The sequence below is a fragment of the Hylobates moloch genome, unplaced genomic scaffold, assembly GCF_009828535.3.
Source record: "Hylobates moloch isolate HMO894 unplaced genomic scaffold, HMol_V3 SCAFFOLD_10, whole genome shotgun sequence".
NCBI classification, from domain to species: Eukaryota; Metazoa; Chordata; class Mammalia; order Primates; family Hylobatidae; genus Hylobates; species Hylobates moloch.
Genome location: NW_026652285.1, coordinates 4,583,700 through 4,648,159, shown reverse-complemented (window position 1 = coordinate 4,648,159; position 64,460 = coordinate 4,583,700). Strand labels below are relative to the sequence as shown.

The following is a 64,460-nucleotide window of genomic DNA, read 5'->3' as shown; positions in this document are numbered from 1 at the left end:
ATTACTTTTTAGGTCTATGATTCATTTTGCTTCAGTTCATTAAATTGTGTAGGGTAAGGAGTTGAATTTTGTTCATCTTTGTATTTGTTTCGCTTATGGATTTATTATTCCAGCATTATTTGTTGAAAATGCTGTCCTTTCTCCATTGAATTACCTTGGGACCTTTGTCAAAAATTGACAGGCCATCTATGTACAGATCTATTTTGGACTCTTTTTTTTGTTTTTTTCTTTGAGACAGAGTCTTGCTGTGTCGCCAGGCTGGTGTACAGTGGTGTGATCTCGGCTCACTGCAACCTCCGCCTCCCGGGTTCAAGCGAGTCTCCTGCCTCAGCCTCTGGAGTAGCTGGGACTACAGGTGCATGCCACCAGGCCCAGTTAATTTTTGTATTTTTAGTAGAGACAGGGTTTCACCATGTTGGCAAGGATGGTCTCGATCTCCTAATCTCTTGATCTGCCCACCTCAGCCTCCCAAAGTGCTGGGATTACAGGCGTGATCTTTTTCAAAATTATTTTAACCATGTAACTCCTTTGCATTTCCACATAGATGTTAAGAGTCAGCTTGTCAATTCTACAAAGAAACCTGGTGGGATTTTTACTGAGATTTAGATAATCTTGAGGATAATTTCCTTAATGATAATAGACTCTTCCAATCCATGGACATGTTATAGTACTCTACTTGATCCAGGTCTTCATCTTACCAATGTTTTGACATTTTAAGTGTACAAGGCTTGCACATATTTTGATAATTTTATATTTTGTGCTTTTTGATGTTATTTTAGATGGCTGTGATTTTTAAAATTCAAGTTCAAATGGTTTGTTCCTAGTATATAGAAATACCATTGATTTTTGTATATTGACCTTGCATTCTATAACCCTATTAGTTCTGCTGGCATTTTTGTAGATTCTTTAGGATTGTTTAGGTTCATATTGTATGTAGATAAACACAATTTTCCTCCTTCCTTTTAAATTATGTTCACTGCTGCCTCGACCTCCTGGGCCCACGTGATCCTCCCACCTCAGCCTCCCAAGTAGCTGAGACCACAGGCATGCACCACCAAACCTGGCTAATTTTTTTATTTTTTATTTTTAGAGACAGGGTCTCCCTATGTTGCCCTAGTGGGTCTAAACTCCTGGGTCTAAACTCCACTGTGTCTGGCCCAAGCCATTCTTGATATCAGGGTACAAACTCCTTTGAGAATCTCATAAAAGCTATGAACTCTTTCTAGAAAAATCCCCCATTCAGAATTCTAGGGAAAGGATTCATAGACTTCTTGAATCCCACCCATGGATCTCAGGTTTAAGAATCCTGGTTCATGCAAATCAAGACCACAATGCGGTACCATCTCACACCAGTCAGAATGGCAATTACTAAAACGTCAGGAACAATAGATGCTGGCGAGGCTGTGGAGAAATAGGAACACTTTTACACTGTTGGTGGGAATATAAAGTAGTTCAACCATTGTGGAAGACAGTGTGGGGGTTCCTCAAGGATCTAGAACCAGAAATACCATTTGACCCAGCAATCTCATTACTGGGTATATACCCAAAGAAATATAAGCCATTCTGCTATAAAGACACATGCACACGTATGTTTATTGGAGCACTAATTACAATGTCAAAGACATGGAACCAACCCAAATGCCCATCAATGATAGACTGGATAAAGAAAATGTGGTACATATACACCATGTAATACTATGCAGCCACAAAAAGGAATGAGATCATGTCCTTTGGAGGGACATGGATGAAGCTGGAAGCCATCATCTTCAGCAAACTAACACAGGAACAGAAAACCAAACACTGCATGTTGTCATTCATAAGTGGGAGTTGAACAATGAGAACACATGGACGCAGGGAGGGGAACACCACACACTGGGGCCTGTTGCAGAGTCTGGGGCAAGGGGAGGGAGAGCATTAGGACAAATAACTAACGCATTCAGGGCTTAAAATCTAGGTGATGGGTTGATAGGTGCAGCAAACCACCATGGCACATGTATACCTATGTAACAAACCTGCATGTTCTGTACATGTATTCCAGAACTTAGAGTAAAAAAAAATATATATATATATATATATATATATTCTGACACACGCTACAATATGGATTAGGTATCTAAAATAGTCAAATTTCATAGAGAGAAAATGTAGAATGGTAGTTGCCAGGGGCTGGAAGAGGGTAATGAGGAGTTGCTATTTAATTGGAACAGAGTTTCAATTTTCAAAAATAAGAAAGTAGTGGCGATGGATGGTGATGATGGTTGCAAAACAACGTAAATGTACTTAAGACCAGTAAGCTGAATATTTAAACATAAAAGGATCCTGATTCACAGAAATCAGTAAACAAAACATGAAAACTTAGTTTACCTATACAAAAATTATACTAATTATGGTTGCTTACACAAATAGCTTATATTTCCATAACATGTGGTATAGAAACTATTTTGCATGTAATTATGTCAGATTAACTTTGTTATAAGTTGGATTTGGTTATAAAATTAAACTAGAATCAGGCTCCACTTTATCAGCTGTTGTGCATGTGGCACAGATTGCCTACTCACAATTTTAAAAGGAAACATTAGACCATTTCTTAGGAGCTGGAAAGGTGCCTTTTGTTTTATCTGTTAAAATTATTATTTCCCAGGTTGGAAATGTGTGCGTTTATGGAATAAATTGGTAGGTGAGAGGCTGTGAGGCAAAGCGGAAAGTGGTTAGGCTTCAAAAGACAGAACTTGGGCTGGAATCCCAGTACTTTTACCACTTGCAAGCTTAGCAAGTCCTTTAAACCCTGGCCTTCACGAACTTCACTCTTAAAGTGAATAAAAATACCTTTTTGAGAGGCTTCTACAAGGATTTGGGACAATGCAAACAAAGTGCTCAAGCTGCACTAGATCCTAAATAAATGGTGCTATTTATGGTGAGTCGGTGTTACACAACTACTGGCTATGGCACCCAGAGCTTCCAATGCCAAATCATCAAACTGGCACGAGATTCTCGAGTTCAGGGGACAATTGCTTACTTTGTTGGAGGAGGACCAGATGTGAACAAGGCTGATAAATGTTGACATTCCCAAAGCGCTGGGACGCCAGACACGAGGTTACAGCATGTCCTTCCTTTGCTAGTCCAACGAAGCATGACTTGTGAATGTCACTTTTTTGGCTTTTCAGGGAGCCAGTGCAGTAACAAAGTGGCTTAATGATCCAAAACTAACACACACAAGGTAAGAACCAGTTCGATAATAACATCGTTTCCTTCCTTACTGTTGACTTCCTTGTTTTTTCTTTCTTTGCTCAGTGAATATCAACACAAAGACTAATAAATCTTCTGACACTTTTTTTGTCTTCCAAGAATATATTTTCCTGTCTGGCTAAGGGCCATCACCTTCCCTGACTCCTTTGGGAATAATGGGTGCATTTCTTACAGTCACATCCACCGATTTTCAGGCCAAAGTTTTCACGCGTTCAGTGGAAGGCAGTGTGGCATGGTGGAAAAGGTAGAGGGCGAAGACTCAGGTCACCTGGTCCCCATCATCATTTCTGCATCTGTCTGTCTATATGAGGTGGGCTGATGGCTGTGCCAGTTTCCTCATTTGCACAGCGCACGAGGTCCCGCTTTGGGTGAGCTTTATTCGCATACATGGTAAGCGGTGATCGGCAGGACCCTGGAGCCCTCTTGGGCGTTCGGCTTGGGTTGCACTTGCACTGGTTGACCGACTGCGACTGTGGCACCGTGACGAGAACGGCGGATTGCGCGCGCAGCACCTCCGTCGCCTCCCGATCCAGCGTCTCCGTTGCCAGGAAAACGGAGCGGCGCGCTTTCCGGCGCAGTCGCGGCGCGTCGCAGCTGTCATGGCGGAGACCGTCTGGAGCACTGACACCGGGGAGGCAGTGTATCGCTCCCGGGACCCCGTGCGCAACTTGCGCCTCCGGTAGTCGCACCGCCCCAGCCCCGAGGCCCCATGCTTTTATATCCTTAGATCATTCCAACCTGAACTCGGTGTTCTGAAGTCCCCACTTCTGCTTACTATCCCGACCGCTTCTTCTCCGGGCTCCCCACTTCTTTCACTATCCGTACCCCCATCCACTCACAGCCTCCAAGAACCCCTTACAGGCCCACCCAAGTCCATTCATGTCCTTGTTGCTCCCAGTTTCTCAGAGCCCTGTGTCCCCAGTACACCCTCTCACCCTCACTCTTCCCCACAGGACCGCGCACCCACCCACCCCCTCTCCGTTGTCTGCACCCAGCACACCTTGGCAACCCTACCTCCTCTGTTTTGTTTCCCCCATCCTTGCTTTGTGTTCATCTCCCGGTTGCATGTCTGGTAACGAATATTTTGGGCTTTTCTTGACAGAGTCCACCTGCAAAGAATCACATCAAGCAACTTTCTTCATTATCAGCCTGCTGCCGAGCTCGGGAAGGACCTCATAGACTTGGCCACTTTTAGGCCTCAGCCAACTGCCAGTGGGTGTTATGGTGGTGATGTGCCATCTAATACTAATTCTGATACTAATCAGAATTGTGGCCAAATGTAGTGAGATAACAAATACTGTACTTCTGATGTGTTATAGATTTGCCCGGAAACCTACATTCTATTTGTGGCATTTTTAAAAGAGAAAACATGCCCCAAACTCTAAACACACATATAAACACTTTTAAAAACAACTTTTAAACTGGGGACTGCTTGAAAAATATGCATATGATGTGCATATGAAGATCAACTGTGTTCTTGTGGTTTTCCTTATCTGGGAAACCAAAAGAATGAGGAGGAGAGGACAGAGTGGTTATTGTCAGCAGTCTGTCTGCTTTTATTGTTTCTCTTTCTGTTCAGAGCTGTTCCTAGGCAAGAGTGTGGGCTTGCAGGTTGTGAAACATGTCTCTGAAAAAGGCATACTCAGCCAGCCAAGAGTGTATTAGATTAGATTTGTTTTCTTTGTTTTTGTTTTTGTTTTGTTTTGAGACAGAATCTCATTCTGTTGCTCAGGCTGGAGTGCAGTGGTATGATCATAGCTCACTGTAAACTGTGGTTTCCCAGGCTCAAGCCATCCTCCTGCCTCAGCCTCCCAACTAGCTGGGACTACAGCCTACACCATCACACTCGGTTGATCTTTTTAAAGTTTTAGTAGAGAAAAGGTCTTGCTATGTTGTCCAGGCTGGTCTGAAATTCCTGGGCCCAGGTGATCCTCCCACCTTAGCCTCCCAAAATTTTGGGATTACAGGTGTGAGTCACTGCATTCAGCCAGATTTGGTTCTGTTAAAAAATCATTTATTTGCCTTCACCGTCCTCTCCTGACACTTGGTCTCCTAAATTTCAGTGTTTGTGATTCTACATATATGGCTTCAGAAATAGTAAAGATAAAAATGCCAGGGTTATTTTCTAGCAAACGCAGACACTTGGGACTGAGGAAGGGCTGGCTATTCAGCTTATATCTAAATTTCAGTTTCTTTTATCCAGTTAGATTAGATATTTCCTGGAGCAGGCTGAGCGCCATGGCCCACGCCTGTAATCCCAGCACTTTGGGAGGCCAAGGCAGGTGGATCACCTGAGGTCAGGAGTTCAAGATCAGCCTGGCTAACATGGCAAAACCCCATCTCTACTGAAAATACAAAAACTAGCTGGGTTGGTGGTGTGTGCCTGTAATCCCAGCTACTTGGGAGGCTGAGGCAGGAGAATCGCTTGAACCCAGGAAAAGGAGGTTGCAGTGAGCTGAAACAGTGCCACTGCACTCCAGCCTGGGTGACAGAGTGAGACTCCATCCCCCACCCCCAAAAAAATTACTGGGGGGTATTTTCTTTTATTCAAATTAGAGTCATGATTAAGACTTCTTGGGTTCTAATCTTGGCTTCTACTCATACTAACTCTCATATACAGCCTCTCTAGCATTTCTCTAGGTTGAGTGCTTACTAAATTGCTGAATTCCAGCTGGTTTTTGTGGCAAATTTAAGAATAGGGACTTTGGTTGTAATCAACCACAGAGCAAGAAGTGGTGCTGGTTTGGCTCAAGCATTTGATTCACTCTGTTGTCTTTGGAGGTGGACACCGCCCAGAGGAAGACGAAGAGGAGGAGATTGTGATTGGGTGGCAAGAGAAGCTCTTTAGCCAGGTGAGCCAGTGTCTCTTGTCTTCTCTGTCTATTCCATCTGGTCTACCTCCACATGGCTGGTGATACCTATTGCCAAAGTGATTTCCAGACAGGTTGTAACAGTTTATACTTTCCCCTGTTGTGTTTAAAGGGCAGTGTAACATAGGGGTTGCCACTACTCAGTTTTATGATTCTGGGTGAGGCACTTTTCATCTCTGGGCTATATGCCATCTGTAAAATAGCAGACTTGGATTAGACTATCAGTCTGGTTCCTTTTAGCTCTAATGTTCTTGGTTCCCCTACCATTCATTAGTTTAGTATTGGTTATGAAAACGTGTCAGATAGCATCAGCTCTGTAGAACTGATTTGATTAAACAGTTACAGAAGCAAAAGTTTGATGTATTATAATGATGTACACATCTCTGTTTCCTTATGGTAACCTCAGTTTGAAGTAGATCTGTACCAAAATGAAGCAGCCTGTCAGAGTCCTTTGGATTATCAGTACCGTCAGGAGATCCTGAAGCTGGAGAATTCGGGTGGCAAGAAGAACCGACGAATCTTTACCTACACTGACTCTGATAGATACACCAATTTGGAGGAGGTATTGTTCTTTCCATCTTTGGTAGCTTCCATCTTTGCTTCCTCTAGCTTTTTTGCCTCACTGAGTTCTGTGTGTTATGTCAGGAGCCTAGTAAGGGGAGACAAGTAGCCTGTCTAGGAACCGCTGTGAGCTGCTGCTGCTGGCAGCCATCCTGGAATAGAATGGGCATAGTCTGCAGGTGGTAAGGCTGTTGATCCCTTCTCTGCCTGCTTGAGGGCCTGGGGGAGCTGCCAGTATCTCTTATTATATGCTTGCAGAGTGCATACTTGGAGAAGTAACCACTGGGCTTGACTTCCTCCATGCATCATGAAAGAAGACAGGTGGTGGAGTCTGGAACAATCTAGATAAAATTCATCAGGGGATTCAGCCCAAACTCTGAGTATATGGGTTTGAAGAGGAATTCAGTAGAGCTATGGAAAATGGCTTATGTCCTCAATTTGCCTATGACAAAAATACTCTTGTAACCTTGTTTTACATTTTCTTTAGTCACTGCATTTCAGTTGCTTCTGTCTTCTTGGTAAGATTTTAAGCTCCTCGAGGGTGGAGCCTATATTTTTTTATTTTTGTCTATGACTCTGTAGGTCTCTGCAAGGAACAGGTATTAATAAATGTTTTTGAAAGATTGACGTGCTTTCATTATTAGAGCTGTGGATTGATAGCATTAGCTGGGGATGGTGGCATGTACCTGTAGTCCTGGCTACTTGGGAAGCTGAGGCGGGAGGATTACTTGAGCCAAGGAGTTCAAGGTTGCAGTGAACTATGATAGCACCACTGCACCGCAGCCTGGGTGAGACCCTGTCTCTTAAAAAAATAATATAAATGAAATAAAATTTGGGTTGTCTGTTTTGGAAAAGCAAATGAAAATGCACTTAGTGCTCAGTTACCATGTGAGGATTTCCCACAAAATACTTATATCCCATTTGGCATTTTTCTAACCACCTTGTTAACTTCAACATCTACCAAGCAAACTAACCCAACTTTTTGTTGGTTTGTGCTCAGAGAATGCAGGCTGATTTTAATATTAACATAAATAACTCCTTTTTAAAATCCGAAGGCAAACCACGATGTGGTAGAAATCTTCTTTGGGTTGTTTGGCCACTGCTCCCTCTGTTAGCATGTATCATTGTGAGGTGGCGGAACCTGCGGGGTTCAGGTCCCGGATGAGGTTTCAGGAGGAATACTTCCCTTCAGGTACTTGGCCCATGTGGCCCTGACCAGATGGCTTACACAGGGCTGCTTGCTTTTCCCAGCACTGTCAGAGAATGACCACTGCAGCCAGCGAGGTGCCTTCATTCTTGGTCGAGCGAATGGCAAATGTTAGGCGGCGCCGGCAGGACAGGCGAGGGATGTGAGTGCGGGCATGGGATGGGGGGCAAGCTTTTACTTTTTATTTCCTAAAGTTGGGTAGTTTTGCATTTTTATCAGTGGTTATATATAGTATTCAAGTATTACTTTGTAATTAATTTAAAAAATAAATATAAAAATATAAAATATCTTCCTCACTCTTCACGTGGACACATTTTTCCAAAGTGCCTCAGAGAGAGGGAAGGGATGTCATTTCTGTTTGTCAAATATTTTGGCTCTTAAAAAACAAAACAAAACAGTGTGTCCACCAGCTCTAACTTCCCATTCTGAAGTGGCTCTCCACTGGGGTGCTCCATTGGGGTGTGCCAGGGAAGTGACCTTTCTGTGGTGTCTCCCAGGGAGGGCGGCATCCTCAAGTCACGCGTCGTCACCTGGGAACCCTCAGAAGAGTTCGTCAGGAACAACCATGTCATTAACACCCCTCTTCAGACAATGCACATCATGGCGGACCTGGGGCCCTGTAAAACGTGAGTGGCGCTTCTCACCGCCAGCTCAGAGCCTCATCCTTTTGTCCTCTCGCCAGCTCTCCCCTTCCTGTTATTACCATCCTGGGTTATAGCGGAAGGAGGGACGGACCTTTTCTTCCTTTTTTTCTTAGTTATGAGTGAAGCTTCTCACTGCCAGCTCAGATCCTCATCCTCTTCTCCTCTCACCAGCTATCCCCTTTCTGTTATCATCCTGGGTTATAGGAGAGGGAGGGACTTTTTCTTCCTTTTTTTCTTAGTTGTACTTGGAAGAAAGTTTTACCTTGACAGCTCTCCCTGTAGCCTCTGGTCTCTGCCCTGAAGTGGGCTCAGTATCTCTTCCTGTTTCCCTGGAGGACCACTGACCTCAACCTTGGTGTTTTCCTGATTTCTAGGCTTGGCTATAAGAAGTATGAACATGTCCTGTGTACTCTGAAGGTGGATAGCAATGGTGTGATCACAGTAAAGCCTGACTTCACAGGCCTCAAAGGACCCTACCGGTGAGGAGAGGAAGGAAGGGGTAGTGGAGACTGGCATTCCTTCCCTTGGTTGCACTTTTTGTCCCTAGTCAACTAGACTGTCAGAAAGTCCTTCATCTGTTCTAACTTTTACATTCCCAGGCAATGGTTCGCATTCTGTTCCAGGTCATAGGGCCTTAGAAAACCGGGGACTCCTTTCTCAGAAAATGTGCAACTGCACCAATTTGAAAGGGATCACTTCAGTGGTACAGTTAAATGACAGTGATTCTCTGTGCTGCTGAATGTAGGACCTGACCAGAACAGAGTGGGGTGAACTCAGCTAGGCTTTTCCTGTGGGCTGACTGTTCCTCATCTCTGTATCTTGGAAATGACAGAAATGTAAATTAGAAATTATCTGGACCAACTGTCCATTTTTCAGGTGAGAGAACTGGGTGGCAGGAATGTTGTGCCTTACAGTTTGACTGTAACTTCAAGCCAGAAATGGGCCCAGAACCTATACTTTCTGAGTCTAGTCTGGTGCCTTCTCTGCTTTACCGTTTTGTTTCTCTCTCCTGGTTGTCAATACAGCCACTTTTATCATCATATACTTCAGTGAGGTGTATGGCCCTGATCGCTCATCCCTGGGCTGGGAGCTATCCCAGGGCCCATCTCTCATTATTAGAGTTGCTCCTTTCTGTGGTTTTGACCTTACAGGATTGAGACGGAGGGGGAGAAGCAGGAGCTGTGGAAATATACGATCGACAATGTTTCTCCCCTCGCACAGCCAGAGGAGGAGGAGCGGGAACGGCGAGTGTTCAAGGATGTAAGCGCGAGTTCATTCCAAGTGTCGAAGGGATGAGCCTCAGTGCCTGGAGCTGAGACCATTTCTGAACTTGATGTCAGCAGTTGCTCGGGAAAAGCCTTGCCCTTCATAGCCTCTTCTGACTTAGGCAGCATTGCTGACATATCAGACAGAAGTTTTTCCATCATATTATAATAATAACAATAACCATTTATTTGAGCATTTACCATGTTCTGTGCTAGGTACTTTACATACCTTGTTTCCTTTAGTCCTTACAACAGCCCTTTGAGGTGAACACTTATTACCACCTTGTAAGTGGGGAAACGTAGATTGAGGAGCTAAGTAGTCTGCCCAAGGTGGCATAGCTTGTAGGCGCGAGAGTCAGGATTCCGCCCCAGACCAGCTGACTCCAGGGCCTCTGCTTCACAGTAAAATGGCGGTGGGTCAGGTGCTCACGCCTCCAGCTCTTGCTGACCCTTCCCACTATTGCTTTTCTTCTTGCCGTTCAGAACTGAACTTTGGTCTAGCTTGGGTTGCATCTTGAGTTTTGGTTTGGTTTGTTTCCTCAGCTTTATGGCCGGCACAAGGAGTATCTCAGCAGCCTCGTAGGCACTGATTTTGAGATGGTGAGTAGCTTGGCTTCCTGCAGCACTGTGAGCTGTGTTTAGCCGGAGCATTCTGACTGTGGATGAGTTACAGCACCTCTCTTAAAGGCCCAAAGGTATACTCTACGGTGTAAAAAGGAAGTCAAAGAATAGCACGTATAGTCCTTGTTATGTGTTTTGCAACATTGCATGTCGATAGAGAACTGTTAATGCCGAGAAAAAGGTCTGAAAGGCTACGCACATGCTGTGGGTGGCTTTGTTTGGAGAGGGTGGGATTAGATGTGGTAGGTGGGTAGTGGGTGGTGAGAGGGATATATCAGGGATTTTTGCTTTTTATTCCCTAAACTTAGGTAGTTTTGAATTTTTATCAGTGGTAATGTATTTATGTATTACTTTATAATTAATTTAAAAAATAAATACAAGGATGAAAAATGTCTTCTTCACCTTTCATGTGGATATTTTTTCAAAATACCCCATAGAGAGGCAGGGGTGCCATTTCTGTATGTCACATATTTTGGCTGTTAAAAAATATAGGCCCGATGTGGTGGCTCATGACTATAATCCCAGCACTTTGTGAGGCTGAGGTGGGAGGATCACTTGAGGCCAGGGGTTTGAGACCAGCCTGGGCAGCATAGTGAGACCACATCCCTACAAAAATAAAAAAAAATTAGCAAGGCATGGTGATACATACCTGTAGTCCCAGCTACTCATGATGCTGAGGCAGCAGGATTGCTTGAGCCTAGAAGTTTGAGTTTGCATTGAGCTATGATCACACCACTGCATTCCAGCCTGGACAACAGATCAAGGCCCTGTCTGAAAAAAAAAAAGTGGTTTAGTTCAGCTATTCTGTTGTGCTGTTCTTTGTCTTTTCTCATTCTAAGAGTTCCATCTCTAGACTTGGAAACAAGGATAGAATTACTTCCTGGTCTCCCTCTCTTTCTCTGAAAAATTAACCTTCACTATTTCCATATTGCATAAGCAACAAATACTCAGTATTTAAAAGTTAGATAAGACAGATGCACAAATAATTAAAAAAGAAAATTCCCTGGTTTCTTGACCTCAGCCATCTAAAGGGATCAGGGCATTCTGGCTTCCCATTGCATACCACAGGACAGTTGCTGTTGCTTGAATAATTTCCCGTAGTGCATTGTCCTCATTGCCATTTAAATTATGTACTTTCCCCCTACATTGTGAATCTTAGGAATGAAGGAAACAGATCTGTGGAGGAGTGTCAGGGTGGGGAGAAAGTGCAGTAGTGACACCCAGGGCCTGACCCCCAGTGTCAGGTCGTCTGCAGATTTGTAGATGGGGCTGGAGGAGAAGTGCCAATTCCCTCCAGGCCTGCTGATCCTTTCCCACTTCTCTTCACCTTAGACTGTCCCGGGTGCCCTCCGGCTCTTTGTAAATGGAGAGGTAGGTAAGTGTCTTGCTAGCATAGATCTCTTGATGCTTAGGCACGTGCCTAGATGGAGCTGTGAATAGTCTCCTCCACTCTGGTAGAGGCCTTGTCTGCTATACTTGGGAAACTCAGTGGTGAGTCTTTCCTGGAAACACAGAGGGTTCCTGGCCCTCAAAAGAATTGCTCTCAGGGTGTGTAGGCCCCTCAGGATTGGGTTGGGTGCTAAGGGTAGTAGGAGAAAAAGCTAAAATAGCTTCCTGTTTTCTCTCGTAGTTTCAGCCCAAGGCTATGAGTATGACAATCTCTATGTCCACTTCTTTGTAGAATTGCCAACTACTCGTAAGTAATATTCTTAAGTCTCTCCTTTTATACCCATTCAGACAGATCTAGAGGCATTTGGTCAGGCTTCCTTTCCCACTCCTCTGCTGAAACTGTTACTGTCCTTTTCAAGGTCATAGATCACATCCACTTTACCAAACCCAGTGGGGACTTCCCTGCTTTCACCTCGCTTGACCTTCCTGAAGCATTTGCCAGAGCCCACTGTGCTGCATGACACACTTCTCTGGCTTTTGGCTCCACACTTCTCTCTCTTGTCTCGCTGGTGGCCCCTCAGCCTCCTTGGGTGATGCTTTCCCTTCTGTTGATCTTCAACTGTGAGAGTACCCACGGCTAAGCCAAGGTCTTCTGTTACTCTCTGTCCGCAGTCTTTCTGGGCGACCTCATCCATCCTATGGCTTAAATACCATCGATACGTCTCAGACTCCCAGGTTTCCGCCTCTAGCTTTAACCTTTTCCCTGGACTCCAGACTCATATCCAGTTACCTCTTTGTCATTTCTGTCTAACATGACCAAAAAGAACTTTTGATTCCTCCTCTTCCCTCAAACCTCTCCTCCCTGGTCTTCCCCATCCTAACAGAATGGCAGTGTCATCTACTGAGTTGTTGATGCCAAAAACCTAGGGGACATCCTTGATCCCTCACTTTCCCTAGCTCCCTGTAGCCAGCCAATCTGTCAACAGTTCCTGTCTGTTCTGTCTTCAAAAGCTGTTGTGAACCTGTTTGTTCTCTCCAGCACCCTACACCAAGCCACCACCCTACATCAAGCCACCACCATCTCTTGTCTAGGCCAGTGCATTCAACTTCTGACTTATCCCCCTGCTTCCTGCCTTGCTCCCATTTGCAGTTCATTTGCCACAGACACCAAAGCCAAGCTGAGCTTTAAAAAGTGTAAACAAGTTATGTCCCTTTTGAGCTGAAAACCCCAACAGCTTCCCCTCCCACTTAGAGTAAAATGTAAACTTGATACCCTGAGTGAGCTGGCCCCTGCCTATCTCTTCCATACAACATTTCAGTCATTCTTCCTAGCCAGGTTCATTCCCACCTTAGAGCCTTTTAAGGGCCATTTCCTTCGTCTGAAACCCTTTCTGCCATATCTTAGCATGGCTGGTTCTTTCTGAGTTTAGATCTCACCTGTGTTGCCTCTGAGACGCCTTCTCTTACCACCCAGTCTAAATGAGCCTCCCAATCACTCAGTCCCTTCCCCATTTTGTTTTTAGTATAGCACTCATCACTACCCAATAGTCTCTTGTTGGTTTGTTTTTTGTCTGTCTCCCTGCTTCCCCCAGAATGTCAGCTCCATGAGAGATGGGGATCTTTTCTATCTAGTTACCAAGATACCCCTAAGATATGCTAGCACATAGCAGGCACTCAGTAAATGGTAAATGAATGACTGATTGTGTGAATAAATGAAAAAAGAAACTGTCTTTTTCTGAACGACTTGCTTTCCTCCCAGGTGAGCTTACTATATTTGGTCTTTGGCTTTCAGACTGGTCAAGCCCAGCATTCCAGCAGCTCTCAGGAGTAACACAGACCTGCGCCACCAAGTCCCTGGGAATGGTATGGAGAATGAGAGCGGGAATGAGATCTGCTCCTGGGATGGCATTTGAGGTTTTATCAGGCCAAGTGCTGTGCGCCCTGGGGAGGATTCCAGAGTTGGGTGACTTGTGTGTGGGTTCTGCAGGGCTACCTGGTCCAGAGATCCTCTCTGTCTTTTTGAGCATGGCAGCAGCTTGTATTTGGGTGTCCCTTTGCATCTCAGACTCCTATTTCCCACCTGGGTGATCATTTTTCTTTTTCCCTTGTGAAGATAACCTTGTCATTGGCCACAAGGAGAACAGATTCCAAGGGAGGCCTTGCCCACCCTATGACACTCCTTTTTACAGGACAAGGTGGCTCACTTCTCCTACCCATTCACGTTTGAAGCCTTCTTCCTCCAGGAGGATGAATCTTCTGGTGAGTAGCTCAGCAGTTGATCCTGGGCCTTGGTTCCCCTCAAGCAGTGCTGTCTCTTGGTGAAGGCTGCCTGTGACCTGGCCGCTTCTCTCATTGCTCCCAGATGCACTCCCAGAGTGGCCTGTGCTCTACTGTGAGGTCCTCTCGCTGGACTTCTGGCAGAGGTACCGTGTGGAAGGCTATGGGGCTGTGGTGCTGCCTGCCACTCCAGGTAACCACTTGTCTCCGCCCTTCTGTGGCCCACATGCCCTAGGCCCTAAGAACAAGACTAACACTCGAATGCTTCTGGTGAGGGATGAGGATAATTGGGAATTGGAAGTGTTTGGCTTGAAAGAGTTCCTGTTCCTCTGAGGACTTTCTGCCCCCCTCCATTAGAGACAATGACGTGGCCTTGGCACTGACTTCCTGACAGTCTCTCCATGTGCTTCGTGCTCCTCTGATTGGACTCAGGGTGAGAAGCTGTATGGCAAAATTGGCTCGTAGCATATGTGTATTGAATGAATCAGCATTCAGTTTGGAATAAAAGCATCTGTCTTTTACTGTGTGCCAGGCATTGTGCCATACTTCTCACTTAATTCTCGCAGCCACTCTGTGAGGTGCAGGTGGTATCATTTCCATTTTACTAGGTGAGGAGAATGAGCTTCAGAAAGGTTAAGAAACCTGTCCTGGGTATGCAGGTAATAACTGGCAGAGCGGAAATTTGAATTTCTCCCGGACTGATTCCACACAGGTGCTATGGGTAACCATGATAACCTTCACCAGAGGCCAGGTCATCACCAGACCAGGTGTTGTAGCTGAGTCTAGGCCTGTGTCATTGCTGGGGAGTCAGTGAGGGGCCACATGCCCTTTCTGGACCTGGCCCCAGTCTTCTCTTCCCTTGCGCAGGCTCACACACCCTGACGATCTCCACGTGGAGACCTGTGGAGCTTGGCACGGTGGCTGAGCTGAGGAGGTTTTTCATTGGCGGTTCTCTGGAACTGGAGGACCTCTCCTACGTGCGGATACCAGGATCCTTCAAGGTGACTTTTGTCTTTGGAGTGACTTCACGCTGAGAACTTACGGTCCTGTCCTTCTGTTCTGTAGGAGGTGGGATCTGGGTCAAGACCCCTTAGTTGTGCATTGCTTCAGTATTAGCCCCTTCCTTCCTGTGGCTTAAGCTGGAAGTCATGACCACATTTTGAACTAGGTTCCAATATCTACACTGCTATCATAGGAGGTCTCTGGAAAATAGTATAGTTAGAGATTTCCCCTGGTTCCCATCAGAATAACTGGCTCTTTCCCCCATCGCTGAAGGCCTCAGTAATCAGATGTGGGGAGGATTCACAGTAAGCATATAAGACTGCTGCTTCTCAAATGAGGTTGGAATGTTCCCTGGTTTAGTTGGGGGAGCCCAATAGCCCAGTATTATCGTTGAGGTAATAGAGTCTGGGTGATGGAATAAGGTTTCCCCAACAGAACTGCGCTTCCCAAGAATAGGAATAAGAATGGGGGCGAGGCCAGCATGGTGCGGGGGTGTCTAGAGACAGCAGAAACCTGATGCTGTCCCAATGGCATGCCACAGGGGGAACGCCTGAGCCGCTTTGGACTCCGCACAGAGACCACAGGCACTGTCACCTTTCGCTTGCACTGTCTGCAGCAGTCCAGGTGAGTGACCTGGCCCTCTGCCTCAGGGTACCTTGCCCCTGAGGGGTGGAGAACAGCTGTAACCATGTGGCTGACCTCCCCGCAGGGCCTTCATGGAATCGAGCTCCCTTCGGAAAAGGATGCGGAGTGTGTTGGACCATCTGGAAGGGTTCAGCCAGCAGAGTTCCATTCACAATGTGCTAGGTATGTCCCCTCCCCAAGCTGGCCACCCCAGGTCAGCATGGGCCTGTTTCTCTCTGCAGTGCAGAGAGAAATACCATATGGCAGCCAAATACCATATCTCCTTTCCTTACAGAGGCCTTCCGTCGAGCCCGGCGCCGCATGCAGGAGGCCCGGGAAAGCCTCCCGCAGGACCTAGTGAGCCCCTCTGGAACCCTGGTCTCCTAGCTCACAGCAGCCCTGGCCCACAGTGCAAGAGGACAAGATGGGGGTATCTGAGGCCAGTGCTCTCCTGCCTCTTCGTCTTTCTGATTAGAGACCACGTTGGTCTGCTGAGAACCAGAAAAGCTGGGAAATTCCCAGCTGGCCCCTCTGCCTAGCCTTCTGCAGAGTCTTCTCCCTACCCTCTGGAAATAAAGCCAGAGACCGTGTGGCCCCCCCTCTTTATATTTGCAGCCACTATAAATGGGCATCACAGCAAGGCAGGCTTTTTGATCTGAGGCTGTTTGGGGTGACCCCATAGTGAGTCTGGCCTTGACTCACTTTTCTGGCTTGTCTCACAGTAGCAGGGGGATGCAGGGATCTGCTGTTCTCCACCGTTTAAAAATGGAGCTTTTTGTCTTCCAAGACCAAAGAAGGAAGGAAGGTGGACGATGAGAGGGGTCTTAAATCCCCAGCCTGTGACTCTCAGCCTCTTTCTAGGGAAGCCTCATTCTGCTGCTTGGGGCTTGCTGAGGTTGAGATGTGAGTTATTTCTGAGTAAGTGAAGGCTGAAGGCAGTGCTGAGTCCTTTCTGCTAGCTGGGTGGTATCTTTTACTGTGTTTTTTTGTTTGTTTGTTTGTTTTGTTACATAAACCCCTTTTATTTTGACTGATGTTCTGTTGGCTGTTTGTCTGCTCAGGTTGCTGGTATGGCTAGGGTGTTCTTAGTGTCGGGGCCCCTACCATGTCTGCCCTTCCCCTTTTCTGCCTTTCCCTACTCCACAGTGTTTATTTGGGCTCTCTAATTCAGCCCCCAGGAGAGGCTTAGATGGTTGTGCCAGCTTGCGTGTTAGCAGCACTTCCATTAAACATCTGGAGCAAAGCATGGAACCGAGGCCATGTCCCCCCTAGCCCAACACAGAAACAGCAGCCCCTGCCCTTATCAGTGCTTTATTGGTAGAAGCAGAGCATGCTGCCCAGCCCCAGGCTCAGAGGAGTATTGTGGGGTGTCTGGAGGCTAGGACTGAGTGGTCTCTTAGTCATGGTGAGGGAGGGGAGGGAGGGCTGGGAAACAGTAGAAAGTGCTGTAAACCCTCCAGCTGACTTTTCTTGCCTGGGGTGCAAGACCACATGGCTTGGCTCCCAAGCCTTTGCACGTGGCGCTGATTCATAGCCTAATACCTAAGTGGCTCCCAAGGCGGGAAGGTCCATTGCTGATAGGAGCCCCCAGCTCTCACTCCCGGCTGGGGAACCCAGCTCTGAGCTATAGCCAGCAGAAGCATCAGCAGCCTGCAGTTGCTCCAGGGAGACAAGGCAGCCTCATGGTCCTCCCCTTCCCCTTGTCTCCAAAAGTTGGAGGCTTGGGATAGACTCCTGTGGAAGTAACAGAACTGGGTAAGTGAGGAATTTACCAGACGTTTAGAAATGGAGCTGTTTTCAGGTATTAGTGACCAAGCTGAGGATAGTTGGATGCTCCTAATTTCCCCCCAAAGTCTTAGGGCCTGGAATTGACTGTCAGCCCAGAAACTAGCACACTGGGAAGCCACTTGGAAAGCGTACCTAGTGACAAGTTCTGTTTCTCTGCTTAGAGACCTAAGAGGACCCAACCATCCATCCAGGGAAGGATGTGTGGGCTTAACCCAGCCCAGGGTGCTGGAGGTGGCCTCCCCTTACCTGCAGAAGCCTCATGTCCCTCGCCAGGCTGACAGATTCAACCTCGGGATACGGCTGCAGCTCACAAAGCCCCGGGGGTAGATGTTGGCTCTGAAGATGTCCCTTGAAACCATGGTGATACCAGTATTGTCACATATAATTCGAGACAAGGAAATTCTCCTCAGGGCCTTGCGCTGTCTTTTGGTGAAAACACCTCGTTTCTGCCACCAGAACCTACCAGGCAGTCAAGAGATGTGGGTGAAGGTTGGGGAGGAATTACCTTATAATGAGCACCTGTTGTGTGCCAGGCACTTTACATATATTATTCCATTCAGTTCTCACAAAATTCCTGCAAGATTGGAATTTCAGAAATGAAACAAATTCAGTGGCCAAATAAATTGCCCAGTATTAAGTGCACAGTAATTTAAGTGGCCAGGGCTGGATTTGAACTCAGGCAATACCAACTCCAAATAAGGAGTCAGGTCGTAAATCACAAACGTATCGGAGGGAAACCAGATTTAGCCCTTTCTGCCCATGTTTTCTGGGATCCACCAACCCAGAACAGTGAGGCTGCCAGGCAACCTCCTGGGTTTAAGATGACTCCAGCTCAGGCAATATGGGCCTTGCCTGGGTCAGTGTCTCTCTTCCTTTGACCCAGCTTTCCAGAGAGGAGCCTCCTGATTTCAGATCCTGTGAACTTGGAAGAAATGATACTAAAAAGAGCAGTGTTCTTCATTGTTTAGTCTTGAAATGCTAGTGTTTTTCTGCTCTGCCTCTGGTGCTGATGTCTTTTATGATAGGGTCACTTACCTGTCTCCGTCTCGGGCTCTTCTGAACTGGTTCTCGAACAGACAAGCCAGAAGAGGCCCCACTCGAGCCCCCGGCAAAAGAGGCTCAGCGATGGCCCCAATCCAGATGTCAATGTTATCAGGTGTTCCATACAGATTCAGGAACTTCCTTGCCAAGTCCTGGTTTTTCAGCACCCGGCTAAGCTGTGCCAAATTCCGGGGCTGGGAGAGCCCACAGAAGCGCCTCCAAGCATTGTACCCTGCAGGGGAACGGGGAGAAGCAGCTTCAGTCTTGCTGACGTCCCATGAGCTTCTGTTTCTCTCCACCAGTCCTCTGGCGGGAAGCTGTGGCCAGTCAATATTGGGCAGAACCAGAAGATCCTGCTGGCAGAAGAGTCCCTAAACCTTCCAAAGACCAGGTTTCTGTCCTCTGATTGAAAATGTGAGTGGACAACCATGCTCAGTGTGCATCAGACTGAGGAGTGTGTCCTAACCCGGAAAGCTGTTTTAACCCAAAACTCATAACCACAAATCTGACACTTAGTGATACTATTACTGGGCTCGACTGCATTCATTAGACACAAGTAAGACAGTACCCAGAATATAAAAGACTCTCCAGGTTTGTAGAATGAATGAATGAGCGAATGAATAAATAAATGAACAAGCCAACAAATGGAGAGCATGGATAAAATTCATCTACTCAGAAAAGGACGGCACACTATGATTCCGTTGATATGAGAGGTCCTGCATAGGCCAATATAGAGACACAAAGTATATTAGAGGTGATTGGGGCTGGGGTGGGGATGGGGATTGACTGTTCTTACAGGGTTTCTTTGGGGAGTGATGAAAATGGTGTGATACTAGATCATGGTGATGGTTGCATAACTCTAAATACACTAAAATCATTGAATTGTCTATTTCATATGGGTGAATTTTATGGTATATCTCAATAAAGCAGTTTTTAAAAAGTTTTCAGAAACTTCCAAAGACCAGCCATACCAATTTGTCAGCCATCAGGATCCCACACAGGGCCAAGCCACATCATAAGATGTGACAATCAAGGTAGGAGATAGCTTTGCCATGTCCCGAAGGGACACCAGCCCAACGTCATCCATTGAACTACAGCTCACACACACCATCCCCCAGCGGAACACATGAAAACGACACAGTATTTTACCATTACTGAGCATTATTGGGTGAATCATATCTCAGGACCCTCACAGCACCTTTGTGAGGTGCTTTTATGGCATGCTAACTATATCTGGTATATTTACTAAAGTTGAGCAACCATAGGCTTCAGGGTCACTTTACTGTTAAGTGGAGCTCAAACCAGGTTGTCCAGTTCCCAGTTTGATGTTGCACTTGGGAAGGGATTAGAGGAGATTGCAAGAGCTAGTGTCAGGATAATATTTCTGGAGGGCACAAGTATTGCAGGGAGCAGAAACTCGCAATGTGGAAACTCAGGTGGCTAGCGACCTCAGCTCTCCAGCTCTTCCTTTTATACCAAAGTAGAAGGCAAGAATGTTAGTCCAAACTGCACCATTTTGTAAGCCCCCCACCATTTCCCAGACCTTGGTCAAAGTGAAACGTTCCACAGGAGGTCGGGCCATGAAAGACATAACATACCCTAATGGGCAAAGGCCCAACTGAAGGAACATCCCTATCATATCCTGCTGGGCAAAGGTCCAAGGAACATCTTACCACATCCCACTGAAAAAAGGGCCTGATCATAGGTACATCTTATCAATAACCTGCCAGGCGCAAGCCATACGGCCCAGACCCCTCCTGCCCATACCCATACCCAGTACCCCAGCTGTAGGCGGCGGTGGGCTCTGGCAATAAGCTGGTCCCCCACCTCTGTAGGTTTTATGCTGGAAATAAATACCTGCATTGGCTGTTGAGCCGCCCTCTCTCTTTGTGTCTTTCCTTAACCCTTGCCTTCCCTTCAAAACCTAATAGAAACTTGGGTGGCTAGCGATCTCAGCTCTCCAGCAGGGGCGCCCACAGCTCCTTAGCTGCCAGGAGGGCCCAAGTTTAAGAAAGGAAAGAAGCTCAGGTTTCTGGAGTGCCTGCTGTGCTCTACCAGGCGCTGTGTGAAGTGGGGTGGGCAGTAGGAGGTGCCACCACTGCTTCATACATGGGCAGATGGGCCTTCAGGTTCTTTCTAGACAGGGAGGTAGGAGGTGGGAAGGAGAGAGGAGCAAGGCAGTGGCCAAAGCCTTCCCCTACTGGGGTTGAACGGGGAAGAAAGGAGAAATAGTAAATTTAAATTCAGATTTTACGACTTCTTATTTATGTGATCTTGGGCAAATTACTAGCTGTCTCTGAACATAGTTCCTCATCTATAAAATGGCTGTAATCATTTGCTTCTCAAGGTGATTGGGAGGACAAAATAAATTAATATACGTGAAAGTGACTAACAAAGTGCCTACATTTTCTTCTTTCCTGGGATAAAGTCATTTGTGCCCTCACCAAACAGCCACTGCAGCCTTAGTTTTATTCCACCTATTCCCTGCCTCTAAGGCTCTTTGCCTTTCTCCACTTAGAGCAAGGAGCGTTTTTGTAGCTCTGGAATTGTAGCCTTCCTCCTTGGAACTTGCCACCGTGTTGGGAATGGAGCAGTTCTTCCCTGCCTTTTAAGCCTATTGCTTTTTTTCTACTTGGAAAGTTCGAGCCTCCCTTTATCAGCTCCTGGGCCTAAGTCCTGGTCCTGTGGTGAACCTAAAGCTGGAGCCCCTACAGTGGATGGGGGAGCCATGGCAGGACAGCAGGCGGTGTTCCAGGAGTGCTTTGGGACATCAACCTTGGCCTTGCATGCCTCTGCACTCCTGCACATCCTGTAGACAGTCCCAGTCAGAAAGGAGGTACCACGGTCTTCCCAGAACCCCTTGAGCAGCCTGGCCTGAGCAAAGCTGGGAGAAGAGGCGGACAGCCCCTCACCTGGAAGGCCGTGGTCCCGGCTTCGTTGCATGTTGAGAGCTGCCAGGTCCAGCCCAATCCTCCTCACTTGCCGAAACAGTCGGTCCCGGAGCTCATCCACTAACATGGCATCCTGACGGTTCAGCTTGGCAGGGGTGGCCATGAGGCCCCGGAGGATGGGGTCGATGCCCCCTGGTGGCAGGGAATGTGAGCAGCACAGATTGGACCAGCCTCTGGGAAGCTACTTGGGTTATCACATGATGCCAAGCTAGCCCAGAGCTGGGCAAGCCAGTCGGGTATGTTAGTAACATTTGTCAGGAAACAGAGTTCTGGAGAGACATGAAGCAGCTGGAGCTGGGAGGCACTTCTTAAGGAGTGGAAGGTGAGCTCCCCATCAATCTGACATTAGTCTCCACCCCTTTAAAAAATCCTCTCATTCCACAGAGGATGGGAGGCCCGTGACTGAGGGTCTTGCTGACACCTGCCTCATTTCCACTGTCTTGGGGAAATGTTAGCAGTGGCCTCTGCAGCAGCCTGGCTTCCTGGCAGTAAGCTTGGCCCACCTAGGGGAGGGCATGCTCCCCACCCTCACCCCCATTTGCCCCCTGGAAAACCTGGTCACCTTCATACACGATCCGCCAGCTGGCAAAGAAGGCAGAGCTAAGTGGGACGTGCGAGTTGGGTGCGGAGGCCCGGTACTGACTGTCCAAGCGGAACATGAAGGGCTGGAGCATTGTGTGGCCAAAGCGGAAGGCCAGGGTGAAGACATTGGCCACCCGTGGGTCCACATTGGAGCAGTACCCCCTGTAGGGCCCCAGGGTTCTCCTGGCCCGGGCCTCGCCGAGAACCAGGGGCAGAAAGTCTCGGTAGGTGATGATCTGGAAGGGAAGACAGGAGGAACATTCCCCAGAGGCCACTCACCCACACCCTTGCCTTTTCAAAGGGTGGCTCAGACATATTGTTTATTGTCATCACGTCAAACGTGACAACATTAATTTCCTATTGGTGGGTGGAGATACAAAGCCCAGAGAGGGTGAGTGACACGGACAGGGTCACACAGGGAGTTAGAGGCAGAATCAGGGCAAGAGGACAGGTCCAGGTGCTCCGCCGGTTGCCCAGACCCAGCTGGTTTTAGGCACATCTGCAAGGATGTGTTAAGGACTGCTCCTCATGCCAAGCTTGTCATCTGGGGGATGCCGGGATGCAGAGCTCCTTACCTGGACCATGGCCCCCATGATCTTCCGAGCCTCATTGTACAGTTTGTCTCCATTCCAGCGGGGATTCAGGTGTCTCAGCTCGGTGGCCAGCCGGTTGTGCTCTCGCATAAAGAGGGTGTGCATGGCTGCCAGTTTGGGGGTTTCCGTTGATCGGGTGTCACCTTGAAAACCCCAAGCTCAGATTTACTGCAGCCTTTCCCAGAAAAATGTCTTTCTACCAGGGTAGATCCAGGGCTGGGGATGGGAGAGATGGGGTGGGCCAAACTCCTGGCCCTCACTGGACCTCCATCTCTTCAGCTGTGCTGAGGCTCCTCATCAACACCCTCCTCCCTAACACAATAGGCCAGGAGCGGGAGGACCAGGGGTTCCTAGCAGGCTTGGGTCAGGTGGGAAAGCACAGGGCAGCTGCTGGTCTCAGGCAGGGGCATCTTTGCCTAAGGATTCTACTCTACAACAGAACCAGATCCATAGCCCGGACCAGCTATGGGCAAGGGCACCTTGACTTTGGGACTGCGAGCCCACCTGTCCATGAGCTGTATCTGCCTGTATGTTCTCTGCCAAGGGCTGGTATACCTTTCCCCACCTTTGGGCTTGGTATAATACTGCTCTCCCCCATGAGCCAGAGGGAAAGAGGAAGAGAGGGAGGGTTGGGCGGAGACTGTTCTTAGGAACAGACCTACTACAGGAAGGGAAGGAAAGTTAATTCCATCATTTGCTTGCTTTTAACTAAACCCTTTTGCACAAGATCTTAGTTCAGTTGACCTCTCCCGAAGGCACATGCTGCTCTTTCCAGGACACACAAATGTACAATCTTTCAAAAGAGGGGTTGGGGCCGACTCCCTGTGAGGAAAACAGTGGAATACAGTGGACCGGGCAGAGACCTTGATACTACACTGACTGTGTTCTCAAGTGGACTCTGCCATTTGAAACTAACTCTGTGCTCTTGGGCACATGATTCACCTTCCCTGAGTCTCAGTTTCTCATCGTAAGATGAGAACAATAATAATTCCCTCCCTTCAGGGCTGTTGCAAGGTAGGTTTAGAGATGGTACATTTAAATATCTTAATAAGGTTAATAAGGTTGGGCATGGTGGCTCACGCCTGTAATCCCAACACTTTGGGAGGCCAAGGCAGGTGAATCACCTGAGGTCAGGAGTTCGAGACCAGCCTGGCCAACATGGTGAAACTCTATCTCCACTAAAAATTCGCCAGACATGGTGGCAGGCACCTGTAATTCCAGCTATTTGGGAGATTGAGGCAGGGGAATCACTTGAACCCAGGAGGCGGAGGTGGCAGTGAGCTGAGATCATGCCACTGCACTCCAGCCTGGGAGACAGAGTGAGACTCCATCTTAAAATAATAATAATAATAATAAAAAATATCTTAATGAGAAATGACTACCATTATTATTGTAACCATGTACACGGGACAAAAGACCCTGAGGAAAGTTCAAATTATGCTTCCAGAAGAAGGTATTAACTGTCTAGCAACAGCTGGGGACAGGGAGGAACTACGGAAATTTATCCCAGAGAAGAGAAAAAAAAATGGAGATGGAGTTAACAGCTACTTTGAGGTATTCCTGTGTGAAAAAGAGACAGTGTCTTTTCTGAGGTTCCAGAAGCATGATTAAGGGGAATAGGTGAATATTTGATCAAAAATAAGGAGACCTTTCTAACAGTCAGAGCTGCCTGTGGCTGAGCTGGGGTGCCATATAGGCGGGGAGAGCCTTCTCACTGGAGATGGTTAAGCAGTTATCTCTGGCCACACACAGGGAGCTTGCAAAAGGACTCCAACGTTCTGATTCTATGATGACTGTGCACAGATCTATGCTTATGGTGTGCCTAATACTGAGGTCCCAAACCATGTACCTTCACCACATCCCACCATGGCTTCCCAGTTGGGACCCCAGAGATGGCTGTTTCCTGGGAAGACACCACCTTCCTCCCAGTCTGACCTGCCAGGAAGCAGGGGATGCGCGCCGAGCGGTTGGTGAGGAGACAGGGGTCATCGTGCAGGTTGTCGAAGGGCAGCAGGGCCCGGCCATTGTCTTGGAAGCGCTGGTTGACGGCCAGCAGCCCCAGGTAGTTGGTCCGGTTGCGGAGCCGCAGCGAGAGGGAGACCTCGCTGCCATACACCATGCTGGCATCCACAAAGGAGGTGAGCGCGTTCATCTGGTTGCGGACTCTGTTCTTGTTTTGGGGGCATGAGGGTGCCGAGCGGAAGAAGGGGATGCAGTCACGCTGGTTCTTGATGCGGGGGTCATTGGGTGGGATCTGAGATGGAAGAGGAGCCAGTGACACGGGGCCCCCTCAATAGCAGACTCACTCCTCTCCCTCATCTCCCACCTCCTGAAAACCTTGCTTAAAACTCCCTTCCTCCAGGAAGCCCTCCTTGACTCACTCAGGCCCATGCTGCTCACCTCTTCAGTCTGAGTGTCCTTAGCATTTTGTTTCATAGAGTCTCAAAAGGTTAGGAATGAATGAGGCTTTTGAAACAATCTCGATCCTCATTTTACAGCAAGGAAAACAGCCTCAGAGAGGGGAAGTGACAACCAGTTAGCAGGAAGGGTGGGATTAGAACTTAGTTCTCTTGACTCTTAGGCCTGAGCTTCTTTAATTCAGACCTTTTCGAAGCCCCTTTCTTGCTTGGTGCTTTGGAGACTATGAAGGTTAAAATTCACAGGAAAGTTTGCAGGAAGCTGGCAGTTCAGTGAAAAAAGACACACACACATAGAGTGAAGAAACTAGGTTGAAGTGGCATCTGCTGTGCTTGATAGAAAAGCCATATGTGGGCTGGGTGTGGTGGCTCATGCCTGTAATCCTAGCACTTTGGGAGGCCGAGGCAGGTGGATTACATGAGGCCAGAAGTTTGAGATCAGCCTTGTCAACATGGTGAAACCCCATCTCTACTAAAAATACAAAAATTAGCCAGGCATGGTGGCCCATGCCTGTAATTCCAGCTACTCGGGAGGCTGAGGCATGAGAATTGCTTGAACCCAGGAGGCAGAGGTTGCGGTGAGCTGAGATTGCCCCTCTGTACTCCAGTCTGGACAACAGAGTGAGATTCTGTCTCAAAACAATAATAATAATAATAATAATAATAAATAATAAAGAAGAAAGAAAAAGAAAGAGAGAAAGAAAGAAAGAAAAAGAAAGAAAGAAAGAAAGAAAGGAAAGAAGGAAGGAAGAAAGAAAGAAAAGGAAAGAAAGAAAGAGAAAGAAAGAAAGAAGAAGAAAGAAAGAGGAAGGAAGGAGAGAGGAGAGGGGAGGGGAGGCCATATGTTAAAAGTGTAATAGGAAGATCTGAGAGGGCTCCCCAGAGGAAGTGCCCCTAAGCCAGGGATTGAGGAATAGATAAGGTTGCAACAGGGAGAGGCCATCCAGAGGCCCTCACATGTCATCCCTCATGAATGTGGCCCCACCTATTAAGGGTGACTGTGTGTGTACGTGTATGTGTGAGAGGGAGAGAGTGTGTGTGTGCACGTGTGTGTGTGTGCACGTGTGTGCGCGCACGTGTGTGTGAGAGTGTGTGCACGTGTGTGAGAAAGTGTGTGTGCACGTGTGTGTGCGAGAGTGTGTGTGCACGTGTGTGTGTGAGAGAGTGTGTGTGCACGTGTGTCAACCCTATGTTCCTAGCAGAGACCCTGCTCCCTGGATTCTATCTTTTCTTCCCTAGTGCCCCACGCTGTCCTGGCCTTCTAGCCTGAAGGTTAGGACCCTACTCACAGCCCAAGCCCAGGAAGTTGGCAAGAGCTGCAGGGCCCTTGGACTACTCTGGGAAGGAGAGAAGGACAAGAGCTAAGAGGCCCTTAGGTTGCCAAAAGCAGGGGCCCAGAGGCTTTCCCTGTTGGATTCAGACCCATGGGTCAAGGCCTGTCTCAAGGGCTTCCCACCCCATGAAGCCTGACCTGAGCCTCCTGGCAGATTGCCCTACCCCCACCTCTCAAACACTCACGGCGCGGGGTCTCTGCTCAGCTGTGTTTCTTGTGTCTCTGTCTCGTACCCCAGCTCCACAGGCAGCTCCTTAAGGATGGTGCTCCAGTCTTCCAGATCCCCACCCCCAGCACCTTGCCTTTGGGGGAGGCCACACAAAGACGTAGGGGATTGGCTGAGGGTACCTTGATGGGAAAGCAGGGGGGCAGCTGGGCGCAGGTCCTCTCACAGTCGACGCCCGCAGTGAAGGCCACTCTGGCTGGGGACTCCGGGGAGAAGTCCAGGTCATGGTCAATGAACTGGCCCCACTGCATGAACATGAGGGCCCGGCCGCGGTCGGAGGTCAGTCTCTCGCTAGGGAAGCGCACAATCTCATTGGAGACAGCCCGGACCTGGTGCGGAAATAACGTCAGCACGGGACATGGGCTCCCTGACCCCACAAGGTATTAGAGCCAACCCAGCGCTCAGGGAGCAGCAGCTCCCCTGCTGGAATTGACAGCCTCTCCTCTTCTGCCCTCCATGCCCCTTTTGTCCCTGGAGGCGTAGCCACCTCCTGCTCTCATTCCTAGAAGGATGGTTTCTGGCTGGGCTCCTGAGGATTCCGGTGGTAAAGAGAAGGAGAGGGGCTAGGTTGACTGGCTCAGACCTCACCAGCTCTTCCAGAGGGGAAGGCAGATCAAATAGATAGATCAATTTGTAGACTAATAGCTAACCAGATGATAGCACTGATTCCCAGGTGCATGGGCTGGTTGCCAGGTGATGGATAACACATGTAGGGAGTACTGGGTCAGCAGATGGAAGGGTGGATAGAAGAAAATTAATTAATAGATGTTGATAGATGGGTAGACGATAGACTGCTATATCGATATATCAGTAGAAAACTGATAAGTTGATAAATGTGAAATAGATCAATAGATAAAGCCAGATTAAGGTATAGAGCTGTTTATATTTAGCAAGACTTTGACACTAATTTTCTCAGAAAAAACCCTACAACACCGTAATGGTTAGCATGAATAGAGCATGTCCTATATAGCTATTTATACCAAGGACTTCAATATTCACATAGGCTCTACAAGGTAGGTTTTAGGGCCATTTTACAGATGAGGAAACTAAGCCTCAGAAAGCTGTGTTATTTGCCACAAGTCACTGCACTGGTCAGTGGAAGGGCCTGGGTTCAAGCCTTGCCTGGGTGACTCTGGGCTGTGTTTTACTCCCCGCATTTAAGAGATCAAGCAACCTCCCAGGCCCTCAGCCCCAACTCACAAGAGGGAGGAGGAAGCCATTGCGCCTCCTGCCGGGGGTCCAGCCGAAGGGGAGCGACAGCCCATCCTCATACTCGGCGGGCAGCCAGCGAGCCAGAGCCTGGTTGGAGGCCCCTAGCCAGGGTCTCCTCCTGCAGCCGTGGGTGGGATAGGTTAGCAGGGAGCAGGGCCTGGAGATGGCTCAGCATGGAGGGAGAGGGTGGGTGCAGGAAGAGAGGGGTCACCCAGGAAGGGGCAGCCCCCGCCCCCCGCCGCCCCGCACACACTTGTTGTTGCATCGTCCAGTGATGGTGCGGTACTTATTGCTGCAGCGCTCGGCCTGGTCCCGGAGAGCACAGCCACTGGCCTGGGACAGCAGCAGCAGCTGTGGTTCTGTTAGCACATCTGTGGGAAGGCAGGTGGGCAGACCTGAGCTGGCCTGCTCTGTACCTCCCATCCCTTTACCCTGTCTCCTCCCAGCACCCCAAGCCTGTGTACCCTGCCTCCCTCTCCTGGATTCCTTCTACTCCAGGCCAGGGCAGGCCCAGGGGGCTCAGTGGGGATCAGAGTACCAGTGACATTGAAGGGTCCGGACCGCTGGGGTTGTAACTTCTCTTCAAGCAGCCCCAAGGCCACGTGCATATAATCTGCGGCCCTAACAACTGTCCTGGTGGCCGCTACCGGTTGTTTGAAGTAGGACAGGAGGTCCATGGGGCTGGCTGAACCGCTGCGAAGCCGCTGCTTGATGCTGCCCAGGAGAGGAGGAGTGAGGGCTGGAGAGAGGGTGCAGACCCACCCAGCAGAGACCCAGTCCTGGGGGACAGTCAGGACAGGGCAAGCGGACAGAAGGATGGATGGAAGGGAGGCTCTACCAACAGGAGAGGTTCATGGGGTCCAGAGGTGGGTGATGAGTGAGATGGACTTGGCTCACTCATTACCCCTCACTGATCCTCCCAGGCCCTCCCATGCCCCTCACTGATCCTCCCAGGCCCTCCCATGCCCCTCACTGATCCTCCCAGGCCCATGCAGCCCCCAGACCCAAGTCTACCTCTTCTGGGTCCAATTGTAGGCAGCATCCACCAGCAACTTGGCCTCTGCTATGCAGTCTCGCAGGATGGAGGTCTCCACTGCCCCAGGGGAGGCTGTTCAAAGAGATGGGGACTCAGGGTTCAGCAAGCCACAAGACCCCCTCCAAGACCCAAGTGCTTCCCCTTCCATTTCCCTTCCCTCCTCCTCGCCTGTCTAGGGGGCTATTACCTGGGTCAGTGCCCTCACAGGGCTGGGCAAGGATGAGTGTGGCCAGGACCCCTGCCAGGGCTGGAAGCAGATACATCTCTGCAGTGAGGCTTCACCAGCTGGGATGTGAGTGACATCCACAGCCTGCACGGGAGGGTCCTCTGCTCCCCTCTCACTTTGAGGACCCCCAGCCGACCTCTCACCTCCTCCAGCTCTTCTCTGGACGTAGCTGGGAAGGGACTTTTATAGCCCATTCTAGGGTGGGGGAGGGCAGCTCTTGGCCCCAGAAACCCAGCCTCTTGGGTGGAGTTCTGAAACTTCCCTCTGGTTTTCATGGGAGTTTTGAGACTGAAACCCCCCACCCCACCCCCTGCCAGCCTGGGGACATTCTTCCTGCCTACCCTTCACTCTGTCCCTACCCTCTACTACCAAGCCCACTGATGCACTTCTCCCAGGACCCAGAGCAGCACCTGGGACATGGGTGTCGCTCAATGGATATTTGTTGGCTGACAGGAGCGGTGCACCTCAGTCACCACCTCTTGGCTGCATGGCCTTGGGCAAGCCACTTTCCCTCTCCAGGCCTGTTTTCACATCCCTAGAATGAGGGTTGGGCCAGATGATTGGAAAGGTGCCTCTCCTCCCGCAACAGGGCAGAAACTGAATCTGCCTTACTGTTATACACACCCCCCATACCCAGCTCAAAGCCCAGCATTTAGTATATGCTTAGCAGGTGTTTGTTGAGTGAACGAATGATCTGTGATGAATGATTTGGCCCCTCTCCTTATCCCCTAGCCCTACTCACTCCCTCCAAGGTGCCAGGGAGAGTGTGAGGCTGTGACTGAGGCAGGGCCTGGCAGTGAAATCCCTCATGGGGCCATTTTGGGGACATGGCGAGGTGTCATAGGGAAAACACCCAGCCCAGTGAGCTGCTGCAGAGCCTAAAAGTAAGCACCCACCATGGACTTTATTCTCTTGGAGTTTCTTAGGTGCCAATCAGTAGTAGGTTTACTCTGAGAAGTAGATTTCAATTCTGAGTTCCTACTGGGCTTGGGGAGAAGTAGCTTCTTTAGAGGCAGTGTGCTGCACCAGGGTCTGATTGGCCTGGATTGAATCCAGCCCTGTCACTAGCTTCGTGACCTTGGGTGAGCCTCCGTTTCCACCTTAAGTGCGCCTCCGTTTCCACCTTAAGTGCAGAATGCATCCCAGTCAGCCTTCCGCCAGGGCCCATCCTCTCTGCACCTAAGCCTTCCTCCTGCAGTTCCCTGCCCTGGATGAGCCAGGTTCATCCTTTGCCTCTGACCTCATCCCAGCTGCCTGGAGAGTGCGTGCTCGTCCCTGGGGCAGTTCCAGAGTCACCACCACTGTGGCCAGCAGCCTGCGTGTCTTTGCCCCTTCTTCAGGAGAACGTGTCCATTCCCTCCTCAGTGTGGACCCCATGCCTGCTGCAGACTCCCAGGGAGGCTGTTCCAAGTGTCCTTTCTCCTCCCCCACCCCCACACCCTACTGAAACCCTGCCCAGTGCCCTCCACAGCCTCCTCCTCCCACAGCGACGCTACCAGCCTGACAGTTGCTCTTGAAACAACCACTTCTCTTCGGCAACCCCTTTCACAAGCTCCAGTTGATGGCCTAAGCCCTCCTAATCTTATCTCCTTATCTTTAGCGGAGGCCCCTCTCCTGTGACAGGGGACCTGGGTAGAAGTCACTGTGTAGGAGCTGAAAGCACACTGGGTTCCTTGATGCCGACCCACTGCATGACTGGGTAAATCACACCCCTCCATGGACCCGTTTCCAAACCTGTGAGATGGGGACAGGGAACCTCATGGAGGAGAGAGATTGTATAAATCAGAGTGCTCCTCAGCTGTGTGTCACCTCCCGGCCCTCAGGGAGCCAGGTGCTCCCCGGGTGGAGCCAGGTGGAATGCATGTACCCCAGGTTGGAGCTGGATGGGGTGTATGTACCACAGCTTGGAGCCAGGGTGGGGTGTATATAACCCAGGTTGGAGTTGGAGTAGGGTGTATGTCCCCTAGGTTGGAGCCAGGGTGGGATGTATGTACCACAGCTTGGAGCCAGGGTAGGGTGTATGTAACCCAGGTTGGAGTTGGGGTGGGCTGTATGTACCCTAGGTTGGAGGCAGGGTGGGGTGCATGTACCCCAGGTTGGAGTTGGGGTGGGGTGTATGTACTCCAGGTTGGACCTGGGGTATGGTGTATGTAACCCAGGATAGAATTGGAGTGGGATGTATGTACCCCAGATTGGAGTTGGAGTGGGGTGTATATACCCCAGGTTGGGGTCGGGGTGGGGTGTATGTACCCCAGGTTGGAGTTGGGATGGGATGTATGTACCCCAGGTTGGAGTTGGAGTGGGGTGTATATACCCCAGGTTGCAGTTGGGGTGGGGTGTATGTACCTCAGGTTGCAGTTGGGGTGGGGTGTATGTACCCCAGGTTGGAGTTGGGATGGGATGTATGTACCCCAGGTTGGATCCAGGGTTGCGTATATGTAACCCAGGTTGGAGCCGGGGTGTGGTGTTTGTAATCCAGGATAGAATTGGAGTGGGATATATGTACCACAGGTTGGAGCTGGGATGGGATGCATATACTCCAGGTTCGAGTTGGGGTGGGGTGTATGTAACCCAGGTTGGAGCCAGGATGGGGTGCATGTATCCTGGATTGCTGTACTTCCAGGGTCCCCAGCACTCAGAGTGAGCTCTGATGTCCCTGCAGAGGGGAATCTAGTTCTTCAACAATAGTGAGCAGTGCAAGGGTTTCTCCACAGCCATGGGCTGGCGTGGGTTATTGGGACAAGCCTGAGACAGAACCCTGGGCTCTAAGCCCAGCCCTGCCATGGTGGCTGATCTCTTGGGGATTTGGGCCTATTGGTTGCTCAGGGTGGTGATGAGAGCCTGCTGCCTGGCTCTCCTGGACTCTGGCTCTGGATGTCTCCTTAGCCTACTTTCTGCCACGTTTCCCCCACGGGACCCTGCCCCTAGGCTCCAATCATCCTAACCTTCCACATATAACCCCCACCTTTTCTCTCCTTCCAAGCAGCTCCTAATTCTGCTGGAAGCTTCCTCTTCCTAGCAGGTCCCTCTGGGAAGCCATTTCTGAGTCACCCCACAAGCTGGGCTTGGTGCCTAAGCCACAGCACTTAGCAGGCAGGAGCTCCTGGAGAGCAGTGCAGGGAGGTGGCTACAAGCTGACCTTGGTCCCCATTCTAGCACCGTCACCCACTTGGGCAGGCTCCTCAACCTCTGAGTCCACCTCCTCACTGTCAGATGGAGGTCATTCCTACTCCACCTCGCAGACATCATTCCTGACACACAGCAGGCGCTCAACAGTGTTGTTGAACATACCTTGTTTTTCTGCCCTATTGTTGCTTCCTTTATTGAGGTCCCTTGAGGCTGTCTGTCAAGGGCAGCAATTGCCATTGGCCTGAAGGGTGGAGGCAGTGAGTGCAAGGGATTTGCAGACCCTTCAGGGCTGGGGGCCTGGAAGGGAGGCCTCCAAGGTTAGGGCTGTTCAGACCGAGGCTCTCCAAGCCACTCCTCCTCATGTGAGAGTGGGCATGCCAGCTACGGGGCCACTGGAGACGGAGTGAAAGGAGGTGATGAAGTGATGGAGACCTCTCTAGCCCCTCTCCAGGGGCTTTCCAGCCTGGACCCCACCCACCCTCTCCAGCTGTGGCCCCCACTAGGGGGCAGGTGACATGCAGGGTGCTCGCTATGTCTCACAGTGGTCCATGTTGACATCTGCTTTTTCCGTCCTCTGGTCAGGGCCAACCACATGCAGGGACAAGAAGAGGAGTGTAGGCAAGGGCCCCCTGCCCTCTGTGTCCCCCTCGTGGGCTTTTCATCGTGCCCACTGGGATTTCATTGGCAAGATTTTCCTTAGCGTTAAGGGTTGTGCAGTAGCAACCTGGAGTATCTGACACTGGAAATATATATATACACACACACACACACACACACACACACGCACATACACACACACACACACACACATATATATATATAGAGAGAGAGTCTTGCTCTGTCACACAAGCTGAGTGCAGTGGCGCAATCTTGGCTCACTGCAATCTCGGCTCACTGCAATCTGTGTCTCCTGGGTTCAAGCGGTTCTCCTGCCTCAGCCTCCCAAGTAGCTAGGACTACAGGCACCCTCCACCATGCCCAGCTAATTTTTGTATTTTTAGTAGAGACAGGTTTTCGCCATGTTGGCCAGGCTGGTCTCAAACTCCTGACCTCAGGCAATCTGCCAGCCTTGGCCTCCCAAAGTGCTGGGGTAACAGGTGTGAGCCACTGCACCTGGCCTGGGAACAGATTATTTTTGATACTCCCTCCTCTGCACAACAAAATAATTTTTAGTAATACTCACTAAATGAAGCAAGTCATAATAACGGCCAGTAAAGAAATATGTAAAAGTTCCCTTTTAGTGAATTTTATGTATAATCATGCCAGTAGAGACATAACAAAATAAACAAATAATATACAAAAGAAAAGTATAATGAATTAATACTTTTAAATTACATGAATGCGTTTTAAATAAAGGGGAAATCTACGTACATATTTGTAATTTTAATATTTAATATGTCATTACATTTTCTGTCTTCTTGATCTATTCATTAGTTTTAAGATGAACAATTACAAACTTAGAAGAATAAATTAGATCTTAAAGTAATTATTCAAATTCAGTACAATATTTCATGTATGAAGTAAAATTTGCACTTAAAAATCAGTTTCTGTCTCATCTTTACAATCACTGTGCTATCATTGTTTATATCGAACGAGCTGTTTAAATGCAAGAATCTGGAGTGCTAACAGGGGCAGGAGGCGCACGTTGCACCAAAGCCTGCTCAGAGGAATCTGAGCCATCAGCCCATCCTCAGAGGGAACACACACAGCAAAGCGAGCCACTGTATGACTGGGAATTCTCCCAACCAACTTCCACATGGAAGACAGTGCTTCTTAAATGATAAGCAATAAAAGTGCATTAACTTGAAGCTTCCACATATTATTAAAGCCCAATGCTAATCACAGCAATGGGTTAGAATCTAGACCAACACAAGATTTCTTTGGGGAGCAGGATTTGAGCTCTGAAATTACATAAACTTGCCCCTGCATGGTGATCATCGTAAGCAGCCTGACTTTTTATCTGTGTTGTTATTTCTTGTAAACTCCCTATAGATGATGCACCGCTTATTTTCTGCACTGGGGCGGGTGGCTTCCTCTGCCCTGTCCTTGGTACTGGCATTTGTCCCGTCTACTTACCTTTGCTAAGTGGCAAGTTGGGAGGCTTTCATGTCCTTCCACACCCTCTCCCCACCCCGCCTTCAACACACTCTGGGTCCCCAGGGAAGAGGGAGGGGAAGGGAAGAGCACTGGGCCCTGAGCACCCGGAGGTAGAGAAGGAGCTGCTCGTGGGTGTCCTGGGATGAGCCCAGCCCATCCAGGGTCCTAGTGGGCAGGGTCACAGTCTATGGGGTCTATTCATGATATTCCTTCAGCAGCAGCCCCGGGGAAATCCAAATCCTTCCATGGCTTCCTAGGCCCTGGAGGACTTCTCCAGCCTCTGCCCTCACCCCTTCCACCACCCTTCCTCCACACTCCAGCTTCTTCCCCCTGAAGGTTTCTGATGCACCGTGTTCCCCTCTCCCCTGGGTCCTTGCACGTGTTCCCTTTGTCTGATTAACTTCTACTCATCTTCCCAACTGAGCCACGTCATTACCTTCTCCAGGCAGCCTTCCCTCATCCCTTTCCTGTTCACTCCCCAGATATGATCTGATTTAGACACCCCCTTTTTGTCTGTGGGGCACCTGATGCTGCTACTTCCCTCAACACATACTGTGCTGTACTGAAGGCATGCTCTCACCGTGTCCGTCTCCTGGACTGGCCACTGAGCCCCAGTCCTGGTCTCATTTACAGCTGCATACCTAGTACCCAGCACAGGTTTGGGCCCAGGGCCAGTGCTCAGAAATGTTTGTGGAACATGAGTGAACCACATCACAGACTAACTCTGTAAGTCCACACGCCCTTTTTCACCCTGGAAAGGAAGACAGGTCCCCTTTCCTCCCCACATCCCAAATCTTCTTCCTTCTCCAGATGACAGTTCAGCCACTCCCAGGGTTTTGACCTTGATAAGCCAGGTGGGTGGGGTGGGGCAGGGGTGGGGGTGCCACCAGGAGGTGATGTAGAGTACGAAGAGCCTTAGGGTGGGCACCAGGTGGGTCCTGAGGCTGAGGCCATCTCCATTGCAAGGCTGGCCAGGTGGGTGGTTAGAGCGGGTGCTGTCCAAGGGAGGTGAGGATGGACAACCCACTGGACATGGAGGCCACCTGCTGGGGACATCACTTAGGACACCTCCCAGGGTTGGGTGTGTGGGAAGCTCGGCTCCCTTCAAGGCCTGTGCGAGCTCTTCCCTCAATAAGTGGAGTCCAGAACCCGCTGCTGGGCCTGGGCCAGGCTCCCTACAGGCCTGGGACCTGGTTGGACCTCAGAGGCTGGGGAGTTGTGTGGGAGAGCTCTTCCCCAGAAAGAGAAATGGGCAGAAGAAATGTCCAAGACCAAGCTATGCAGGAGGAAAGGTTTGTAATGAGACCCATCAGAAAGACCGCTCTTGGGGTGACAGGAGGAGACAAGGCTGCTTGCAGACTGGGAATGAAGGGGACAGAGAAGGTAGAGGTGTTTTTGGGGAAGAGGGCCCTGACCAGCCAGCCCTCTGGTTGCTGCTGTCCCTCCCTCCCTGGTGGCTGTGGGAGTATGAGGCCTTGGGACATTTGGCACCACTGGTCCTGTAAACATCCAGTCACCTCTGCTGCAGTTGCTCCTAAGGAAAGGGAAGCTGCAGGGATTTGCACAGTCTGGCACCTGCCACTTTCCTCTCCAGTGTCCCATCCCCTCACCCTCTATTCCTCTGCCCTCTGAACCCACTGGCTTACAGTCCCCAAAACAGGCCTATTTCCTTCCTGCTTTGGGTCATAACCATGAAGCCTCCTCCATCTGTTTGCCTGGCCAACTCCCATTCATCCTCTGGGTCTTATCCACAGAGAGCTTTTCTGTCCCACCTCCATAGCCTGGTCCTTCCCATTCCTTACTTTTGTAGCTCCCTTCCTAGAGAGTAACATCATTAAACATATATCTCTAGGGTTGGATGTGACTAAGCTCCAGTCCCTGCAGGTCTGTGAGTGTCACAGAAAACAGGTGTGTGCCTGTTTTGATGCTCACTGTAACCTCATTACCTAACACAATACCTGGCAGAGGCTGAATATGTATTTGTGGAATGAATGCATTTGCTCTCACCTTGCTTGTCATGGCTCTTGAGTCAGGGAATGGATTGTGCCTGTACATCCATCAGGATCCAGTGCCTTTTGTCAGGGGCATTGTTCTTTCAGGGCCAGGCCAGCCCTGGGTCAGTGGATGCTGTGACGGGCCTGGCCCTGCCTGGTCGGTATACAGACCCTAGACCATGAGGGAGCGTTCCTTCCTAGGCATCTTTCAGCTGCAATACCCAAGATCCTCCACACCTGCCTACCCTCCCCTGGCCAGCTCAAAACCTCAAGCTTCTGCTTTCACAAGAACCGTCCATGGTGGAGCTGCTGGCCACGGGCCTGATTAGATCTCTTTATCTGCTCAGCTCCAACGGCCCCCACCGAGACAGCAGGTACTGGCCAAAGTGCGGGGCCTGAAGGGCCTGCTTCTGCTCCCAGGGCTTCCTGAGAATGAGGTCCTTGGCCCTATTTTCATGAGAACACTGAGGGTGGGCAGGGAGGAGGGTTCTGGCTCAAACTGCAGTGGCCCCACACTGTACCAGAGGCTGAGGCAGGCCAGGAGTTTGTGCACATGTGTGCATGTGTATATGTACACATGTGTGCATGTGTGGTCCAGAGCTGAGGACTCTCCTGACCAAGGAAGCTCTCAGTCCTCTGCCTTTAGCAAGGCTGAAGAAAACTCAGTTCAGGGACTTGGAGAGCTGGCCTGGGAGTCTGGCACCACTTCTGACTGTGTGACATTGAGCAAGGGCTTGGCCTCTCTAATCTGCTAGTAAAGTCACTAAAGGGCAAGAAGAAGATCGTGGGGGCAGGAGGGCTCTCTGGTGAGCACTTGGGAGGTGCACAGGTCCACACTAGAGGGCCAGCTGAGGGCAAGCACCTGTCCCCTCTCTCCTCCCTCCTGCCTTGGCCTGATGTGACAGTTTGTACCTCAACTCCTCCATCAGATTAGGAGCTCCCAAGGGCAGGGCCTGGGGCATGGAAGAGGGTTTGTGGGCTTGCAGAAGAGACAGACCTTGCTTTAGATCAAAGAAGTAACGAGTGGGAAGGCTCAGTGGGACGTGTGACCCATGGGGCACTGCCAGTGTGACTGGAGCCCTGGTAGTGCTGGACTCTAGCAGGAGGGGGCACGGCTGACCGGGGCAATTCCTTGCCCCTCGCCTCTTGCGTATGCCAGCCCAGTGCCGTGTGCCTTACTGCTCTTCCCTGAGTCCTTGTAACAACCCTCTGATGCGGGAGCTGCTGACTGGGACTTGTTCGATGGTTGAAGCAGAGAGAAAAGAATGTGTCATGATCTTGGAGCCAGGAAGGGGATTGCAACCTGAGACTAATTCTAAACCAAGCTCCCAGATGTGACCCAATGGAGGGAAGCCGCCTCCCACGGGTTGGGAGTTTACCTCAGGTCTGACAGGCGGCGCTGGCTGCACCGATTGTACTGACTCTGCAGCTGGCCAAGAGGGGTTTCCTGGGGCTCCCTCCTGGGTGAGCCACGTGGGCTAGTTGCTTCTGTCCTGAGGAGGATAGAAGCTACTCAGAAGCAGGGGAAGCAGGAAAGGGGAAGGAACACAAAAAAGGTAGGGGCTGGCAGATGCCTGGGAGGGAGGGCTGCACCCTTCCCCAACCTCCCTTGACCCACACACTTTTTTTTTTTTTTTTTTGGAGAAGGAGTCTCACTCTGTCACCCAGGCTGGAGTGCAGTGGCAAGATCTCATTTCACTGCAACCTCCGCCTCCCAGGTTCAAGCCATTGTCCTGCCTCAGCTTCCCGAGTAGCTGGGATTACAGGCGTGCACCACCATGCCTGGCTAATTTGTATATTTTTAGTAGAGATAGGGTTTCACCATGTTGGCCAGGCTGCTCTAGAATTCTGGCCTCAAGTGATCTGCCCTCTTCAGCCTCCCGAAGTGCTGGGATTATAGGCGTGAGCCACCGGGCCCGGCCTGACACATTTTAAATGCAAATGCAACACAGTCTCTCCACAAGAACAGGCCCATGCTGCTGCATTTTTAAATTTTAATAATTTAAAATTTTAATAAATTTAAAAATTTTAAAATTTAATAAAAAATTAAATTTTAAATACAAACCCAACACAGTCTTTCCACGAGAACAGGCCCATGCTGCTGCATTTTTGCCTCTTAGCACCTCAATACACCTAGAAAGAACGAAGGCCTGAAGGTTATAGGAATCCAGACACCCTGTTGAATGAAACAGTCTCTTGCCTGGGCACTCAGAAAGCTCAAAAATGCAAAACAGCAATTAAAAAAATTATGCAGTGCACCACCCCCAAGTCCCCAGCCACAGCTTCCTCAATGTCTCTCTGACAGTGGTGGTGAGCATGGGGGTGGTGATCTTGGCAGTCCCAACCCCTCGGGAGCCCTGGAGATGGCTGCAGTCAGTGCTCAATGTCAAGGGCAGGAATCCCACCAGCTGGGGCTCTTTTTTGCTAGGGGAGGGCTGCTCTCTCTCTCCACTCCTCCACCTACAGTGTCATCTTCTGGTAAGTGTCATGGGAAAGGGAGAGGCTCCTCTCGCCCCTCCTCACTGTCCCTGGAGAGTACGTTAGCCAGCCATGAATGTGCCACTTGATGTTGCCTGTAGTCCCCAGAGCAGGCTCTCCTGGGTCTGCCACACATGCTGGGCTCTGGGCAAGAGCCGGCCTTACTTTTCTTTGTGTCTATCTGGGCAGTGGTGATGGTTCTGAATGAAATCAGACCTCATGGACTTGAATTTAAGATGGGGCATGGAATTATTTCAGAAGAGATGGAGCCCAGAGCCTCCCCAGTGTTCCTCCCGGATGCTACCCAATTCCTCAAAGCTTGTTGGGTTGGTGGGTACGCTCCAGACCTGGAAGATCAGAGAAGTTTGACCTGAAGGACTAACGCAGGGTTTACAACATTACATGTTTGTTTACTCTTTCAACAAATATTTATGGAAAGCCTCCCTATGCCACAGCCCATGCTGGGTACTAGGTACATGGTGGTGAGCAAAAACAGGCACCTGATGGAGGAGGACATGAAACAAACACTTTCCTGCAGGTCTTAGGTAAATCCTCATGTAAATGCAAGAGAGATCCGGGAGCGGTGGCTCACGCCTGTAATCCTAGCACTTTGGGAGGCTGAGGCGGGTGGATCACGAGGTCAGGAGATCGAGACCATCCTGGCTAACATGGTGAAACCCTGTCTCTACTAAAAAAAACAAAAAATTAGCCAGGTGTGGTGGCAGGCACCTGTAGTCCCAGCTACTTGGGGGCTGAGGCAGGAGAATGGTGTGAACCGGGGAGGGGGAGCTTGCAGTGAGCCAAGATGGTACCACTGCACTCCAGCCTGGGCGACAGAGTGAGACTCCATCTCAAAAATAAATAAATAAATAAATAAATAATAAATGCAAGAGAGTACCCCTACACCCTCCTGTGTTAGAAGACTTTCCCAGGGTAACATAGCTAGCTAGTGCAGAAATTTGAACTTGAATCACGTCTCCTTCTCCAAGTCAGATTCTTACCCTGCTTCATTAGGCTTGACCTCTATAACCCATTCTTTGCCTAGCAGCCAACATGACCGTTGTAGAGCATAAATTAGATTATGCCACCACTTGCCACCCCAAACCCTTCAATGACTTTCCATTGCACATAGAACAAAATTCAAGTTTTTAAAAATGACCTGGCTCCTGTCTTCATTGATGGTAATTTAAAAATATGTCCACAAATTCTTTGACATGCCTCGCTTAAAGTGTGAGGTGTGACTCCCCTCTCTTGAATGTGGGCTGGAGTTGGCAACACACTTCTTTCTAATAGAATGTAGTACAAGTGAGGCTATGTGACTTCTGTGGCTGGGTGGTGGAAAGGATACAGTTGCCACCTGGCTCCTATCTCAGGATACTTGTGCTTGGAACACTGCTACCATGCAGTGAGGAATCCCAAGCCACATGGAGAGACGAGTTAACAGCCCCATCTAGGCACCCAGCCGACATCAACATCAACAGCCAGATTGAATGACCACGTGAAACTGCAAATGATTTTATCCCTGGCCTTTGAATCTTCTGGCTGAGGCCCAGGAAAGACATCATGAACCAGAAATAAGCTGTCTGCTGTGCCATTGGAATTCCTGGTCCATGGCATCTATGAACGATAGTAAATGATTACTTTGTTTTAAGCTCCTAGGTTTTGGGTTGATTTTTTTCTGCAGTGGCAGATAAATAATGCAATGTTAGACTTCACCTCCTCCCAAGATCCTCTTTGTTCATTACACACCAGTTACAGCAGCCTCTTTTCTTTTTCCTTTAACACCAAGCTCATTCTCACCTCAGGACCATTGCCCTTGCTGTTTCCTCTGTCCGGAATGCTCGTTCTTCATTCAGATCTTTTCCTGACAGGCTTCTTCTCATTGCCCAGGTCTTTGCTCAAACACCCCCTCCTCAGAGATTCCTTCCCTGACCGTCTTTCATGATGCTGCCCACCCTACCAGTCACATGACTCCATGCATCTGCTCCACAGTTCTTGTTAGAGGAAATTATTTATCCATTTGTCACTTTGTCAGTCTCCCCCATAGACCATATACTTTATGGAGGCTGAGCCCTTGTCTGCTCAGTTCAATGCTGTATCCTTGGTATTTGGAGCTGTGCTTGGCACCTAGAAATCATGCAAATATTGTGGGTAGAATTAACACGGTGGTGTGTGCCATCAAGGCAACAGGAGCTGTTACAACTGAGGCCGTCCCCGGAGATGCTATACAAATGGGAAGCAAGATCCTGACATAGGAAATGTGGCTATGGGAGAAAGCAGAGTTGTGTCCATCTAGACACTAAGACAGAGTTAGAAGAGGGCAATGTCCATGAGAAAAAGAGCAGAGAGGGCAGGCATAGGCAGGGGACGCCTTCAGACTGCAGCACAAGCTCGGCTCCGGTGAACAGGAGGGAAAAGGAGTGAGGAGGGGGCAGGAAGAGTCGCAGACCATGGTGGGGCTCTGAGAAAGCTCCAGCCAGACTAGTGAGGAGCCCTGGCACAAAGACAGCCAGAAATGGGGAGCCCTTCACCCACTGCCATGCTCAGTCATCAACTGGGGCTGCCTGGGAAGTGTGTGGCCTTAGCTCAAAAGCTGGGGTGGTCCCTGGTGTCACCCTGTTAGCTGATCCTGTCAGCTAACTGCCTTCCTTGTGGGGACATTGGAGTGGCACCCCTTCGTGCCTGCCACAGGGTGCAGGGAGGGAAGGGGGCTCTCCCTTCTCTGGCTGGTGACTTGCCAGTCCAAACCAGAAGGGCACTTCTCTTTAGCACCCTGGGCCTGCAAGTACTTTGTATGTACACAGGTACAGCTACACATATTAGGCCACTGCTGTATGCCAGGAACTGTATAAAACATGTTATTTACATCAGCCCCATTGGCTTTATGAAGACTCCATGACAAAGGGGTTATCATTCTCATTTCACAAATGAGACTTGAGGAAAGATTTAACTAACCAAGGGCTAATAAGAAGCAGAACTGGAGTTTCAACCTTGGCTGCCTTGTTCTAGAACTTTGTGTTGTTTCTACTATGCCTGCTTCTTTCCCACGGGGACACAATGAAGGGATCTGCATAGAATAGGACCTCCATAAGCTTTGTTGAATGAAAGGATGAATGAATGAATGAATGAAAACTCTTTTCCTTCAGGAGAAACCAGGACTTTGGACTAAGCTTATACGAAGGCAGACAGAGAAGGCAGGGGAACGTTTGTCAAGCTTACAGATGTCTGAAAGGTATGAAATAAAAAACTACCTTTCTACATTCCAGCCATGTTGATCTTTTTCTGTGCTGGTTTGAACATATTGTTTCTGCAGATTAAGCCCCGCCCCAACGAACTTGACTGAGAGCAGGTGTGGGGGCTGAAAGCCAGCCTACACTATGCTCCCCACGCTGTGTCCAGGTGTTGGGTTAAATCAGCCTGGTGAAAGGGATGCCTTTTTCTAACTCCCATAAAGGCACTAAGTGTGCCATCCATAGCCCTGCCACTATGTTGGGTGACAGAATCAAACTCAAAAAAAGAATTCTGCTTCTGCTTCGGAGGAAGAAAATCATAAGGACATGCACAGCTCCTAACAGAAGAATAAGTAAACGCAGGGTAATCTACACAACATAAACATTTTATAAACTTATTAGAGAGATGAGGTCACAAGGCAGCCAAATGAGCTGAATTCTAAAGGGTCACCAGCCCCTCTAAGAGAAACAAGATACATGAACTGCTTCACTCTGTGTATCAGTCAGTGTTCTCTAGATGGACAGGACTAATAGGACAGATGTATATATGAAGGGGAGTTTATTAAGGAGTATTGACTCACACGATCACAAGGTGAAGTCCCACAATAGGCCATCTGCAAGCTGAGGAGCAAGGAAGCCAGTCCAAGTCCGAAAACCTCAAAAGTAGGGAAGCCACCAGTGCAGCTTTCAGTCTGTGGCTGAAGGCCCAAGAGCCCCTGGCAAACCAATGGTGTAGGCCCAAGAGTCCAAAAGTTGAAGAACTTGCAGTCTGGTGTTTGAGGTCAGGAAGCATCCAGCACAGCAGAAAGATGGAGGCCAGAAGATTAGCCAGTCCAGTTCTTCCACGTTCTTCCGCCTGCTTTTATCCTAGCGGTGCTGGCAGCTGATTAGATGGTGCCCACTCAAATTGAGTGTGGGTCTGCATTTCCCAGTCCACTGACTCAAATGTTAATCTCCTTTGGCAACACCCTCACAGACACACCCAGGAACAATACTTTGTATCCTTCAATCCAATAAAGTTGACACTCAATATTAACCATCAGTCTGGCAGAGCAGGGGAGGACAACCTGGCTGGGTGTTGGCAGGGCCTCAGCATGACAGACCTGTCCCTGAGGTGGGCATCCTGAAGCCTGCATTCAGAATGGGAGAGGGAATTTTGGTGGCCGCCTTCCAGGATGACCCATCCCTCCTGCAGCCTCAGAGCTCTCTAGTTCTTCTCCAGCTGAAGTCACATAGGGTTGGCCTTGAGAAGGAAAAAAATATCCTGGGGGGTGGGGGTAATATTGGAATAAATTCAGATCTTGGGACTGAGGATGGGATAAAAGAATGCTGAGAGCTATGAAACAGTGTTCAACTTGTTGCATAAAATCACCCACACCCTTTCAGAGACAAGCTGGAGGCCAAAGTACCATTTACACAACCAATCATACCACTTCAGAGGCGCCTAGGATGAAGGACTATGATATGGAAGGAGAGGCCCTTAATAAGAATAACATTAAGATATCTGTAGATAGTGCTTGATCTCATAGTCCCTTTAACGTGTTCAACTAAGCATAGAAAAATCCAAATAAACAATTCTCTGTGTGTGTGTGTTTTTTAAACAAGTACAGTCACACAATTTCAGTGTCCAGGTTTGTAATTGGGTTTACAATACAGCTGGCCTCAAATAATCCTGCCTATTTATTTATTTTGAGATACAGTCTTGCTCTGTCACCCAAGCTGGAGTACAGTGGCGCAATCTCGGCTCACTGCAGCCTCCACCCCCAGGTTCAAGCGATTCTCTGGCCTCAGCCTCCCAAGTAGCTGGGATTACAGGTGCCTGCCACCACGCCTGGCTAATTTTTGTATTTGTAGTAGAGACGGGGTTTCACCATGTTGCCCGGGGTGGTCTTGAATTCCTGGCCTCAAGTGATCCACCCACCTTGGCCTCCCAAAGTGTTGGGATTATAGGCATGAGCCACTGCACCTGGCCTAGTCCTGCCTCTTTAAAAAATGCTACACATGATAATGCTTTGCTGCCTTCAGCACTGTTTGAATGAAGGATCAGATGCAAAACGAAGTGGTGGGGAAACACCACTTCGTTTTGCACAAGACACATGGCAGAATGAAAATGCCACATTCAAAAACATTCCCAGATCAGTAGTATAAATCTGTTGCTAGTGAATTTTTTTTTTTTTTGAGACAGAGTTTCGCTTTTGTTGCCCAGGCTGAAGTGCAATGGCACCACCTCAGCTCACTGCAACCTCCACCTCCCAGGTTCAAGCAATTCTCCTGCCTCAGCCTCCCAAGTAGCTGGGATTACAGGCATACGCCACCACACCCAGCAAATTTTTGTATTTTCAGTAGAGACGGGGTTTCTCCATATTGATCAGGCTGGTCTCGAACTCCCGACCTCAGGTGATCCACCCACCTTGGCCTCCCAAAGTGCTGAGATTACAGATGTGAGCCACCGCACCTAGCCTGAATTGTGTTTTTTGTGTACATTTATTTGCTTTTGTGGTCCCAGAAGAGAGAAGAATGAGAAACTTTTACTTAGCTTTGTGTTTGAACATACTTACCATCACAAAAAGATTTTAAGTCAGCAAAAGAAGTCCACAATACGTTTTTTATTTCTTTATCTTTCCCCATATAACTCAGGTTTAAGAAACGTGACGTAATCCATTTAACAAGGTGTTGCTACTCACTGAGGAACAAACAAAAAATTCTTGTTTTCTCAAGACTGCTCCCAACGGTGCCTTGTCACCCCTCTTTCCTGCTGGGTGACTCTCCCTTCACAACAGCTCAGTCCAGTCCTATACACTTTTCATCACTTTTGTTTATTTCAACAGTCACCAGTTTCATTCCAGTTTTTAAGACTGTCCTATTTAGTGAAAATGCCCTTCTTACATTTGACTCTAAGTCCACCTTGTCCCTCAACTTGGGAGGCTGTGGCCCAGGCCTCTGAGGGTGGAGCGTTGTTGGTGGTGCAGGACTCTGCTCTCCAACACTTCTTCCTCCTTCTTTCCGGCACCTCTTGCCTGGTGTCGGTGTTGGGAGGAGGAAAAGAGAAAGAGATGTCTCCTTCCCTCTGAGCTCTCACTGCAAAGCAGCCAGCCTCCAGGTCTTCATGCCTTTTCTGTCAGCTGTGGGGCCAGGCCTAAGGGCCCGTGGGCCCCATTTCCGAGTTCCTGGAGGGCTGTCCAGGGGCTCCCCCTGTATACTCCCTGTCATCAGAGTCTGGGCTCCAGCTCAAACTCCTCCTCCCCCTCAGCCTTCACCTCAGTGGTCACTCGCAATCTCGCTGCTTGATTGACACCTGTTCAGTCAGAGGGCACGGAGACCCTCTCCCCATTCCTCATGCTCCCCTCTCTCAGGAGGCCTCTGGGCTTCACCCCTCCAATTCTGATTCTTTCCTTGCTTTCTCAGATCCCCTCTGTAGCACACACACACAGCTCGTGAACGGCAGGGCAGTGGGAGCAAATCCACAAGGCAGGGAGGAGTATTTTATCTCTAACATTGCCCAAGCATGGTGATCATAAAAATCCATTCTTAATAATTGTTGTTTTAAAATTCACAGAAAAAGAACCCCCTATGGGCTGCACGGAATTTTACAGATGGTGCTGTAAAAATGGGTATGGATTAGAAATCGCCCTTGGGGTCTGGTTGGTAGAATAAAAAAAAAATTTAGAGGATTTAAGTTTCCAATATAATATACAAACATTTCCCCACCTATTACATTGCCCAAGTTGAAAAATTTTTTTAAAAAGAAATCAAACAAGTTGTCTCTGCTGCTGTGTGAGAGAGCTGTCCGTTGTGCTGAAGAACACAGAACAATGAAACTTGAAGTCAACAGTCTCAAACTGTGGCCCCCAGGTAAGCAATATCAGCATCACCCAACAACGTGCTGGAAATGCATATTCTTGGGCTCTACCCAAGACCTACTAAATCAGAAACTCTGCATTGGGTTTCCAAGTTTTAGCAAGCCCTCTCAGTTGATTCTGATGCATGCTCACACACGTGAACCAGTGTTCACTGCAATAGGTCCTTCCAAAATGTGTTTCTTGTGAGGATACTTTTGTCCTTTCTGATCTTGACCTGCTTATCCTACATTTCATAAATCTCTGTGATTTTCAATGTCCTTGGCAGACCTCTCTAATGGTGTTTTTGAGAGTCTTAGAAACTTCTTTTTTTTATTGTTTTGATTTTTTAATTTTATTATTATACTTTAAGTTTTAGGGTACATGTGCACAATGTGCAGGTTTGTTACATATGTATCCACGTGCCATGTTGGTGTGCTGCACCCATTAACTCGTCATTTAGCATTAGGTATGTCTCCTAATGCTATCCCTCCCCTCTCCCCCCACCCCACAACAGTCCCCGGAGTGTGATGTTCCCCTTCTTAACAAAGTTAAAATAATTAGCTGGGCATGGTGGTGTGCACCTGTAGCCCTAGCTATTCAAGAGGCTAAGGTGGGAGGATTTCTTGAGTCCAGGAGGTCAAGCCTGCAGTAAGCCATGATTGCACCACTGCACTGCAGCCTGAGTGACAGAGTAAGATCCTGTTTCAAAAAAAAAAAAAAAGTAAAGTTTGAAAACTTTTCCCATACATAGAAGTTCAAATCAGCATTTTATTGCCTTACTCTTAAATGTAGCTAACCAAAGATCACTGAGAGTTTAAGAAAGTTCTCCAATACAAAATAATAAATAAGAAGAAAACAGAAGTGACATAGAATGCAAAAGAAAACTTAAAAAAAACCTTCAGCTTATGAAATTAGTATCATGTGAGAGAAGAAAGAAAATATAATATCCACAAAATAAGAATAGAATGGCATAAAAAGGAGAACGCGCAAGAGTTCTTGAAAACTAAAATTTGATTTAAAAAATAAAAACTTTAATAAAAATATTGGAAATTAGAGTTGGAGAAATCTCCTCTTAGTGTAGAACAAAAACATAGTGTGAATAAGGTGTCCATAGGATGTGGCCCAGCATGGGTTGTCAGAGCCTGGGTGTCTACTCCTGTGAGCTGCCCATTGTGGGTGTTAAAGCGAGGTGAAGAGGGTATCCCAGCAAGGGCTGACTCACTATGGGGAGTCAGAGCATGGGAGGGCTAAGAAATGCATCCACACAGAGGTGCAGTGGGACATCAGGTGTTGGAGCTCAAGCAAAATAAGGAGCATGGAAAATGTCCTGATGTGGGATGTTGGAGCATGTGTGGGGTAAGAAAAGGGGCTGGGAAGGGCGCTGGCCTGAAGCAGGATATCAGAGCCCAAGCGGAGTGAGGAAAGTGTCTGATGAAGGAATGGAAACAGATATAGAGCGACTAGGAAAGACTGGTTGCATGGAGAAGTGAATTAAATAAATTATTATCTTAAATATGATGATGCCATAAAAATAGCAGTCTGGGAATCCAAGGGCTCATCTCCCCATAGAAATGAAAAAAAAAAAAAGCACCAATGATCAGAATCAACCTTGTTGGAATTCTGGAAAATTGTCAAAGAAAATAGTCAAATAGCAACTAAATGAACTTTGTTTCAAAAGGTGACTGAAACACAGTAGGAAAACTTTGAACTTACTGTTGTTCCACACTCCTCCCAGCTTGGTGGTCTTGAAGATGGCAATGTATGTTCCTGGTGTGAGTCCCTGGTTCCAGAAGGAGCAGAATGAACCTTGTTCCCTAGGATTGTATTGTCTGTTTTGAAATGTCTGGAGGTTCCTGAAGGACTGATGTGAGGAGCTTGCCTTTGTTTTACCTAACTCAGAATTCACTATGGGCAGAAAAGTGGCTACGTAAGAAGTATTCCTCAAAAACACTGAAAATCAAGTGAACAAGCCTCTGCCACCCGGGCAAAAAATTACAGCTGGGGCAATCAAACACACACCAAAAGCTTGGGAGGAAAAGTTAGGAACAGAGACACTTTGGTGAATAAGAACTTTGGAAAGTTCCTGTATATACTATGAAATCTAGAATGCCACATTCTGCATATAAGGGCAGGATGAGAACACAGACTTGGGACAGTCCTAAGATATAAGTTCTGGCTAATCTTCAGGTCCAATGCAAGCAGAAAGTGAAGGCTAAGGCAGAGCTATAAACATCCTTGTTAAGTGTTGAGGGAGTATCCAAACACAGAGCCAATCTGGAAAGACTGGGAGAGTATATTTTCTTTCTTTTTCATTTCTTTGTTGTATTAGTTCATTCTCACATTGCTATAAAGAAATATCTGAGACTAAGACTGGGTAATTTATAAAGAAAAGAGGTTTAATTGGCTCATGATTGTGAAGGCTTTACAGGAAGCATAATGCTGGCATCTGTTTGGCTTCTAGGGAGGCCTCAGGAAACTTACAATAATGGTGGGAGGTGAAGTGGGAGCAGGCACTTCACATGGCTGGAGCAGGAGGAAGAGCGAGTGAGAGGGAGGTACCACACACATTTAAATGACCAGATCTCATGAGAACTCGCACACTATTGCAAGGTCAGTACCAAGGGAGGGATGGTGCTAAATTACTCATAAGAAATTCATCCCCATGATCTAATCACCTCCCACCGGGCATCACCTCCAACACTGGGGATTATAATTCGACATGAGATTTCATGGGACACAGATCCAAACAGTATCATTTGTCTGCAGGCATTTAACAAAGTTACTGTAAAGCCATTAGCTGACTATGAACTAAAGAAACAGAGATTTCAGAGGCCGTATTTGCCAAAAAAAGTTTTAAAAGTCATTAAACAACTGCGACTCACAGCAAGAAAAAACAACAAATATTAGGGAGGAGGAAGAAAATTATTTCCACTCCTACCACATTATAATATGTAAAATGTGCAGTTTTCACAGAATATTATGAGACATACAAACAAACAAGAGAGTATGGCCCTTTCAAGGGAAGAAAAGAAATTAGCAGAAACTTCCTGAGAAAAAACCGACATTTTGACTTGACAAAGACTTTAAAGCAACTTTCTTGAACATACTCAAAGAGCTAGAGTGAACTATGGGTAAAGAATTAAAGGGAAGAAGAAGATTGTTTTACATAAAAAATATCAAAAAAGAGAGAGAAATTGATTTAAAATAAGAAATAGTCTGGAGCTGAAAAGTACAATAAAAGTAACTGAAATGAAAAGGTCACAAGACGGTTTCAATAGCAGCTTTCGAGTAGGTAGAAGAAAGAATCAGCTGGGCCTGGTGGCTTACACCTGTAATCCCAGGACCTTGGGAGGCCGAGGCGGGTTGATCACGAGGTCAGGAGTTCAAGAACAGCCTGGCCAACGTGGTGAAACCCCAACTCTACTAAATATACAAAAATTAGCCAGGTGTGGTGGCACACACTTGTAGCCCCAGCTACTCAGGAGGCTGAGTCAGGAGAATTGCTTGAAACTGGGAGGCGGAGGTTGCGGTGAGCCAAGATCACACCATTGCACTCCAGTCTGGGCAACAGAGTGAGACTCTGTCTTAAAAAATAAAAATAAAATCAATGAACCTGAAGATAGGTTAGTTGAGTTCCAAGATTTCTGTTTGACATTTTGGAATCATTTCAATCTCTTTGTTAAATTTCTAAATTGCTTTTCTGTGTTTTCTTGGAGATCAGTGAGTTTCCTTGAAACTGCTATTTTGAATTCTTGGTCAGAGAGCTCACAAATCATCATCTTGTTATGATCAGTGACTGGATTTTTGCTTTTTCCTCTTGAGGAAGTCATAGTTCCCTGTTTGCTGTTATTTCTTGTGGGTATGTATCCATCTTTGCACTGAAGGATTATTTATTCCAGTTTTCTCTGTACAGCTTGTTTTGGTTTTTATTGAATACATTTGCTTATTGAATCTTCACTGCTAGGTCACTGCCTCTATTCGACTCTAGGTGGTGCCTTAAGCCCAGGTTCATTGAAGCACTTCCTGTCTCAAATCAAGGAGATCCCAAAGAGATTATCCTGGCAGTGTGGGAAGTCTGGCTAGGGGTTTGTGCCTAGGGGACCTGGGGAACATGCCTCCTACAGCATGGTGCTGCTGGACAGCAACTCTGAGTTGGTGGCTCCTTTGGCTGAGTTACAGAGCAGAATTTCTCTGCTTTTCTTCGGGGACATTTCTTCTTTCAGGCAGTCATGATGCTATCTGTGGATTAAGGCAAGAACAGTTCTCCTGCCAGGGAACCCAAGAAGGTAAGGAAGCTGGTGGGCCACCTCAATTTCAGTTTTTCCAGTGTAGAAACTGTAGTTGGGAGGAGATTTTTTGGCACTTAGTGCTGAACAGAATGGGGGTGAGGGGTGTCCCAGATGTGGAAGTCTGATTCTCCTATCAGCTGCTTGGAGTTTTTTCATCTCTCTGTGGCCCCAAGAACTGTCTCACTCTCATACTTGAGCTCTGGGTTGTTTCTGGTGTAGATCTCAGTGCTATATATTTGTTTTTGGTTCTGTGGAAATGGGGGAGTGAATCCAATTTTCCTCTATGATGGCATTTCATAATCAGAGGTCTAGAGATATTGTAGGTCAGTTGAAATCATCCAGTCTAAGGAGCAAAAAGAAGAATAAAGGAAAATGAACATAGGCTCAGAAGCCTATGAGACACCATCAAGGATACCAAGACACACACATAATGAGAATCCTGAGTCTCTACTGAAAATGCAAAACTTAGCTGGGTGTGGTGATGAGTGCACTCCAGCCTCGGCGGCAGAGTGAAACTTCATCTCAAAGAAAGCACTCTCTAATAGCCAAAACCTGGAAACAACCCAAATAAGCTTATTCTCACGGTGGAATATTCTACAGCAGAGCAAATGAATGAATTACAGCCAAACATCAACATGTGGAGCTTAGAAACATAACGTGGAGTGAAAAAAGCAAATCCCAGAATATTATGTACAGTACGATATTTTTATAAAACTCCAAAGTGCAAAACAATATATTGTTTATGTAAAAAAAATGATAAAACTATTTTATACAAGCAATGAAATGATAAACATGAAATTCAACAGAGTGATTTCCTCTGGATAGGAATCAAGGTGAACGCAATGGAGAGGACAATACAGGTGAAGGCAAGTTATTGGTAACTTCTTGTTCTTGAATCGGGTAGTGTATACATGAGCATTTATACATAATGACATAATGTTTCATAATGTGCATGCATTGCCCATGATCTTTTATTTACAGTTAGTATATTATATTAAAATGTAAATATAGAGAGAAAAAGCTTGAATACTCATAATAATTTCATATTTGAAAATAAAATACAATCATTTTTAAAAGCTTGGAAGATAACATATAGTTATATGATTTACTCGTTGTTTTATCATAAAAATTTTTTTATTTGAATCTCATAACAAACCTAGAATATTTTAGGGGCACATACTAATTTAAGCAAATTGGTGAGGGAGAAATCATGAGGCCAAGAGAAGCTGGGTGGCTTATTCGAAGTCATCAGTTTGGTCAATGATGGGTCAGGGCCTCTAATTTAGAGCTTAATACTCCAAATTCTGTGCTGTTCCCAACAACCCAGTCTCACACCAAAAGGGAATATTGGGAAGAGAGCTCAAAATACAGAAAATAGAAATGTTCTCACAGAGGAAATGCTGTCAACAGGAAACTGTCCACCAAGAAGGGGAAAAGGAGGGTGTGGTTTTCAGGGGCCATGTGAACAATTCTCATTGTTGCAGGTGTGTTAAAACTCTTTGTCGCAAATCTTAACCACCAAAGAGGATACTTTCTTTTTTCCTAAAACACGGAGTTGCTTGGTTTCAAAATTCATTTCCTGCTACTACGATGACTCTCAGCACACTATGAAAAGAGCAAATGTAGTAGCTCCCTCTCCACTTCACAAACGGAAAACAAAGCCAAAGAGAAGCAACCTACCATTGTCACTCTCAAACCAGCCGGTGTCTCCCTAATCTTCTCACTGCTGCCTGCATGTCCTGGTTCCTCAGGGTATAGATCATGGGGTTGAGCATGGGGGTCATGACTGTGTGGCTGATGGACACAAGCTTGCCCATAGGGAATGGGGTGAAGGGCCGGGCATAGAGGTAAATACTTGGAACGAAGATCATGGAAACCACGATGATGTGGGTGGTGCAGGTGGAAGCTGCCTTCCTTCTTGCCTCCCCTGGATGTGACTTCAGCATCACCAGGATGAATAAGTAGGAGATCAGGAGGAGGAAGAACCAGATGGCATCCAGCAGCCCACTGTTGGAGATCATGAGGAACTCCAGGAGTGAGGTGTCAGTGCAGGCAAGTCTCAGTACTTGGGGAACATCACAGTAGAAGTTATCCAAAACGTTGGGGCCACAGAAGGGCAGTGGGAGCATCAGAGCCAGCTGGACAATAGAGTGGACAAAGCCTCCCACCCAGGCGGCCACCACCAGCCCCACCCAGAGCTGAGTGTTCATGATGGTGACATAGCGGAGGGGCCGGGAGATGGCAATGAGGCGGTCAAAGGCCATCACTGAGAGAAAGAAGACCATGGCACCTCCCAAAAAGTGGAAGAAGAAGATCTGGCCCATGCAGCCCTGGTAGGAGATGGTTTTCTTCTCAGAGAGGAGGTCCACTAGCATTTTGGGCGCAGTGACCGAAGAGAAACAGAGGTCTAGGACAGCCAGGTTTGGGAGCAGAAAGTACATGGGTGTGTGGAGCTGGGAATCAGAGGTCAGTGTGATGACGATAAGGATGTTTCCCATAACAGTGGTGATGTAGACAAACAGGAACATTAAAAACAGGAAACGCTGGAGCTCCTGAGTCTGCGAGAGCCCCAGGAAGACAAAATCTGATACCCACGTGAGGTTCCCTGGTTTCATGGTGTTTTCTCCATACACCTGAAGAAAATGAACCACAGACACAGATGCATGAAGTCACTACTTTCCCTTTCAGGGCTCAGGGGCTCAGAACCAAGGTTTTGGGCCCATATGATGAGCATCCTTATGTGTAGACCATGATACTAGGTGCTGTCTTGTCTCTGGAGAGTTTACAAGTGGGTGCTGGAATATACATTCCTGAAATCTTAGCACCATTCAGAAGTATATACAACCAGGCTTTCAAAGATTCATATAGTGGTGGGAAGACACTTGGAGTCAGATACATCTGAAGTCAAATTTCAGGTCTTTCATTTCATTGTGATTTGACCATGAGTAACTTACTTAATCTTTCTGGGCCTCAGTTTTCACATTTGTAAGGTAGAAATAAAAATACCTGCTTTATAGAATTTTCTGAGGACTTAAGTAGAACGATAGATCCAAAGTTCCTAAAACAGCGCATGGAATAATCAATGGCAATTACCCACCTCTGTGAATTCTCTTAATCTAAAGATATCCTCTCTTCCACTCTGTAATAAGATTCTTTGCCAATTATTTTTCACATGACATTTAATACATCATCGTGTTAATGGATTTTCCTTGTCTGTATTTTCCCTCCACAATTCAACTATTAAGTCCAGAGGCTGTATCTGGATCTCACAATTTATTTGTGCCCTGCAGTACCCATTCTTAATGACAGTCAACCTTAAAAAGCACTTGGTGTTGACTGCTGCGTGGGTGAATAGCTATCGGGTGTACAAGTTCAGCACAAGGAAGATGCTGGATGCAGCTGGATGCCTGAGACATCCAGTAGTTCCCCTGCCCTCCACTGTAGGCGGCCCCTTTTGAGTGAGGCATATGTGGTGGTGCTGAGACAAGAGGGAGAAAAGAGAGGGAGAGTCATTGGATTGAGAAATAGATGATGAATATTGTATGAATGGGACTCAGAGAGCCTCTGAATGAAACAGGAATTTTACAAGATGTTACTGAATCCAAGGGTGGGAGACAAAGGAAGTTGTTGAAAGAAAACAAATAGAAATAGACAAAGGAATAAAGGGAGATGAAGGAATAGAGCAAGTGAAGGTAGGGGAAGTGGAAAAGTGCTGGGGAGATGGAGAAAATGGGACTAAAAGGACAGAAGAAGATGGAGGAGCCGGGCAAGGTGGCTCACGCCTGTAGTCCCAGAACTTTGGAAGGCTGAGGCAGGTGGATCGCTTGAAGTCAGAAGTTTGAGACAAGCCTGGTCAACATGGTGAAACTCCTTCTCTACTAGGCTGGTGGACACACCTGTAACCGGGTACTTGGGAGGCTGAGGCAGGAGAATTGCTTGAATTGGATTGGAGGCTGCATGATGGAGATCATAAAAAAGAAGAAGATGGAGAGTGACAGGGGAGGGGATCAGTGGTCTCCCCCCTCCCCCTGCCCTGTCTCAATCTCTCCTACCCTCTCTTACCTGGCCTATTGCAATCTATTATCTACAGTATTAGAGGTTGTTCTCATCTTATTCTGCTCCTTCAGTTTACTTACACTCCAGGGCACCTTCTACACAGCTATCCATGAGACCTCTCTGACTCAGATGTGATCATATTCCTCATTGTTATAATATTTGATTTGCTCACAGCTTAAAACTCAGACTCTCAGAAGCCACCTAAAATGCTTTGTGGATAAACTCAGGGTGGAAAAACCTACCTACGTATGTGCATGTAACTCTCAGCATTTCACACAAGACTATAAAATATAGCCTCCCTATATCTTTCTAATCAGTATCACTGTCACCTGGGAACTGATTGCTGTTCAAAGAACTCATAGCTTCTATGTAGGCAGTATATTTCATTATTTTCATATCTTTGGTAATAAATCCTGTTTCCTGAAATGCCTTTTGCTACCTTCTCAACCTAGAGGCAGTAAGAGAAATATCACTTTCCCTTTGACTCCTTCCCCCATTTCTCTCATGCAGAATTAATTCCTCATTTCTCTGTGTTCCAATAGCATTTGATAAATACCTCCATTATAGCATTTATCATTTTTTCTATTTCTCCTCTTAACTAGATTGTAAATTCAATAACTTAGTAAGCCCAGAGTCTATGACAGCATCTCTGATTTAGCACTTGCTCAGAAATGTTTGCCAGCTTAATATATTAGCAGGTAAATGTGACTTTGTTTCATGTGACAATGTCGAGAATCTTGTGATTTTCCTCACCGTTGATATCTTTTGCTGTGAGCATCCTCCCTCTAAGTCTCATAGGGTGAATTCTGTGCTTTGTTGTTTTCCTATGTAATCGGAGGCATCGGTTTTCAACATCACATTCCCCCTGCAGTTTTTCTTGAGTCTCTGCTCATTCTTTAGACTTACTACCATCAGGTCTATGTCACTTGTTTATTACTCCCACCCTCTAGCAGGTGTTGCAAGATCTTTCTTACAGCTGATCTCTGTGCAGCTGAGGAAACACTGGTCTCTCACCTCCCTTTAGCCCAGAATGGGGATTCAGTATACATCTTCTTGGAGATCCTTTGCTTCAGCTTCACAGTTTCCTAGCTCCTGCCCTTACTTCATGAATAATACTAGGGGTGAGACCCCAAGGGAATGGGGAATATCCTTGGGGAGAAGCTATTGGACAGGGCTCAGGAAGCTGAGCTGGGCTGATTATCACTGGGGCCAAGGGAGCAATGGGAGTTGTTAAAAAGTTTCTAAATGTCTCAAAAGCACATACTCTTTGAGAGGTCTTCCTTGGGGGGCCCAAAGTACCAAGAACATTGAAAATTTTAGAGATTTGAGGAATGGATAATATTCAGGCCAAGATCCAAAAGGACAAGAGGGTCTTCAAAAAAAAGGAGACTCTGAGAGTTTTAGGAGAACCTATTTCTTAGACCAATGACTCTTACCCTTGAGAAAATTACCTGAAGGCCTTGTTAAAAGGCAGACTTGTGTTCCTAGCCCAGAATTTCTCATTCAGTACATCAATGGTAAGACCAAGAATTTGCATTTGTAGCAAGTTCTCAGATAATGCTGATGCACCTGTTCCAGGGACCAGATATTGAGAACCAATGACCTGCTCATCAGCACAATGGACAGTTCTCTTTCTTATTGTCGTCAAGGTAACTGGTCTGATTTCTTCTCCTTTTTTTTTTTATTATTATTGTACTTTAAGTTTTAGGGTACATGTGCACAATGTGCAGGTTTGTTACATGTGTATCCATGTGCCATGTTGGTGTGCTGCACCCATTCTCCTTTTAAACTGAATTGATCTTTACATAGGCAACGTCATGGATGGGAAAATGTCTGTATACTAAAATGAAAACTTAATTACCCCATAAATCTTGTTCTTCATCTTGTCAACCATACCCCCACAGTTGATTCGCTACCAATATCAATTATACTCACACCGTCCACAAAGTGCCAGCATTCTTTACGTGTCAATTATTACTCCCTTTAGAGGAATATTACTCCCTGTAGAGGAAATATCATGTAAATTATTATGCAGGAATCCCAGCATCATTGATAATTAATCATTCTCCCTTTGTGATGGTCTGTGTTATGTGTCAACTTGACTAGGCTATAGTTCCCAGTTATTCAATCAAACTCTAATCTAGGTGTTGCTGTGAAGTTATTTTGTAGATATAATTGATGTCTATAATCAGTTGACTTTAAGTAAAGGAGGTTATCCTAGATAATCTGGGTGTGCCTGATTCAGTCAGTTGAAAGAACTAAAGAGAAGAACTGAGGTTTCCCTGAAGGAGGAAAATTCTGCATGTAGACAGCAACTGCAGCTGATGGCCTGCCCTACAGATTACATACTTGCCTAGCCAGCTTCACAATCATGTAAGCCAAGTCCTTGCAATAAATACCTTTATCTCTCTCTCTCTCTCTCCTCTCTCTCTCTCTCTCAGAGAACATAGCCTCAGTAAGAGATGTCTTAAAGGCATAAATTCTCATAAATATAGCCATATTCATTTTAATGGGGGCATATTCAACAAATTCAATGAAGCACCTGGTGTTGTGGAATAACCATGTGTAAGATAAATCTGGAAGAAATTTTACTTATATTCCTTCCCTTTGTGTCGGTGTTGTAGACTATAAGCAGCTTTTCTGTGCTGTATATTACCTTTAGAGCTGATATTCTGAATCATATAAAAGTAAGAGTTTTATAAACTAAAAAGTGGCCTAAGACAACTTTTAAAAATTAAATGAATAAATGACTTCTGTTTATAAGAAAACGAAGGTTTTTATTTTTCTCTTCCTCACTGGAAACAGAAATTCCACTTTCAATAAAATTAAGACATGTTTACAACTCAGATGACAACAAAATCCAAAATGAACCATGAAGGACTATCAAATACTGTGAAGAGAGAGAGGCTTCTGCCCACAACAACTCCTGGACAATGCTGGCAGAGTTGGCTCCTAAGTAGGTGGTATATGATGAAGGATAAAACAACCACCTTTGTGTGGATGGACCAGATCCGGGCACACAGGCTGGCTGCAAGAGCTTCCTTAGGTGATATTTAACACCAAAAAGGGATTGAGAGGCTGGGCTTATGCCACATTTATAACTGCAGTATCCAGTAAGATAGAGAAACTGTGGGCTATGGGCACCCCTGCAGCTGCTGATCTTTACCAGCTGAAGAGATAGACTAAATTTACACACACACACACACACACACACACACACACACACACACGCCCCTATCATTCAGTGTTCAGGGCTGCGCTCTGAGCCCAAGACAATTAACCCAGAGCACTCCCTGGCCTGTCCTCACTACCATCACCACCACTTTTTATTTTAACACATAACTAGTTAAACAAATTGCTTCTTTAAGAATGTGTAACAATTAAAAAGCAACTTGCAGAGTCTATAAAAAATAGGTCAAAAAGGAGGAAAGAAGGCAGGTGAAGAGCACAGAACAGAATAAAGAAGAAAATTTTTATTGAAAAGTTTTTCAAGAATGTAGATAACTCAGAAAAAAATAAATCAAACTTCTATCTATTAAGAGCTCAGAGCAGAATAATTAAATCTTAAGAATTAAATGATAATATGAAAACAGAGATGGAAAACTTAACTGGCAGAGATCAGGAAAAAACAATAGGAAGAAAATAAAATCATCATAAAAAAATGGAAGCAGTGAAAATGAGAATAGTCACTGCTTAAAATACAGTAAGATATCTGAAAGGCAGGCCTAAGAGAACTAAACACAATGAAATGGAAAAGAGCAAAAGTTTAAAAAGATCAGTAAGAAGTGTGTGTGTATATGTTTGCACATGAAATATAGACAAAGAATATCAGTTTAATTAATACTTGGATGTCCTTGAAGAAGACATATAAATAATTGGAGCAAAAAATATCCAAAGATGTAATTCAAGAAAATGTTCCTGAAAATGAAACAAATGGAATCAATAGATTGAAAAGGCAGATTATGTGCCAGGAAATGTGATAAATGTCAACAGATGCTACAACAGAACTTAATAAAGTTACAGAACTCCAAAGATAAAGAAAGAATCCTAAAAGCTGCCATGGAAAAAGATGAATCCATCTATAAGAAGAAGGCTGGCTTCAAACTTCTCAACAGCCCTAGAAAACAGAAGAACATCTCCAAAGACCTAAGAAAAATAAAAAATATTATCCAAAGATGCTTATTCAGTGAAATTGTCATTTATATATAAAAACAACAGATAAATAGTTTCAAATATTTAATTCAGAAAATATACTTCTCATAAATCTTTCTTGAAAAACCTACCTGGGGACAAATGCCAGTCAATCAAGATATTAATAGAAATGCAAATGGTCTCACTATGTGGCTACTTGGGTTTTTTCCTAGCATAGCAGCTTGCTTCCAAGAGTGGGCATTCCAAAGAGAACTAACTGGAGTCTGTATTGCCTTCTATGACCTATCCTCAGAGGTTACATGGTGACACTTCCACCAAGATCAAAAGCCCTTCCAGATTCAAGGGTAGGAAACAAAGATCTCACTTCTCAATTTTAAAAAATGTGAAATTCATATTGTAATGAAGAGCATGTGAAATGGAAGATATTGATGTGGTCATCTTAGAAAAATACAGTATACCACAAACATATCTATAATTTCCAAGAATTTTTTTGTCATCTTCTTATTGTACCCTTCTAAAATAGCATCCTAATCTTGTTTTATGAATACAATGACTTATCTTTTGTGGATATTAATGGTAGGATTTTAAAAAGTTCCCTGTTCTATGTCTTGACTGTATCAATGTTAATATCCTTGTGATATAATACTATAGTTTTGCAAGCTATTTCTGCCTTAGCCTGTTTGCACTGCTGTAACAGCACGCCATAGACTGGGTGGCTTATACACAACAGAAATTTATTTCTCAGTTTTGAAGACTTGGAAGTCCAAGACAAGATGCTGGCAGATTTGGTGTCTCATCAAGGTCCACTTTCTAGTTTATGGACAGCTGTCTTCTCACTGTCCTCACATGGCAAAGGAGCAAGGGAGCTCTCCAGGGACTCTTTTATAAGGGCACTAATCCTAGTCATAAGGCCCCTGCCCTCATGACCTAATCATCTACCAAAGGCCCCACCTCCAAATACCATTCCACTGGGGATTAAGTTTCAACACATGAATTTTGGGGAGACATAAACATTTAGCATATGGCAGTTACCATTGAAAGCACCTGGGTAAAGTGTACATAAGATCTCTATTATTTCTTACAACTTCAAGTAAATCTGCAGTTACCTCAAAATATAAAGTTAAATTTATAAACACCTAGAAAGTTTTCTTCTATTACTTGAATTGCTTCTGTTTATTTGGACTTCTCTCTTTTTCCATTTTGTTTTGTTTTTGTGTCTGCCTTCTGTATTGGAAATTTTCTTCATCTGCCTAGTGGTCTCCAGCTAACCACTGGTATTTAAAATCAAACCACTAAAATGCTGATTGGAAGCACCATGTGCATGAGTAGGGCTGGAGAACTTGAAGGCCTCTCTTAGGATTATCATGTCAGCTGTTTTGTCAATTGGAGAAAATAGCCTGGGACTATTTATTTGGGGCTGTTTTGTATCTCTAAGTAAAATCCTTCCGATTTTTTTGTAAGGACTGAAGTACTGGAATTCTGCATTAGGGTCAAAGAGAAGACTTGAAGTAGGATTTCCTCTTTTATCTGGATGAGCTCCTCCAGTTCCCCTTAGTTTTCCCTGGGCCCACTTAACTTATTGTCAGCTTCTCTAGGCATTTGATTTTATGATGACTGCCCATGATAGAGTTTTCTTATCAATAAGATTTTTCACTCAAGCCAATTGTCTGTCTTCTTGCTGCCAGGGGCTTACACATTCATGGCAGACACTGTTGGTTGCCATTCCCAGTACTCTTTTTCCTGGCTGAAGAAACCAGACATTCACCCTTCCATTCCTTTTTGCAGACTGGGGTGACCATATGATGCAGTTTTGGTCAACTGGGTCATATGATAATTCTGCTGGTGTAGTTCTTTTCTCCCCGGTAAAAATTAAAAAAAAGCACATGGATGCATTTTCTTATGCTTCTTGCTGAATCATTTGAAATGAAGGTGTGATGCCTGAAGCCTTGACAGCCATATGGCTACCATGAGAGGAAAGGCCAGGAATTGCAGAGCAGCCAACTCAGAGCCCTAAAATGTTCACATTAACCAACTCTGGAATTGCTTATCCTTTAGTCTTCTATTTAAATGAGATAATACTTCCTTCTTTATTTAAGCCACTGTCACTTGGTTATTCTGCTACTTGCAGTTAAAAGCATTGTTATGGATGTATATTTCAGAGGAGAAAATCATTTTTTCTCAAAGAAATTACAGCCCAGTGCAGCAGTGTCATATGGTGAGCATCACACCTTAAGAGGGATGTTGCCATGTAAGGGTAAATACAGAAGAGATGTCCGGGGTGGTGGAATCAGCAAACCTGTCACAAGAGGAACAACTCTAGGAAGGCAGATGTTGCACGTGGAGAAGAGACAAATTGGAGGATGTGAAAAGCATCATTTGATATTTAAAGGATTTTAATGTGAAAGAGGAAAATGCTGTTCTAAGGGACCACAGAGATCAAATAAGACAGAGAGTCCATTTTACCCTTCCTCATTTCCAAAGGTTGAGTGTGAATATGGAGAAATGTGTGAAACGGAAACAAAGAGGAAGAAGTGGAGAAAGGATAAGCTCAGAGTTGTCATGGTGGCTTCAAGAGAAACCAGGAAGAGCCTCTGACTTTCATTTCTTTTTTTTTTCTTTCTTCATCTTCTTTTCTTTTCTTTTCTTTTTTTTTTTTTGAGGCAAAGTTTCATTCTTGTTGCCCAGGCTGGAGTGCAGTGGCACGATCTCTGCTCACTGCAACCTCTGCTTCCCGGGTTCAAGCGATTCTCCTGCCTCAGCCTCCCGAGTAGCTGGGATTACAGGCGTCCACCACCACGCCTGGCTAATGTTTTCAATTTTTAGTAGAGATGGAGTTTCACCATGTTGGTCAGGCTGGTCTCAAACTCCTGACCTCAAATGATCCGCCCGCCTCGGCCTACCAAAGTGCTGGGATTACAGGTGTGAGCCACCATGCTTGGTCTCTGACTTTCATTTCGTGGATGGGATGGTTGCTGGGAGAGAAGGGGGAACAAAAAGCTTCTGCATCATCTTCTTAACTTTGAGTCCATATTATACATTGCCTGAGACTTTTACAAAATGATGCATACCCCAAGGAAGATGGAAGAAATAAATATACAGGAATTGACAGAGGGAAACTATACGAAGCTGGAAAAATGTTAAAAAAAGATAAAAGTAAAAATGCTTCCTCTCTCTGTCAGGTACTGTTCAGGTGCTGGGAGGATTTAAAGATGAATAATGCATGGCGCCTGCCCTCAAGAAGCTCTCATTCCAGTTAAACAGAAAAGAAGAAACACACATGAAGTAGTAGCCTTGGAACTGAATTCACTACCCTAGATTTGGAACACTAGTAGGCATGGCCCTGGCCTCTCTGGCGTTGGTTCCTCAATTATATTATGCCATCCTCCTCTCAGCCATACTATACAAATGATGGAAAGATTGTGCTGGGTAATGTCTTAGTCTGTTTGTATGGTTATAATGAAACACCACAGACTGCATGATTTGTAAAGAACAGAAATTTATTCTTTTGCAGTTCTGGAGGCTGGACAGTCCAAGATTAAGGTTCCAACAGGTTTGGTTGTCTGGTGAGGGCTGTTCTCTGCTTCCAAGATGGCACCTTATTGCTGCATCCTCCAGAGGGGAGGAATGCTGTGTCCTCATACGGCAGAAGACCAAAGGGCTAGCGAGCCTAATCTGCATGAAGTCTCCTTGATAAAGGCCTTAATCCCATTAATAAGGGAGGAATCCTCATGGCCTGATCATCCCTTAAAGGCTTCGCCTCTTAACACCATCGAATTATCATTAAATTTCAATACCTGAATTTTGAAGTGGACATATTTAAGCCATTTCAGCTAAGTAGCACAATGTGAAGATTATCCAAAGAGTATTTAGTAAAGATGGAACAAAAACAAAGGGCAAATGCCTTTTGGGGAACTATTTAGACAATGCTAAAAGTGAGATAACTTTCTCTTCTTTTTTTTTTTTTGCAATAAAACAAATGTTTAATTTAATTCAGAGTAAGAGATAATAACTCTTCAATAAAATATATAAAATTGTACAAGGCACCCTTTCAAAGGGGTAAAGGCATACCGGAGGGAGGGGAGAGATGGAGAGGAAGGTGAAATACCAGGGAGCTTAATGGGCTGTTTGGCAACTCCATTTTCACCAAGTCAGAACATGGCTTTACCTTCTGCCCTCGACATGTTAAAAAGTATATAAAATTTTCTAATAAGTTTAGCATATACAACAGGTACACACACAGAGAGAGCATAATTTTTTTTCTTTCTGGATCTACTAATTGTTCAAGAATATTTAGCATATAGGTAATGGTTACAAGGTATTCATTTTTTAAGGAGAAAATTACTATACGCCCCACCCAAATCATCTTTGCAATCTGTGAGGATGAATGTACCTAGTATTTCTCAGAAACCATCAACTCCTCCCAACAGGCTTTAACTTTTTACTCTCCAATTATCTGAAACGAAGTAAAGCAACAGCCTTGAGAAGAATTAGGAAGTATTTCTAATTTTCTACCTCACCTCCAGGCATTCTCAGGATTCTTCTCATCCCGGTTATTGGTCTTACAAAAAAATTCTTCAAAAAGGTAAAACTGTAAAAATTTGTGTGTGTGGGTGGGGGATGGGGTGGGGGGGTGGGGAGAGATAGGAACAAATATGGTAGCACATAAAAAGGTTTCTTTTAATGCAAGTAAAATGCAGAAATGTGATGTGTCCCCTTCACTTTGAATAACCTCTCCATATGTGCATTGTGTCCAATTCTAATATTTGTTTTCCATAAGCAGAAGTCAATAATCCCATCAAAATCATTGACTTTAGCAAGTTTTGCAAATAATTTTTCTCCCTCTTTAAGAAAATACAACAAATGGACTTACACAGTCTCTTTAAGAAGGTGATATATAGAAAAAACCACATATGTATATAAATTTTGCCTTTTAAAATAATTTGAATTTTTACGTCTACTGTATAAAAATGTATTGTATTATATTTTATTATATATATTTATACATAAAAACCATCAGAGCCAATCTTTGTGAAAGAAGAAGGGGGCATCTGGAAGATTACACCAAGAAAACAAGCCTTGGTGCCTCTGCCTAAAGAACAAATTTCAACTATGTCGCGTGGCCCTGTCGGCCTAGCCGCTTAGGGTGGTGCACGCAGGGTTTGCAGAGCAGGAGTATTGGCTGGTCCTGCCGTCTTGGAGAGGGAGAGGAAACCCTTTGAAACAAACATCCATCATGGAGTCTATTGATCTGGTCCTCCTTAGGACAGGTGGTACATGCCATATCCCACTGGCATGGCACAGAGTCCCACGGGCGGAATGGGAAGCACAGGTCTATGGAACGGGTAGGATGCTCCGTACATGGGCGCTGCCTGCAGGGGCGAGCTGATGGGGAAAGGGAGACTGAAGCTGGAGGGTAGCATAGGTTTTGCAGCCATTTTCAGCTTTTCCAGTTCTGACTCCTGCAGTCTTTTCGCCTTGGCCCTTCGGTTCGGGAACCAGATTTTGACCTGAGTCTCCGTGAGGTTCGGAGAGCTGGAGAAATCTGCACCCTCTGCAATGGAGAGGTACTGGTTCTGGCGCAACCCGCGCTCCAGAGCGAGGAGCTGGGACGTGGTAAAGGCTGTGCGCGGCTTCGGATTGGGCTTGTGTTTTCTCAGGGTGCAGGTGGTAGGGCTCATGTGTCTTGGCGGCGGCGAATCTCACCCGGGTTTCTGCATCCACGCTGCTCCGTCTTAGGGAGTTTTCCCACTTGACCGAGGCGGTCTCGGGGGGCTTGATCAGCGGCCCGGGGCTGTGCGCTTCCCGAGCGCCATGCCCCGGCAGCAGCAGTAGCCGCAGGGTGGTCGCGGCCGAGGCGCTTTCGGCCGGCATTGGGGATGCCTCCTTGGGCGGCTTCTTGTCGGACACGAGAGCGTCCACACTGTAGGGCAGGCTGGAGACCTTGACGAGGCGCTCCCTCCGCGGTCGCCTCGGCGTCCCCAGGCCCCGGACCCGGCCCGACCGCCACCGCTGGCCCCTCCACATCGGACGAAAACAGAAGCCATGCCTTCCCTGCCCTACTTAGCTCCCGACGCGCCACTCCGCT

The 64,460-nt window shown here is 46.9% G+C and overlaps 4 protein-coding genes and 1 pseudogene across 10 annotated transcripts in view; 1 reads left to right on the top strand and 4 right to left on the bottom strand.

Moving 5' to 3' along the window:
* The first annotated feature begins 3,820 nt into the window (after nucleotides 1-3,820).
* Nucleotides 3,821-20,408, top strand: MKS1 (MKS transition zone complex subunit 1). 6 transcript variants are annotated; one of them, XM_032162834.2, is made up of 19 exons: nucleotides 3,825-3,925; nucleotides 4,349-4,458; nucleotides 6,028-6,098; nucleotides 6,523-6,678; nucleotides 7,929-8,026; nucleotides 8,382-8,510; nucleotides 8,903-9,007; nucleotides 9,680-9,788; nucleotides 10,337-10,393; nucleotides 11,747-11,789; nucleotides 12,045-12,110; nucleotides 13,596-13,666; nucleotides 13,993-14,062; nucleotides 14,166-14,273; nucleotides 14,948-15,081; nucleotides 15,624-15,706; nucleotides 15,792-15,889; nucleotides 16,002-16,063; nucleotides 18,838-20,408. In XM_032162834.2, exons 1-19 carry the CDS (start codon nucleotides 3,846-3,848, stop codon nucleotides 18,943-18,945), a joined length of 1,758 nt encoding a protein of 585 aa, XP_032018725.1. In that variant the 5' UTR covers nucleotides 3,825-3,845; the 3' UTR covers nucleotides 18,946-20,408. The 6 variants fall into 6 exon arrangements, 5 of the variants coding, with proteins under 5 accessions (XP_032018726.1, XP_058301584.1, XP_032018725.1 ...); XM_058445600.1 differs by lacking the exon at nucleotides 18,838-20,408 and adding an exon at nucleotides 17,656-17,772; XM_032162835.2 differs by lacking the exon at nucleotides 18,838-20,408 and having other exon boundaries at nucleotides 3,821-3,925; nucleotides 16,002-16,740.
* On the bottom strand, nucleotides 16,970-29,269 carry EPX (eosinophil peroxidase). The gene is made up of 13 exons (XM_032162833.2): nucleotides 29,073-29,269; nucleotides 28,864-28,957; nucleotides 28,388-28,563; nucleotides 28,103-28,220; nucleotides 27,838-27,967; nucleotides 26,760-26,966; nucleotides 24,597-24,915; nucleotides 22,644-22,804; nucleotides 22,049-22,304; nucleotides 21,448-21,618; nucleotides 18,530-18,767; nucleotides 17,741-17,953; nucleotides 16,970-17,440 (listed from the first exon to the last, which is right to left on the bottom strand). Exons 1-12 carry the CDS (start codon nucleotides 29,146-29,148, stop codon nucleotides 17,752-17,754), a joined length of 2,148 nt encoding a protein of 715 aa, XP_032018724.1. The 5' UTR covers nucleotides 29,149-29,269; the 3' UTR covers nucleotides 16,970-17,440; nucleotides 17,741-17,751.
* A 22,049-nt stretch (nucleotides 29,270-51,318) lies between these two features.
* Nucleotides 51,319-55,048, bottom strand: LOC116474110 (olfactory receptor 4D2). Its single transcript, XM_032162576.2, has 2 exons — nucleotides 54,977-55,048; nucleotides 51,319-52,800 (listed from the first exon to the last, which is right to left on the bottom strand). The coding sequence occupies exon 2, from the start codon at nucleotides 52,780-52,782 to the stop codon at nucleotides 51,859-51,861; it is 924 nt and encodes a 307-aa protein (XP_032018467.1). The 5' UTR covers nucleotides 52,783-52,800; nucleotides 54,977-55,048; the 3' UTR covers nucleotides 51,319-51,858.
* A 6,806-nt stretch (nucleotides 55,049-61,854) lies between these two features.
* LOC116474109 (olfactory receptor 4D1) overlaps nucleotides 61,855-64,460 on the bottom strand; it is an 11,412-nt gene continuing 8,806 nt past the window's right edge. For both annotated transcript variants that reach the window (XM_058445742.1, XM_058445743.1), the window contains one exon: nucleotides 61,855-64,460. This exon is cut by the window's right edge and continues 1,835 nt beyond it. The gene's annotated coding sequence lies outside the window, so the exon portion shown is untranslated.
* Nucleotides 63,634-64,460, bottom strand: part of LOC116474293 (homeobox protein MSX-2-like) — a 1,165-nt pseudogene continuing 338 nt past the window's right edge.

Excerpts from the sequence above, each read along its gene's own strand:
- LOC116474110 (XM_032162576.2), bottom strand. The coding sequence starts at position 52,782 with ATGAAACCAGGGAACCTCACGTGGGTATCAGATTTTGTCTTCCTGGGG.
- EPX (XM_032162833.2), bottom strand. The coding sequence starts at position 29,148 with ATGTATCTGCTTCCAGCCCTGGCAGGGGTCCTGGCCACACTCATCCTT. Across the intron at positions 28,221-28,387 it reads CGGACCCTTCAATGTCACTG|ATGTGCTAACAGAACCACAG; the intron begins GTACTCTGATCC and ends GCCTTCCCACAG. Across the intron at positions 27,968-28,102 it reads ACTGGACGATGCAACAACAA|GAGGAGACCCTGGCTAGGGG; the intron begins GTGTGTGCGGGG and ends CCACGGCTGCAG.
- MKS1 (XM_058445600.1), top strand. The coding sequence starts at position 3,846 with ATGGCGGAGACCGTCTGGAGCACTGACACCGGGGAGGCAGTGTATCGC. Across the intron at positions 8,511-8,902 it reads GACCTGGGGCCCTGTAAAAC|GCTTGGCTATAAGAAGTATG; the intron begins GTGAGTGGCGCT and ends CCTGATTTCTAG. Across the intron at positions 14,063-14,165 it reads CCAGGAGGATGAATCTTCTG|ATGCACTCCCAGAGTGGCCT; the intron begins GTGAGTAGCTCA and ends CATTGCTCCCAG.